This window comes from Dermacentor albipictus, chromosome 2 (genome assembly GCF_038994185.2).
Source record: "Dermacentor albipictus isolate Rhodes 1998 colony chromosome 2, USDA_Dalb.pri_finalv2, whole genome shotgun sequence".
NCBI classification, from domain to species: Eukaryota; Metazoa; Arthropoda; class Arachnida; order Ixodida; family Ixodidae; genus Dermacentor; species Dermacentor albipictus.
In genome coordinates, this window is record NC_091822.1 from 70,170,028 (window position 1) to 70,234,458 (window position 64,431).

Sequence of the window (64,431 nt, forward strand, 5' to 3'; positions counted from 1 at the left end):
GGGTGATGGGCAGCGTTGTGATTCCTACTTGAGACTGCTTAAAGAGCGCCTCGAGTCATCACCCATAGACGCCTTCGTGCGCATGTTCACCTCAAGGACAGCATCTGTCAAGGACAGCAGCGTAATGTGTGCCCTGATTGTCCCGACTTCCTGCTGGTCGTACCAGCTCGTCTATCTGTGCCCCACAGTTCTTCTCGAGCTTCAAGACACCCCAACCGCCGGTCACCTTGGTGCATGCAGGAAGGAAAAATATAGAAGAGAACATTACATCACGCAGCCAGCCTTGGCAAGCGAACGCTCCGCGAAGCCACAGTGATGGCCCAACACGTGACCTCTTGCGCCGAGATTTCGGAGCAAGAATCGAGATTTGCTGGGACGTTTGGTTCCCGGTAGCTATGCGAATAGTTTTTATTCGGTGCGCGCGTGTTCAGTTGCCCTATCGTGGCTCTGCCCGCGGAGCGGGAACACTAAAACCAATCACGCACTTTGACCTGCTTTCACGCTTTGGGCCACCACTGGCCCAGCATATTTCGGCTTCAATAGCGTTGCGGTATGCTCCCACCTCTTGTTCCCTTCTTCTGTGCCTTGGTGTGTCGCACATACGACCGCGTGCGCCACCAATTCTATTGCCTTGGCCTTGCCCGCTCAGTGTGGCGTTACGTCAGTGGCTGCGAGCTCTGTCAGCGCTGCTAGAAACTGTCCATGGTCCTTCCTGATTATTTGTAGCCATCGACGTCCCAACTGAGGCCTTCTTCCGTGTCGGCTTGGGCCTTCTCGGTCTTTTTCCATCATATGCCTCTAGAAACTAGTAGGTTGCCGACGCTACCGATTACACGACGTCCTGCGTAATGTCGAGTGCTTCCGACCACCTGCGCTGCAGACGTAGTGGAATTTCTCCTCCGTGACGTTGTTTTAGTGCATGGTGCCCCGCATCAACTACTGACGGACCGAGACCGTACCTTCTTTTCTTTTGGAAAGTCTTCAACGATATTCTGTGCTGCTGCTCCACCCACCGCAAGCTAACCACATTGTACCATCCGCATACTAACGGGCTTACCGAGCGCTTGAACCGGACACTCGCCGAAATGCTTTCAAGTACGTGTCAGCCGACCACAGTGATTGGGACCTTCCCTGGCCATATGTGACATTCGCCTACACTTCTACCCTGCACGATATTGCTGGTTAGTCCCCCTTTTATATTTTGACTGGACGGGGGCAAATTTGCCATTTGATACGTTCCTTCCTTCAGCTACAGCCTCGGCCAGTGAATATATACGCAAAGCTGCCCCTCTGACCATGCGCGTTAGCTTGCTCGTAAGGCTTTCTACTTTTTAATGACCAGAAGCGCCCTTACGACTGCAGTGCCGTTGCAACACACGCTTTGCCCTGGGTATACCCTCGTCCTTCTTTGGTCCCCAAGCCGTCGCGAGGGCTTTCTCAAAAGTTGGTTTTTTGACACACAGGCCCTTATCACGTCCTTCGATAAATTACCTACGTCACGTACTCCATCGAACCCGGAAGTCTCGCTACGTCTTCTGACTTGTTGTCCCGTGACGTCCTCCACGTTTCGTCGTTGAATGTTTGCTATCGTTCCTTTGATGCGGCACCTTAGACGCGCGAAGATCGCGCTTCTGCCACTAGGGGGTTCTGTTACTTGGCACTCGTAGAAGAGAGCGGCCAATGGATGAAGAGGACGTGCCATTTGCTTACGTGGACTGGCTACATAGGTCTGGTCTGGCGTTGTCCCCTCTATGTCATTTCTGCAAAGAACCGGAAACCGTTGATCATTTTTATTAACTTACCGCCAATTCGCAACCCAGAGAGAGAAATACTACGAAATTCCATTCCTAAAATTAGGCATTGCTACAAATGCTGAAAACCTTCTCTCCTTTGGGGCAAATGTTTTGGGTTTTAGCCACAGGAACGTATTCAGGGCCGTATACAACATCCTTGGTAACACAAGGACAATACCTACCTATATTTACTGATTTATTAACAGCGGGGCTGTTTAAGATTTCAGTTCCGCCGTGGAGCGTAACCAGAAAACTGCGCCCAACTGCGCGCCGCCTTGCGTGTTGTCCAGCAACCACCTGCGAGAGCACCGAGCCACGTAACCTGCTCGCACCCCACGCGCGTAGGGCGGAGTCGTGACCTCACAGGCGAATAAGAGCTCGGAACATCCGGCGCGGCGACACACCTCTCGCCTCCTCGACTCCGTGTGTACTTGCTTCTGCCATGGGAAGATCATAGAAAGTCCGAACGCCCGCAGAAGAAGCGGCTTACCAGGAATGGCGCCTCTACTGCCAAGCGAGAAGCAATGCGTCGCCGCCGAGCTGATCCGGAACACCGCACCGAACCTGCGGCTCCGAACGCTCGACGTCGCCGACAAAGCGATCCCGGCCTGCGACTGCTCGAAAACATCAAGCGTCAAGCGCGCCGAGACAACAACATAGCAAAACCTAGCATAACCTCGCATAACCTAGGAACAACTTGGGCAAGCCTACCATAACCTCCCAAAACCTTGAAACGACTAAGCCAAGCCGACCAACAACTTAGCAAAACCTAACGTAGTCTCCCAAACCTACAAACAACTTAGCAAGCCACGAAAAATCTTGGTGATCACGAGCTCCGCAGTTGACTCCAACCTTGCACCACTAGTGCAAGCTTGCAAGCTGCACACTTTTATTTATTATTTGACAAGACTCAAAGTTACGTTAATTTGATGATTTATAATTTATTAATTTATAAATTTCCATGTAAACTGATTAATATTTATTGCCTTCTAGCGTGTTCTCCTTTCAAAAGCACCAGTTTTCTAAAAACCGTTTTCCGTGTAACCGCCAGCTTCATGGCCAATCCCCCATAGTAGGTACGCGCCATGGTATAGGAAGCAAGCAAGCAAGGCTTCAATCTTGGCTAGTGTTTGTGATACTTGTAAATGTAGCATTCGAATAGTTGATGCCTAGTTTATTTTCACGTAACAATATTATCTGCTACATTCGTCACCATTCAGGCATAAAAAAGCAAAATAGTTTCACCACATACGCATACGTACCTGCAGAACAAATATCAAGCTATGAACAGAACGGTCACGTATTCCAACTCCCATCCAATGTGATCAGGGATGACAAAGATGATTTTCAATACTAGCGAGACACCTCGTTGGACTCGGATACACAGTAAAACGGCAGCTGCGACTTTCTACAGGGTGACCTCCGAGATGGCAATACTCGCGGCGCCGTGCCGTATTCCGAGAAGCCATGTGTGAACATTTTCAGCACCACTTGTCCTCAAGGATGTGGGGCGCTTGAAGACAGAACCACATCTCTACGCATACGGAGTAAGTAGGTAGCTTTGGTAGCGTACGCTAAGCATGCATGGCCCGTATAAATTTAGAAGCGGAGGCGTCTGAACCCGTCCCGGGGGTGTAGCTCAGTGGTAGAGCGCTCGCTTCGCATGTGAGAAGTCCCGGGTTCAAACCCCGGCACCTCCATTTAAGCATGTCTTTCTTTTTCCTTTGCAGTTCTACTAAAGGCATTTTTTATCATGCTTTCTAGAAAACTGTCACCGAACGACGAAGGAACGCGGGATTTTGTAGGCCATGCATAGCACGAAGAGTTACATTTTAATCATTACAGATTAGAACAGTGCACTGACTAGAAAATATAGCCGTCTGAAAAAAATAAGAAGTCAATTTTAAATTAGCAAGCAGTTGTGCCACCGATGCCGACTACAGGGGGGCTCGGCGACCCGAGTTCCCCTCCCGGCGGTGCCGAAGAAGCCCTCCCAACGTCTGTTTCCGTGTCCCAATTTCTCGTTGCCAGACTTGAGTCACCCTCATCTTCCAGCTGCCTTTTAAGCTGTCCTTTACGTCTGACTTGCTAAAATGTTCATTTTACCAAATCCGTGTTCTTGGCCCGGGCGTGCTCGGGTTTCTATCAATTTGTAATTTTCCTAATTTTTTGGCGAATGCCGACAATACACGGGAAAGAGCATTATAGAAATTTAGCAAACTAACCTTCACTTTCATTCGTATGGGCAGCTCCTACCTAGAAAATAATTATGTTGCTAAACCACGCTGCTTCCAACATTGCTCACCATGGTTTCACAGCGAAAGTGTTAGTGAAACTAAAAGCGTTGAAATGCGCTATATGGGTGTTTTACGGTGTCCTGTGAGAACCACATAGTGTGAGGAATGTTAACGGTAATACCTAGAAATATTTATTAAATTTTTTCGTTCATTACTAGCTACATCTCAATTCCTAATTTATCTTCATTCATCTTTTTTTTTCCTGTTTAGCGGCGCAAATAAAGTGCTCACAAGAATTACCCCGCTTGTCCGAAAGAAGCAAGCGTGGTAACAATTCTATATTTTTATAGAAAAGGGGCCATTTTACGCGTGACGTGTACCGAAAGCTTCACAGGCGCATTTTATACGAACCACGCAGGAAGTTCTCCGAATCTTCTAAATGAACTCTGCACGGCACAATTAAGGATAACATTCCGACGCAATGGGATGCATATCATGCGTGATGCGTGGCAACGTTGCAAGGGCGTTGCAAGCCCTTGCGGAAAAAAAAAGCCTTCAGCAAGTCCTCAAAGTTCTTATCAGCTATCTGGCCCGGCGTCTCCAGAGAACTGTACGTCACACCAAATTTAAATGTTGTCAAAACAGAGGGCACGTTAAGCGTAATGTGCGGAGAAAGGTTAACGTTTCTGGCATAATTATTAGCGTTGGAAATAAATACTCAAGCCTCGTTTTCTCCTTATTTTTATGTTCAATACGGAGTTCATAATCAATTTACCCGGTAACTTCTGTGAATTAGACAAGGTACATTGTTTATATCTTTTGACTATTCGAGGGAAGGTATAGGTAAGCTGTAGGAGAAGTAAGAAGTGTGTGGGTTTATGACAGCCTTCGCAGTTAATTATGCGTCCGAGTGGTACGGAGCGTTTAAGGTGCGTTTTACGAATGGCGCAGAATTTAGCCCGCGGTCCCGAGAGCTCTGCAACTTGCGCCAAGATCGAATTTGTGAAAATGAGGAAAACGTTATTGCCAATCAAAATGCGAAGTTAAATGCATGTTGTCAAATTACAAAATTGCTTCAGCATTTGCTTGAAAGGGCCAGTTGGTCGTTATTCGCTGTTTCCGAGTGTTCCATTTTTGTGCACGATAACAATTTCACAATAAGTAAATACGGTTGCCATATGTGGCACGATGTTTGGAAATGGTATAACATTTCCGCCTTAATTGCAATTATTGAAAGTAATTACTGAACACTCGTTTTGTGCCTACTTTTATGCTTTCCACGAGGCAAGATAGGCTTCCCTGAGAACGACCTCGACAAGCTAAACGAGCAGCTTGTTAAGTATTTCGATAAAACAAGGGGGAGAATGTATAGGCAATGCTCAGAGTGGACGTGTCAATTTCAACCTTTCGAGTAACTTTACGTGCAAATTCGTGAATGTTGAGGGAAAGTTTCATGGTCGATAATTTGACAAGCTTCAATGTGTGTCGTTCAAGAACAGCGTAAAATTGAGCGCAATGTCCTGAGGAGATGTAAGAGCCAACGAGGTGGAATTTGGTGGATTGGGGCCCAGGTAGGGGCTGATGATCCGCGTCGCATACGTTTTCGCAGCCAAGATAAGTTTCCGCACACCGCGTGTGGTTACCGATGCAGCTAAAGGCTACGCAGTGATTACCCGACGACCTTGTATGAAGTGACATGGCGTAAATTTCACAAAGGACGGGCTAAAATTACCTCCGAATCGTTCCGCAGCACGCGACGGTTCCCACAAGCCAGAGAGGAGGAAAGGCTCGCCGCAAGCCCCTTTCTTCCTCGCGCAATGAAAAAGTCTAAATAGCTTAAATAGCTTAAATGACAATCGTAGTGCCTGGCATAGGCTCCTAAAACCAAATTTTTTTCGTGCATAACCATCCGCTCTCGAGCGATTATCCTTCACCCCTGCCGCCTCTGCGTTGTCACCGACACCCTCGATGAGGAACTGGTTTGTGAGGTTACACACTGGCACTGCTGCTCAGCAAAGCCCTAGCTGACACGCACACGTCGGGCCTGTAAAACGCGGTATGACAAACAGAAATTATGTATTATATACAGGCTGAAGAGCACAGCCTGATAATTTGTTTTTATTCGAGTAGGTATCGTTAGGTATGCGGTATCCTATAATCGCGATAATTAGAGTTGGAAGCGAAAATTGGGGACGTTAAGAAAGTGCGCGTTGCTGGAACTTCTTCGATTGGCATTCGATATACGCCCAGCGCAACCCCCCCCCCTCCCCCCTGCCGCACGAAAACGGCTCCGAGACTCCCTCGAACAGCTGCGCTCTGTGGCTTGCACAATGTAACGTATGTCAGCCAACGGTGAGAAGTGAACGCATTTTTGTAGTGTTTTAATCCTTCTAAACGAATGTAAATACCATAGCGAATTGAGAAACAGCTCCTTTTCCTTAACTTTATGCAGAGCATGACGTTCACCACGAGAATTTGGCTGACGGTAAGCGTTTCTTCCGTGTGTTTGGTATGAAACTCAAAACGTCGAAACGCGTTTTTTTAATTGGTGTTTTACCATGCTATACGACAGCCCTCATGTAAGTGCACTAGTGATTCGGTTAGCTAGCTTTACGTAACTTCCCTGCACGCATTCATGCCTAACACGCAGAAATGCGTGGGCGTTGGAGAGGAAAAAAGAAAAAAAAGAACACTGTGGAGACACAGACGCAGAAATTGAAAAAAGTAAAATCTCGTGGAGATGCCGCGGTTCGAACCCGGGACTTCTCGCATGCAAAGCGAGCGCTCTACCTCTGAGCTACACCCCCTGGACTTTCGAGGGGTATTGCTTATTGCAATTATTGCGTAACTACATTTAGTTTCGAAGACGTGAAGCCTCCTTCGTACAGGCCGTGCATTGGACAACCTAAATCCTTAGCTCTGGCAGTCCCTGTGTCGCTTTGTGATAATCAGCTTAACCAGTGAGTCAATCAATGCAGAAACTTGAATAGAAGCTGAGGAATGCGCAACGAACGAAGTATAATAGATGGAACCTTAAAAAATAAAAACATTGATTATCGTATTGGATTCAAACGCAAAGAAATCGGTCTTATTTAACATTAGGAGCAAAAGATGGAGCTCAGTAGCTAATGCGATCAGCATAACCGATGACCGCTTCTTGATTAGAATAAAACTGATGCAAAGGGGTAAAAAATGGCAGCCGACGGCGGCAGAGACTAGACTCTCTTCTGGATGGAACAAGGCGAGCGGCACTAGCAAGCCAGCCCATTCGCGGCAGCCTGGACAGAGCTGTGACCTCAAACCGCCATTCACACCGAATCTTGACCGCAGTGGGTTCCGGACAGGAAGCACAGACACAAAGCCGACCCAAGGATTAAAAGGAGACGAGTACATCGGCAATTAACTAATGCACCAACGGGTTCGCTTAATGCGCTGTTGCACAAATCGGGCAGCGAACTGCAGTAGACACCTGAAGAGCTCAGCGTACCTTGCGATGCCTCCGCGCTTTCGAAGGGCGAGGTTGCATGGCAAAATCTGCGTGGCATGGTCGACAGCAGGTCCTGTTCACGCATAGGTTGCGACAGTTCCTACGAGGAAGAAAAATCGCCGTGCACCAGGTAAATGACGCGGTGTGGGCCAAAAGAATGGAGACCATCAATGTGGCTCTTGCGCGCTCTGTAGGCCCTGTTTCGACGTTTCTCCTAAAAAAACGCCAGAGAAAGAGAGAGCATACACGTTTCCTTGGCTGAAACTACACCTCATGATATCAGCTTTGATGATCACGTGTCTTACGCACGAAGGACAATGATGTTGAGCTCGTGGAAATGCACTAGGGCGTGTGACTTTTCACGCGGTTGGTAAAAAATCGAGCACCGGGCGGTGTTCGTGGTATGGCTACAGCCTAAGAAGCTGACACGTACGTTGCAGCAACACAGCTCTCAATTTTTCTTTTCGTTTTTTTTGCTGTAGCAACGGCGCCCGTGGTGCCTAAGCCTCCGCATGCTGTCTGACAGGTGCAACCTCATAAGGGTCGGAGTGGCAGTCGTCAGCCGCTGACTGCCGGCCATTGCGGCCTGTCGTCGACACCGGGCCCGTCGAGGAGCAAACTGAGCCTTGCCGTAGCGGACGCGTAAAGTGTTGAAGAAAGAAGGATCCACCCGTGAAGGACTATGGGATCAGAATTCGGTCCAACTGCGCTCGCTCGGGATTTTGTGTTTCTAAAATCGTAGAGGCGCAAATGCAGCAGCAATTGATCGCTCACGATGATCAAGCGCAGTGACTTAAACGAGCTGCGGGTAGTCACGCTGTTTTTTTACTGCAATGACGATGACACAGCGTTATTGAAACGATGCCTGCCCATTTTCCCTGCTCAAGTAGTGAGACTAGCGTGGGTACTACGCCGTTGGAGATTATTTGTGAAATAAGTACCCGACAGACTGAAGAGAGCGGGCCTTAGTGGTTACGGTTCTCTCAGCTGTTCCCGTGTCAAGGTAGTACATACGTGCATACGCGGGCGAAACTGAAACACGCTACAACGTGTTTCAGTTTCGCCGAGCCGCCCTGTAGTCGGCGTCTGTCGCACAGCTGTTTGCTAATTTAAAACTGACTTCGTTTTTTTTTTCAGCAGTCTATACTTTCTGGTCAATGCAGTGTTCTAATCTGTAATGACTAAAATTGAACTCTTCGCGGTATGCATGGCCTGCAAAATCCCGCATTCCTTCTTTATTCAGTAACAGTTTTCTAGAAAGCATTATGAAAAATGGCTGTAGAAGAACTGCAAAGGAAAAAAAGAAGGAGACCCTTAAATGGAGGTGCCGGGGTTTGAACCCGGGACTTCTCACATGCGAAGCGAGCGCTCTACCACTGAGCTACACCCCCGGGACGGGTTCTGACGCCTCCGGTTCTGAATTTGTACGGGCCATGGATGCTTAGTGTATGCTACCAGAGCTACCTACGCCGTATGTGTAGAGATGTGGTTGTGTCTTCAAGCGCCATGCGTTCTTGAGGACAAGTGGTGCTGAAAATGTTCAGACATGACTTCTCGGAATACGGCACGGGGCTGCGAGTATTGCCATCTCGGAGGTGACCGCATCAAAAGTCGCAGCTGCCCGTTTACTGTGTATCCGAGTCACACGAGGTGTCGGGATAGCAACGAAAATCACCTTTGTCATCCCTAATCACACTGTCCTGCAGGTACGATTTGTCCTGCAGGTACGTATGCGTATGCGATGAGACTATTTTGCTTTTTTTATGCCTGAATGGTGACAAATGTAGCAGATAATATTGTTACGTCGAAATAAACTACGCATAAACTATTTTAATGCTACATTTACAAGTATCACAAACACTAGCCAAGATGAAAGCCTTGCTTGCTTGGTTGCTTCTTATACCATGGCGCGTACCCACTATGGGGGATAAGCTATGAAGCTGGCGGTTACACGGGAAATGGTTATAATAAAACGGGCGCTTTTGAAAGGAGAGCACGTTAGAAGGCAATAACTTTTAATCAATTTAATTGGAATTTTGTAAATTAATAAATAATAAATCCTCAAATTAACGTAACTTCGAGTCTTGTAAAATATTAAATAAAAGTGCGCAGCTTGCACTAGTGGTGCAAGGCTGGATTCAACAGCGGAGCTCGTGATCACCAAGATTTTACGTGGCTTGTCTACGTTGTTTGTAGGTTTGCGAGACTATGTTAGATTTTGCTATGTTGTTGGTAGGATTGGCTTAGTCGTTTCTAGGTTTTGCGAGGTTATGCTAGGTTTTGCTACGTTGTTGTCTCGGCGGGCTTGACGCTTGATGTTTTCGAGTAGTCGCAGGCCTGGATCGCTTTCTCGGCGACGTCAAGCGTTCGGAACCGCAGCTTCGGCGCGGTGTTCCGGATCAGCTCGGCGGCGACGCATTGCTTCTCGCTTGGCAGTAGAGGCGCCTTTCCTTGTAAGCCGCTTCTGCGGACGTCCGGACTTTCTGCGGTATTCCCACGGCGCAAGCAAGTACGCACGGAGTAGAGGAGGCGGGAGGTGTGTCGCCGCGCCGGATGTTCCGAGCTTTCACTCGCTTGTGAGGTCACGACTCCGGCCTACGCGCGTGGGGTGCGAGCAGGTTACGTGGCTCGGTGCTCTCGCAGGTGGTTGCTGGACAACACGCAAGGCGGCGCGCAGTTGGGCGCAGTTTTCTGGTTACGCTCCACGGCGTAACTGAAATCTTAAACAGCCCCGCTGTTAATAAATCAGTAAATTAACTAGCTATTATCCTTGTGTCACCAAGGAAGTCGCATATGGCCCTGCATACATTATTGTGGCTCAAACCCTAAATATTTGTCCCAAAGAAGAAAATGTTTTCAGTGTTTGTAGCAATGACTAACTTTGGGAATGGAATTTCGAAGTATTTCTCTCTCTGGGTGGTGAATCGGCGATAACTTAATAAATATCTTCAATGGTTTCCGGTTCTTTGCAGAAATGACATACAGGGGACAGCGCCAGACTAGACCTGTGTAGGCAGTCCACGTAAGCACATGGCACGTCCTCTTCATCCAGTGGCCGCTCTCTTCTTCTACGAGTGCCAAGTAACAGAACCCCCAAGTGGCATTGACCAGAAAATAAAGACTGTTGAAAAAAAACGAAGTCAGTTTTAAATTAGCAAACAGTTGTGCCACAGACGCCGACTACAGGGGGGCTCGGCAAAACTGAAACACGTTATAGCGTGTTTCAGTCTGTCTTCAGTCTGTCTGGCACTTATTTCACAAATAATCTCCAACGGCGTAGTACCCACGCTAGTCTCAGTACTTGAGCAGGCAAAATGGGCAGGCATTGTTTCAATAACGCTGCGTCATCGTCATTGCAGTTAAAAAACAGCGTGACTACCCGCAGCTCGATTAAGTCACTGCGCTTGATCATCGTGAGCGATCAATTGCTGCTGCATTTGCGCCACTACGATTTTAGAAACACAAAATTCCGAGCGAGCGCAGCTGGACCGAATTCTGATCCCATAGTCCTTCACGGGTGGATCCTTCTTTCTTCAACACTTTACGCGTCCGCTACGGCAAGGCTCAGTTTGCTCCTCGACGGGCCCGGTGTCGACGACAGGCCGCAATGGCCGGCAGTCAGCGGCTGACGACTGCCACTCCGACCCTTACGAGGTTGCACCTGTCAGACAGCATGCGGAGGCTTAGGCACCACGGGCGCCGTTGCTACAGCAAAAAAAAAAAAAACGAAAAGAAAAATTGAGAGCTGTGTTGCTGCAACGTACGTGTCAGCTTCCTATGCTGTAGCCATACCACGAACACCGCTCGGTGCTCGATTTTTTTACCAGCCGCGCGAATAGTCCCAAGCCTTAGTGCGTTTCGACGAGCTCAACTTCATTGTCCTTCGTGCGTAAGACACGTGATCGTCAAAGCTGATATCATGAGGTGTAGTTTCGGCCAAGGAAACGTGCATGGTTTCTCGTTCACTGTCGTTTTTTAGGAGCAACGTAGAAACAGTGCGTACAGAGCAGGCAAAAGCCATATTGGTGGTCCCCTTTCTTTTGGCCCACACCGCGTCATTTACCTGGTGCACGACGATTTTTCTTCCTCGTAGGAACTGTCGCAACCTATGCGTGAACAGGACCTGCTGTCCACCGTGCCACGGAGATTTTGCCACGCAACCTCGCCCTTCGAAAGCGCGGAGGCATCGCAAGGTACGCTGAGCTCTTCAGGTGTCTGCTGCAGGGCGCTGCCCAATTTGTGCAACAGCGCATTAAGCCAACCCGTTGGTGCATTTGTTAATTGCCAATACACTCATCTCCTTTTAAATTAATCCTTGGGTCGACTTTGTTTTAGGCACGAAAAGCACTTGGGTCTGTGCTTCTTGTCTGGAACCCACTGCGCTCAAGACTCGGTGCAAATGGCGGTTTGAGGTCACAGCTCTGTCCAGGCTGCCGCGAATGGACTGGCTTGCCAGCGCCGCTTGCCTTGTTCCATTTAGAAGAGGGACCGGTCTCTGCCGCCGTGGGCTGCCATTTTTTACCCCTTCGCAACAGTTTTATTCTAATCAAGAAGCGGTCATCGGTTATGCTTATCGCATTAGCTACCGAGCTCCATATTTTGCTCCTAATGTTAATTAGGATATCGTGTTCTTTGCGTTTGAATCAAATAAAATAATCAACGTATTTGTTTTTTAAGGTTACATCTATTATACTTCGTTCTTTGCGCATTCCTCAGCTTCTATAAAGTTTCTGCACTGATTGACTGACTGGTTAACTGATTATCACAAAGCGACACACGGACTGCCAGAGCTCAGGAATTAGGTTGTCCAATCCACGGCCTGTACGAAGCAGGCTTCATGTCTTCGAAACTAAATGCAGTTACGCTATAATTGCAATAAACAAAAGCTACCGTAAGCAGAGGGTGTGTAGAAGAAGACGGCGTTCCGAACGGTCGCTTTTCTCATGTTCTCCGCTTCAAAGGATTTATCGGCCCCTGGCCGAGGTGCTGCTCAGGCTTCAGCCAGCAGCAATGACTACCGTGTTGTGTTACCCCGTCTTCCTACCGGTAAGCTGGTTGTGGACTCCGTTTTCCTGCATGCTGACTTAAGTGGTCGACCGTACAGAGCCCAAGACTTCAGAGACGTCCTTTGGAACGTTATTGACCTGAAGGAAATAAGTTCCATCGGACAATTTCAGATGTCGCATGTGTGGATGGTGACGTGCAAATCAGGGATGACAAAATCAAAGCTAGTCGCATGCGGGGAATTATCCGTAAAAAGTAGACGCTGCGTCGTCATTGATCCTGAGCCCACGGAAGTTAAAATGAAGCTTTTGTGGCTTCCTGAGCGTTTGGAAGACGACTACATTCGAGATGCGTTCCAGGCTTACGGGAAAGTCAAGTCTATATCAGCAGAAAGCTGGAGAGTATCGGAGATGGAACAAATGCGTACGCTAAATCGGGACGTGGTGTTGACTCTTGCCGATGGAGTGAGCATGGGGGACGTTCCACATCTACTACTGTTTGTGGAGTGCAGAGTCTCGTATTAATTCCAGGCTGGTCCCCACTTTGTCTGCGCTGTAACAAGGTGGGGCACATTCGTCGAAACTGCAGAACCCCACGTTGTGAAACCTGCCGGCGCTTTGGTCACACAGCTGAAGAATGTGTCGTAACATACGCCGATAAGTTACGACACAGAACAAAGCCTCCGGATGAAAGCTTGCAAGAATACATAATGGACATTACGGAGGTTCTTGACGCTACGGGAGACATTCCCTCTTCCGCGGAGACCCGCTGTGCCACTAAGGCCCCTCTGCCTGTTAAAGACAGTCACGATGCCATCGCAGAACTGCCCGTGAAAAAAGAAAGCAGCGAAGAGAGAGATGACCAACCGAAGCAACAACCCAAAGGAGCACCCGCTACCACAGAGCCAGCTGCTGCCCAGCAAGCCAATGAGGGAGCCGGAGATCACTCATCTGATGCACCCAAGCAACTCGACACGTGCACTGAGCCGGCAGAGGACAGCCGAAGTAACGCGGATACTTCAGTTCCGAAGCGCCATGCGACCAACAGATCGGAATCAAGCACAGACAGTGAGACGACCAGTACCACAAGAAAAGCACGTCACCGCAAAACATCGAAACACTCAGGAAAGTGCCGACGATCACGGTCCAGAAGGCCAGCTGGGGTTTCGGAGGGAGCCTCACCGTTGCCCTCTAGGACCGATCACATAGATCATTAGGTCCAAGTACTTGGTAGTAACCATGGCCCTGTCCCAGCAACTTCTATTCGCAACCTTGAACGTACGAGGCCTGAGGTCTTTGCAGAAACAGGCGCAGCTTCGCCGGCTTTTGTCTAGGAAGCGCCTCGACTTCGTCGCCGTGCAGGAGACGAAGATTGAGAGTGACGACGAGACAGAAAGGGCTTTGCGACCTTTTCTGTCTGAGTATGATGTTTGCGTTTCACACGCTCTTGGTTTATCCGCAGGCTGTTTCCTGTTTCTGAAAAAGAGCCTACTTTATTCAGCTTTTAGTTATCATGTAGACACTGAAGGTCGATATATATGTTGTGATTTTGTGTTGCAGGGTGTGCCATGGCGCATAGTCAACGTCTATGCATTTAATGACGCTGCAAAACGAACTCTTTTATTTGATAATGTGTCTAGTCTATTGGACTGTGATCGCTGCATTGCTTTAATGGGATATTTCAATTGTGTATGCGATCCGAACGATCGAAGCGGCAATAACACTCAGCGGGACAGGAGTGGTGAAGTTTTGTCAAACATAATAGAAAATGCAGGGCTCGTTGATGTAGGAGTGTCGGGACAGGGAGCTCGCTCTTATACAAGAATTCAAGGTCATTGCTACGCCCGCCTTGATCGGATTTGTGTTTCTTCATCACTCCTCTCTCGAGGACTATCCTGCATTACTATCCCCGTTTCATTCTCTGATCATTCTCTGAACAAAAGTTAGCCGACATTGGGGTTTTTGCGGCTCATGAGCTTTGAAGACTACCGTGCACCAGAAAATTACTCTGGCATGAGGCACTAAAATGCGTTACATTACATCGTTTTACTACCATCTCTGAGAAACGTAGTAAAAGGATGTCATGAGCCGGCTTTACGACGTACAGAGTTTTAGATCACGTGACCAAAAACCATCTATTGAGAGTTTAAAACCACGTGATCTGGAACCAACCTGAAGATCACGTGATTAAATACTACCACTTTACTCCCCAAGGTTGCAAGCTCCGCCCAATCCAGTTAAGCCTACGCTCGGCGACAGGCACGACCGCGGCAGGAATGGCAAAGATCGATGCCGTGGCGGTGCATCCACCAGCGGAACGGCAGAACGTTGGAAACTTGGAACGTATGTACTACATACGTCGCATAAGATGTGTCTCAAGTGGACGCGGCTTCCTGCCGGCGCGCCGCCCGTTGCACGACCGACGAGCCGATCGACTGCATTGCGGCGAACTCATCGAAAAATAATGTTCCGATTCCGCTCTGCACGGCGAACTGGCGTGGCCATGCTCGCATTCAGCGACAAAAATCGCCTCAAGAATCGTTCCTGGACCGATCCTCTCTACGGCAGGTAAATATCTTGCCGTTCGCGAGGGATACCGCCATCGGCCGGCAGCCTACAAACAGCGAGTTGTCGCGTCTGCTGCTCCGGCCGGAAGCAAGCGTGTCGGTCAAAGTTCATTGCCAAGCACAAGCCCACTTTTTCATGCTTCTACGAGCGAGAAAACGACTGTCTCTTGTCCACTTTGAAGCTGTGAACGGAATCGTCATGACCCACTGTAGCACAAAATAAACAAAACGTTGGTTAGTTGTAGTGACAGTCAATGGAAAGCCTCACGCACTATAAATAGATGCGATCATGTCGAGCGGGCTCACCAATTCAAGGTGAGGGCACATAATCTCGTAAACACGACAGCTAGCGCTGTAGGAAGCGTGTATACGAGCGGTGATCATGAATTTGTGCTCAGTAGGCGTCAAAGAAGCCCGTAGGCCATCCACCATTGCAAGCAGACGCAGCTGCACGGACGGCGCGCTGATGGGCTCGTGTTCGCCAACTAAAGCGGGAGACACACGGTCCGATTCGGTGTCCGATCCGGCGTCCGACGCGCCTGAACGGCAGCCGGAATCGAGGTGTTTTGCCGTGCCGAAGCGCCGGATCGGACGTCCGGCGTGCGACAAACCGGGCAAATTTTCATCGTCCGATGTGTCCGACAACCGCACACTCCGCACCGTCGTTTGGCCGCAGCTGATGTGACGTTCTCTGACGTTCCCTCCACGGAGGCGGCGCTGGCAGGCCGGTTTCTCGCCGTCTCTTTTTTTTTTCCCTTGCCTGCTGCAGTTTGTTGCCGACACGAAATAGTTACCAGTTCAATAAAGTTATCTCGAACATGTGCTTATGATGCAAAACAGCGCCTAGTACACTAGCACTAAGCTACCGTCGAAATCGGGAGCCGCGACGCGAGGGCCTTTTCGCGGACAAACAGCACACACCGATCTCTATGCACCGACCGTCCGAGCGAGGCTGCTCGCTTCGCTTGCACGTTTGCCCTTCGCAACGACTGCGTCGAGTAAACCAATTGTATTTGATTACGGGCTACCTAAGTGCACAGCGTTAATTGTTTTGGCAAAAATAAGCCCTCTTCATCGAGCTCGGGCTAAATCAAGCGCCGTCGGCCGCAGCGTCCGCCTAGCTATGCCTGCCGGCCGTATCGCTGGCTGTTACCGGAGCCGTCAGTGGACAACGCGCCGTCGTGAAGTGTTCTGTCACTTGCAGGGGCATAATGTTATTGACAGTGTTCACGTAAAGCGAAGCAGTGTTGTGCAGAGTTTTTATATTGCGTTTCTCGACGTGAATCTAAACTCAAGCTGGGGAGGAGGGAGGGGGGCTGGATTTGGGCGGAGCTTGCCGCTCGACCGTTCGGATACACGCACGTTGGATCGGACGCCGAATCGTACCGTGTGTCCCCTGCTTAAAGCTCGCTCATGGTTCGGCGTTAGTCCCTGTATATTCTTTATTAATAAGGAAGCCTACCTAGGCACTGTAAACCCAACAATTGGGGCCTAAATGCCTGCCTTTCTCCCAGCTACAGTTTCGTTTGAGCGACAAAGTCTGATTTCGAAGGCCGTGCTTTTGCAAACTGCATGCGACTGAAGCGGTTGCGAATCTTGAAGGCGACATCCGCTTCGTTTTTTTTTATACATATACAATACATTTTCTTAAACTTCGTATAAAAAAGTGCATATTTATACAAAGTTAACACTTTTGGACTCAAGAAATTTGTTAAAGTGTCCCTACCGACTGTTGTTAGGAAAAAACACGTAATTTTCTCATTTACGACACATTTTTCTAAAAACCGCAGAGTGGCGCCACTGCAGTATTCGTTTGGTTACAGTGTTTGGTCGACATACCACGTTGGTTGCAGTAAGGCGGTATTTGAGTTATATTTTGGAAGTGCCTAGACAAAATGTGCTCCGTGTCGTGTGCAGTAACCATCGCAAACCCTCCGGACTCGTGTAACGCCGTTAGTTCGCCGTGTGTTTCGTGCGATCTATCAGTGTCGACAGTGAGTGTCTTACTACAGCGCCCGTCCGAGCTGCCTTTGTTCTGCCGAGCTGCCTGCCCGCGCTCTCGTGAAAAGTCTGGTACTGGAGCTTCGAATCGTAGTGTATGGAAGGCTGTTGAAGGTTGTGCTTTTGTGGAGCTGGAGTTCATCGGAAGTTCTACAGTGCTTGCGCCAGAAAGACGTCGGTGCCTCGGTACCTTTGAGACGAAGGAGCGTTGGCCAAGTCTTTTTGAAAGGTAAGCAAGTTTGGCCCTTGCGCGCATTCTTGAACTTATGATTTACGTAATGAACGTTGTGTAACTAGCTAGAGCAAAGCGCTTTCTGATCGTAGGTTGGCCGTCTTGCTGTGCACATTTAGCAAGCAATTTCACGAAGGCTTCCTCTGATGTTACAGCGTACTTGCATTCTGCTGTAAAATATAAGCTACCCGCCTTGATTGCTATGCCTGAATGGGCACACAATTATGAAAACACTGAAAGTTGCTGTTCGTTCGGTAGTTTTCTGGCAAGAAGTTATTCGTTATATATGCATTCCCGCAAGTACAGTACATGTTTAATGTATCCGTCGATGTATCATGGGCTTCGCGCGTTGGCACACGATTCCTATGTTTGACGCTTAAGCGGATAGAAGCTTGTATGAAGTTTTTTGTATGTATACAGTTTGGTTTGGAGGACCACGTCGCGAGAACCTGTGTATTGTTTATGTTCTTGAGTGTCTTCGCGTATTTGTCTTCTATGTTGCAAACCCGACATAGGCAGATATTACAGTAACGAAGTTTATTTTTAATCCAGACATTTCAGACACCGGCCTTTAAGAAAGACATAGACCAACCAATTCTTACGAACGGGATGCCAGCTCTTGCAATCGTAGGTTATACGGTAGTGCGTAATAAAGTAAGGACTGCGATTTTGTAGCGATACTTACCCCTCGATTCTATACAACTCTTGTCGCCCACCGCAAACGGCCGGCTGTTCCAGTACGTAGCACGGGCCGGGGCGGCGGTCAGACCACTAACGAATAACGAAAAGGAATAGCATCGCTACAAAATCGTGATCTAGCTTTCAGAATGCTTTTCATGTGCTCAATATTTTTGTCTAATCCAATGCGCCACGTTTAACTGCATATATGAGTTTTGTTTTTGATTGTCCTGGTAGCCTGTTGTTGCTGATTTCGTTCCTTCCTGAAACTTCACTTGTTACAAAATATCAGTGTAACTTCCTTAGATATAGCAAAGAGACATTTGTGCAACCAGGCGCAAATTCATGCAGCTGGCTGTGTGAGGCTCTCTTTGCAATTCCACATGACACTGGTAAATCACAAATTCCCAGGTTCACAGCACAATAAATTAAACATTTCTTACTTTTGAAGGCTATGCGGATTCTGGAGGCATCCCTGCATCGAGCAGGAACCTGCTGCACTGCTGGAAGCTGGACAGCACGACAATAAAGCACGTGATCTGTGCGCTTTCTCAAAGGTGCGTACAAAACTGGTGCTGCCTTTCGAGTTGTAGGATACATTTGTGTTATATGCAATCATTTTACTGTATTGCCATTTTCAGGATTTCTAGTGGCTGATCACGAATTTTATGTTTTGGTGGAGTGCCCTCAGTTTAATGAATTTACCTAAAGTAGCCTCCTCTGAGTTAAATATAATTGGGTGCTTGAGTAATTATGCCTTATATACTCCATATAGACTATATTAATCTAGCCAAAATGCCTTTTTAAGAACCATGAATTGAGGTTTCGTGCCTTGAATAATGTGCTCTAGACTGTCTAGAAAAATGCGTTGTACCACCTAAAGACATGGTTCACGGAAAAGTGCCTTAAGCAATGCTTTCGCACAAAAGTTGTATCATCAAGAGTTTCAGAGAAGCCTGTGTGGTCGGTATGAAACATGACAAAGACAGACATAGACCAACCAATTACAACATTAAAAGCAATACATTTTGGCTTTTATATGGAAGCCTTGTTCACAATAAGGCTAAAAAAAGTGGAAGTGCATATTTAATTAAGTAAGCTTTAGCATAAGATGGGCGTGGGCTCCTTGGTTTCAGATAAACGTGTGTCGTGTTGATTGCATCTCCAGGGAATCCGGGTACAGGCATGGCTTCCAATTTCTTTCCTGGCCGATTATGCTAGACACTATCCAGTCACTATTGTGTTTAGTCATTGCTGCATGCTCTGCCAAAGCATTTGATGCCACTCTTTTCTCATCCACATCGTTCTGATGTTGGCGTAGCCATTGCTTAAAGTTACCCATTGCTCTAATGTAGATAGTATTCATATACACATGTTATGTTTCAAAGGCCAGAATTCATGTCAGTAAAATTTTTGATACGGTTTGTTACTGAGATGGCTACCTCATTGGTTTAACATGGCTTGTCACTGGGATTGCTCTCTTGTCTGTTTAGCTTCTTGTCGGGTTCTTATGGATTTGATTTTGTGCACAATGAGATGTTACACACACACCTTGCATATACATGAAAAAAAGGTTTACAACAGAGATAACATATATGCATGGGCATATATATGTGTCAATAAAATACTCGAGCCTCATTTCTGCCTACAGAAAAAGAAGTTATTTCTCCTCGAGGGCATGACTGCTTGCATTAATGAACCTCCAAGAAAAGGTTTTCTCTAATCCGTATTTTTGATATCTAAATGCTTATGTGGCATGTACAAACTGCTTGCATCAATTTCTCATTGGGATGAGTGGTCTAAATTTTAAATTTGAGTAATAATTACAATAAATAACTCATTTCACCTGTCTTCTAATGACTCTAAAATTCTATGCTTCTACCTTGCCAAACCTTTTATGAAATTAGTTTGATGAGGCCCAATATACAGGGCTTTCTAAATTGAAGGTATCAGTACCTATTAAAGACTGTGCTAACTAAGAAAATGCTGCTTGTGTATGTGGTTTATTCGTTTCTCAGACAGAAGCTTTACACCCAAGTGCAGTCAGTAAATCGAAAACAATGGCGTCTTGTTCAATAGTTCTCGAGCACTTGTGCGTCACTATAGTCGGATACAAATTTAGAAAAAAGGGGAGGCCCCGCCCAGATGAATGAAGCGCGACGTCCGATTGCCTCCACGACTAAAATAATCCCGCTCAAAAAATCGTACTTAGGAACCGCGCAATTCTCAGTATGAATAAAGACTTTGATGACTGGTTTAGTAGAGCTCTCATGTGCTACAGCACATGCCAGATCGCAACAGAAAAATAACCCCGTGCCTTCCACAACGCTGCCCGTCGTCTGCTCTTTAGCTTCATTGCAAGTGGCAAAAGTAGAAAGAGCAACTCTGCATGGCATTTGTGCTTGTTTACATGTACACGGCAGATTTACTACTCCTGTTCCGAGCTTCAAATGAATCAGTTGCTACTGAACAAGTACTTATATAAAACAATGTATTTATCGCAACCATTACAAACCCAAGATGCTCAGTGTCAGCGAAAGCACCATGTTAAAGCTGAGGAGGGAGGTCAAAGCTTCGCATATTTTGGGTGGCAAACTATCGACGCCCTCACGAAAACGCCCACAAAATGTGGAGAAAAGAAGAAGCAGCACGAAGTAGGACACGTGTGCGCTGAGGTCGTGTGCACGATTTCTTTCACCACAACGAGATACCGACGATCGAGAAGATCACTAACGAGTTCTCGAAGCGTATATTGTGTTATGTTTGTGCCCTGGGATTTGCCTGACGGAAGGCCAGTGCTATGGTTTGTCGACCGTCGAGGCAGCATTCATCCCCGCATGGTGCCTGCCTGCTTCGGTCACGACTACGTGCACGGCTCGAGTTTCCTCGCGGCTGCACGGCGTCCACAATGGAAGCAGCCATTGGATCACGGACTGCTGTTCGGCCCCTCCATGTCCCGGCAGCAATGCAACACCCCCCTCCTTTCTCCGGCGGCGCCCACACCACAAACGACTCCCGCTGTGTTTGGGACAGTTTCCAAAGGAGGGTTGTGTTTCGACCCGATGCCTTGCAGTTGGTTCCCTTTGTCCTACGCGGGCCATAAAACTTGCCCGGCGCACCATTCTGACCAACTGCCAAATCGTCCTGACGCCGCAGCGTGGTTCAAGGAAGCGCCGGGCACCGAGAGCGGCGTTAGGACCCCGGAGGCTGCGCAGACCCTCTCTCTCACGACCTTGTTTCGTCCTTGGGGACTGTCTGGGGGATCTTTGGACTGAGGGGTGTTATTTAAGCAGCTTGCAGCTGCTCTGTTGGTCTCTGTCCTGATAACGACGACAACATGTAAACATTGTATAAAGAATTATTCGCAGAGAAAACTCTCCTCGTCTCTGACTCTGCGTGAAGTGGGGTCCAGACCTCCTGCCAGCCACACATACCTCGGCAAACGCAACAATGGATCTCCCATCACTGAAGCGGTGTACTGTGTGTCAAGCACAGCAGCCAAGCATTCTCCCGTGACCTCTCAAATAAATAAGCGGTTCATTTGATGACATATTCCTTCTAATGGAAGCCGAATTCTGAAAAAGCAACGTCCTGCACAGATCATGCTCAATATAAGCGTTGGCATGGAAACGTGCTGAAATGCCGGAAAATCTGAATGCAAATGCAGTTATTAACTCTGAATAACTACGTGGGGCCCGAAATGCTCATTCGGGCAGCCACTGTCCAGCTTCACACGAATAAGCAGTAGTCAACCTGAATGAAATTGACAGCCACTCTTAGCAGCCTGCACGCCAAAGCACATTGTGCTTTGCGTGCAGTTGTGCTGCCCCTACTGTTTTTTCCAGCCCGATGAGATGAATAATGCCAATGTCAGAAGGCCCAAAATACTCTAGTGGGCAGCCACCTATGAGCATGACGGGCCCTGTGATGAAATAAGTCATCAGGGCACTCTTCAAAAGCACCTTTAGCAGTCTGCACGTCAAAGCCCAGTCAAGCCGTCACTACTGTTGGTGAAACGGCAGCAACCAATGCGACAGTGACAGCCACTGTTGGCAGCTTGCATGCAAACACACATTCATGTGGTGGCATTGTTTATTTTGGTTACCTGGCCTAGGCAAGTAATGCGAATAAGAGAACAATTATCAAACATCATTAGCTTAGTTAGGCCCAATATACTCAGTCGGGTAACTATTAATAGCAGTAGTCGAGGGCACGCTTGAAAGGCACCATTAGCAGTCTGCACGTCAAATCACAGTCATACCGCAGCCATTGTTGTATTTATTTATCTGACCGGGCAAGTAACACCAATGTAAGCACAATTATTCACCCTGAATAGCTCTGCTAACATTGTTTGTACTAAAATATGCTGAGTGAAGTTGAATTTGTTTTATTGAGGCAATTATTTAATTTACAAGCCATCGGCATGTCGATCAACGGCCAGGTTCAGACAATGTCATTTGTGAAGTAATAAATGGTGAAAGTTGCAAAAGCTCTCAGTGCACTGCTTTGCTGGGCTCCATTCACTGAAGAATGTCTTTGCAACGGCGAAAGCGTCAGACAGAAATCACACCCCGCTGCACATTGTTATTCGTGCTGAAAATTTTCGCCATCATATGTGATAGGCAGCGAAACCGTTTGTTTACTAAGACTGAATGCATGAAAAATGCAACAGCATAGCAAGGTGTTTCACAATATGCAGCCTTTCATGTGCACTTCTGGCTAGCTGCCACATGCACTGACGCATAAACGTGAGCAGAGGTAAGAGGCAAAGTTGCTGTGCAACCCACATGATTTAAGAAAATGTATCTCTAAACCTTTCTGTTTTGATAGGCGATCAAAATATGTTTTGAGCAAGTTGGTTAATCACATTGCAGCAACAATACAAGAAACAAGGACAGAAAACGCAGCGAGTAGGCAGATTGAGAAGACGAGGTAGACCAGTGAGAAAGGTTTTAATGAGATGGAAAAGGCCAGTCCTGCAGTGTACAGGAGTTAGTGCTTTGAATGAGATTGGCTAATGAAAATGTGTAGGGACTTTGCTGAACTAAAACTATCAAAAACAAATGCTAATATAAAATAAAAGGACAAATATGAGTAAGTGCAAACGCGCATGGAAGCAGGAATGCTGGCAACACAACTTATGCGTGACTGTGCCACAGCACGCATTCTACAGCTTGCGTGCGCGGTGAGCACTGGTGGAAAGAAATCAATCGACGGTGCTATACACAACGCTCGAACACCACCATTAGACGCTCGGCTATTTCACTGTTGACAACGATCACTCACGCTAAGTTGACGGCGACAAATCTTTGCATTGGAGGCTTCTTTGTCAAATATTTTCTGTTGAGACGCTCGTAGGTTTGTTTCACGCGCGCACACTTTTCTAATTTCTCCTCAGAATGGTTTTGCTCCGTCACTTTACCCCGTCCGACGAAAAATGCAGCGAAACGGTACACGAACTCACCCGCCGAGGACAGCGGGCACCAGACTTTGGCAAACTTTTCTTGTCTTAACTTCACCCAGGAGCGAAATAAAAAAGGCATGAAACAAACAGGCAGGATGTGTGTTTGCAGCAATCACCGAGGCATCCTATTTTCAGGCAAAGCGTAGCGCAGCATCAGCGCTGCTCGCTGCAATGTTTCTTCGCCGGATCACGGCGTAGAATAAACGCACGCGGCACAGATGCCGCATTGTAAGCTCGCAGTAATATTTCTGGCATGATAGACAATGACAAACAGATTGGGAATTCACTGTGATGAGGCATTGACACGCACAGCTGACGCGACTTGGCCCAGTTCGAAGCCCGGACGGCCATCTTCGACGGCGGGCCACCGGCCGTCCGGCGCATGACGTCAGTCCAGAGTGCGCACCCATTAGTGGATGCTCCTGTGCATCCGCCTCGGAGGAGTAAAGGCCCCTGTTTTTCTAAAGTTGTATCCGACTATAATCGAGCACAGCTTGACCCTTGGCCTAATACTAAATCAGGCTTGAAGCTTTCAATGTGTGCTAACCGCTAGAACAGCACCAGATTTCATTCTGTGCCAAGGGGTGGAACGCATTTGCTTAGAGCTACGCAGATGAATGTCTTTCTTTTGCATTGAAGTTCCCAATACTTTCTAGTCTTGGGTGAAAGTACACAGCTCAGCACAACGCATGTATGGTATACGTAAGGGTACTTTGTTCTTTAAACCGTATCAACAAGAAGCAGCTACTTCCGTTTTTGCAAACCTTACCTTATTTCCTAACCTTTCCTTGATCAAAAGTGTAGAAAATTAATCTGTGCTTGTTCTGTTGTTTCACAGGTAGACATCGGCGACGGTGTGTATGTTGAAAAGGGCCTGCTGAAGAGGCTGTGCCTGGATGCTAACAACTCGGGCTTTCAGTTTGCGGGGGGCCTCCTTAAGGCTCCTTTTACAAAAGAAGAGGTTGAAGGGAGGCGCTACACATGGATGCGCAGCGATTGTTTGTGACAGCGTCACTGCTGGCAGGCCTGGCCTGCCTTTTCGCTTTGTTCTGGGTCTTCCACGTTATCTACTCGAAAAAGGCCCACAGGATTTTGACATTTATTGAGCACTGCTTTCTGGATTTTTGCTACACAAAGCCGCAGGTGAAAGCATTGGATTTAGTCAATTTTTACAAGAAACTATTGCTAGGCAAAAAAATTTTCAGATGCATATCCTCAAGAAAGTTTCTGTCAAAATTATTTTGCCTAACAAAAGCACTCGTGGGTTCTGTGGCTGACAGGTTGCCCAAGCCATGTAGCACAGTGCTTGCTTTAAAGGGACATGAAAAAGAAAATTTATTTGAGCTTTATTAAATCATTCTTCTACAACACCGCAAAAACAACTCCCACCATGAGAATTGGCTTCATAAGCCAGATAACTTGTAAAAACGAAAACTGGTGTCGCCACCACCACCTTATAGTTCCTGCACCAGCTCGCTGTGATATGGAATTTGACGGTGTCCGTTCGGGTCTAGCTAATGTTCTACTGGCCAATATTGATGAATTCTGTTGTAAAGGTGTCAAAGAATATACTTAGTTGAAGTGTGACTCCACACTGATGTGCGGGCACTGCATAAAACTTGAAAAATGAAAGTTAAATCTTCATTTTCTCATCTAATAATCCACTTATTGCCACAATGTTCATCAATACAGTTCTGAAAGATTGTTTTATCAGTCTAAAATGATTTACTGTTTCACTTTAGTATTTCTGTAATGGACCTTCAGCCACAAAATGTGTGTTAGTATTCCACAGGTATTCTCAGCGGGGGCAAAAGCACCAGCAGCATGCTCAATGATTCTGTACCAACTGATAACTTGAAGGATATCCTGTGCCACTAGGGTTAGGCCAACGTGGCTCTGTGTTAATCACCACAAGTGTATTATGCAAAACTTAATGGCCCAGAAATTGGTAATTCAGGAGGGAGTTGAATTAACTATTTTTTTTCTTTATCATGGACTTCTCACATTACACTTTGTCACAACGCATTCACTTTAAAGTAACTGTGGAGCATAAGGTGGTTTAGTATTCAGACATGCCTTCTGTGTGTAAACAGTGTTAGATGAGCAATAAAAAGATACACCATAGATGCTGACTGGCAACATGAAGGGGTTTGAGGGCAGCTACAAATATACATCCTTGTAGTCGTACCTATAGCACCATGTTCAATTTGTCACACAAGCATATGGCATCCATCACAACTGCATGCCTAGAAACGGACAAGGGCAACACACTCAATTCCCTTTTAGTCTAAGAAGCACTACAATTTTTAGGCAACGAAATTGAAATCTGGCTTGTACCCATAACTACTGCAATACAGTTGTGCAACATGTTCCTCTTGTGTGGAAAAAGGGCTGCATATGTTTTCTTTGAGCACAAGGGGGAGTGGTATCAGTTAGAGCCCCTCCATCCACGTGCCACTGCCGCTTTCTTAAGTAGCGACAACCTTTGTTGTGCGCCGCCTTTTCCCCTCACACCAAATCCGGTTCCAGCATTTCCAGTTTAAAAGTTTCCGGTTCCGGCGTTACCGCTTCCTGAAGTTGTGCTGCGGGAATTTCCGCTTTGACTGCCGATGGTGAGACGCCCACGCGTGCTTAGCAGAGCTGTGGGAGTCACCATGAGAAGAATGCAAAGGCGACAAGCTGTTGTATTCCGCTGAAGTAGTAATTCGTGGTCGCTGTTTTCTAAATGCACGAAAAACGGCAGTGGTCTCCAAGCGCCCAGGCACTACATTCCACTGTACGTTGTCTCTCGTGGCACAACCCGTCGCAGGTTGACGCGAAACAGCGAACACGATCAGATCGCCGATTGCAATAGGCGGTGGTACTTGGATGGAATCGCATTCACAGTTTAAACCGCAGCTGGTGCAATTAAAGCCTCTCCATCGACGCGAAAGTAAACAACGTTAAGAAAAACATAGCGTTACTTCCACTCGGAACAGGAAGCTGCAGCTACGGAAATTCCGCTTGACACCGGAAGCTAAGGGGGTGAGTGGCAGAGGAGCGTGGAGGAAGAGGGTAGGTTGGCGGTACTTAACCTGGTCGGCGGAAACGTGTATGGAGGGGCTTTAGTATCAGTTAATGGCTGTTTTCACATATATGTTTTGTCGTGTGTATTAGCAATCACCATTTTCCTTATCTGAGTGAGGTCATTTTTTAGAAAGTTTCAAAGTTTATAGAACTTGTTGCTCATGGTTGTTGCAGTTTTCTTCCTAACTATCCATTCATTGCACTGTGCACCCATGTCTTGGGCAACTAGCTGTTTGAAGGTCAGTATGCTATCGATGGGTCTAATGGTAATCTCTAGTGCCCTCTCATTTGCTTGTTGCAATACTGAAGAGTTTTGTATACTGTGTCACTTGTTTATTTTCACTGTACTTTAGTTTCACTACATCTTGAATGTGTTGTGATAGTTTTTCTTTTGCAATGAAAGGTATTTTGGACAGTTGCCAACACTAATGTGGTAGTATGAATGCTTGCTGTATTTATCACGATTGTTTCATTTCGCTGGGGCACTAATGGTCATTAGCAGCAGATGCTAGCTGCCCTTAAGTGCAATGTTTTTATGTTGCATAGTATTGTTCATGATCCATTGAATGCACTGCACGCGCATGTTGTGGACAACTGCCTGTTTGAAGAAATTGTCTGCATATTCAGTGGGTCTAATGTGAACATCTCTACTACTGACTTAGCTTCACTACATCTTGAATGTGTTGTGATAGTTTTTATTTTGCCGTGACAGATGTGGTGGGCAGTTGCCGGCACTAATGTGATAGTACGAATGCTTGCTGTATTTACCACATGGTTGTTCCATTTCGTCTGAGGCACTAGTGGCCGTTAGCAGCAGATGTCATGTGGCCTTATGTGCAATATTTTTATGTTGCATAGTTTTGTCCATAATGATCCATTGAATGCACTGCAGACCCATGTTCTGGACAACTGCCTGTTTGAAGGAATGATCTGCATATTCAGTGTGTCTAATGTGAACATCTCTAGTACTGCCTCTGTATTTGTGAGTTAGATTTTGTATTTATTATGTATTAGTTTCACTACATCGTGAATGCGTTGATAGTTTTCCTTTTGCAGTGAGAGATATGGTGGGCAGTGGCCGGCACTAATATGATAGTACGAATGCTTGCTGTATTTACCACATGATTGTTTCATTTTGTCTAGCGCAGTAATGGCCATTAGCAGCAGATGCCATTTGGCCTTAAGTGCAATATTTTTATGTTGCATAGTTATGTTCATTCTAATCCACTGAATGCACTGCACACCCATGTTCTGGACAACTGCCTGTTTGAAGGAATGACCTGCATATTCAGTGGGTTTTATGTGAACGTCTCTAGTACTGACTGTATATTTATCAGTTAGATTTTATATTGTATGTTGCTTGTTTTCAGTGTACTTTAGTGGGATTGCACATTGAATGTGTTGTGATGTATTTTATTTTGCTATGAGAGATCTAATGGGCAGTTACCAGCCCCCAGTCTGTGTGTTAGTACAAATATTTATTCTGCTTATCACAGCATTTTATAAGGCTATAGTTTTGTGATGATTAACTCATGCCTGACTTTTTTATGAGAAACATGTCAGAACTAATAAACAATCCCTCATGCTTGGGATCCATGAAATCATCTTTGTAATCTTTCAATTGTCTTCGAAATATTTCCACATCAGGCCCAAGAAACTCCAGAACGGGCTTGAAAAATTACTCTCGGAAAGAACCGAGAAAACCTGATGAACGAGGTAAAAAAATACTCCGAGATCAGCTCCAACAAACCACAGAATGGGCTTGAAAAATTACTCTCAAGTAGAGCTACGAAACCTTGATAACAAGGTAAGAAAATACCCCGACATCAGTACCAACAAACTCGAGAATAGGCCTAAAAATAACTCCCAGGAATAGCCTAGAAAACTGGATGAATGAGGTAAAAAAATACTCCCACATCAGACCCAAGAAACTCGCGAATGGGCTTGAAAAATAACTCTCAGGAATAGCCGCTAGAACTTCGTGATGCCAGTAAAAATATAGTCCCACTATCGTCCCTAAAAACCTTCCCACAGATTAAAAAATTACTCTCGTTTCTACATACAAAAACCTTGGTCAGCATGGTAGTAAATTTTTACCTCGACTGGTACGTAGTAAAAAAAAACCCAGAAACGGGAATGCGATACAGGACGAGCGGTTTACTCCCGTTTCGCGTTATTTTTCTTTAGTGTGTATGGTTATTGCAAACATTGGTGAAAAATTTGTAACTAATTTCCGACCATAGTGGGCACTCTGGAAGCTTAACTCTGAGCTCCTAAATGATCAGGAATTTATTAATCGCGTGCGCATGGCTCTAACCAATTCTCTTTCTAGTGAGTTGCCATTATTTGCTGCTTGGGAACTCTTTAAACAAGAGGTTCGTGCAGTGGCTATAGAAATTGGATCGGTGAAATCATTCTATAGAAAGAATGACAAAAAAAAACGCTTCTTAAGAGCCTATGTAGCCTTTATGAGATTGAATTCGAAATGCCAGGCACTTACATTGTTGACATAGAAAACATTAAATGTGAGTTACAAAAGTATAACGCACTGCGTTACAGAGGTGCGCGAATTCGATCTCGAAACATGCGCGCTCTGCAGTCTGAGCAACCAACACGTCAAGCTTTACTTGACGAGCGGCGTCACGGTATTTCCAAAGTAATTCCGGAAATATACTCCGAAGGTAGTCTTCTAACAAATACTAATGACATAATTTCTCAGTTCGAAACTTTCTACACTATGCTGTTTAGTGCCCCTCCGAATGATCACGATGCAAAAGTTTTAGAGAGTTTTGTATCTCTTGTAAAACCATTACAGGATGATGACTGTGCAGTCATCAGTAGTAGCCTTACGATTCAAGAAATTGAGCTAGCTATTGATCAGCTGCCTCTGTCGAAAACACCCGGCCCCGATGGACTTTCAAGTGAATTTTACAAAGCTTTCAAATCAATTATCAGCCCCATACTATTGGATATTTTTATTACAAGTTTAGAAGTTGACGCCCTTCCGCAGTTTTTTTGCAAAACCCACACAGTTTTAATTCCCAAAAGTTCAGATAAAGAGAAACTGCGTTCTGTTGAAGGCTATCGACCAATCACATTGTCAAACGTGGATTACAAAATTTTTGCGAAAGTTTTGTGTAATAGATTGCAATTTGCGGTGTCAATTCTAATTGGTTCCCATCAGACGTGTGGAATCAGGGGCCGATCAATTCAAACCAACATACACATCGCCCGTACCCTTCTTCAATACTCTTATGGTTCCACGGAGCAGCTTGCAATGCTCCAGGTAGACCTTGCTAAAGCTTTTGATCGTGTCAGCCACCCCTATTTATTTTCTCTTTTGGAGCATGTCAATGTTGGCTCCATTGTGCTTAAAGGCGTTAGGCTTTGCTACACCTGTTGTACTACTCGTTTAGTTATTAATGGCCAACTCTCCGAACCCATTTCTATTTGCTCATCAGTAAAACAAGGATGCCCGATGTCCCCACTACTATTCGCCCTTTACCTGGAACCGCTATGCTTAAGCGTAATTCAGTCGAGTAACATCCATGGCTTCAGTATACTGGGTAATGAAGTTAAAGTCCTAGCTTACGCAGATGATCTAGCATTCTTCTGCACGGATAAGTCCAGTGTTGAAAAAGTAGTATCGAAAATAGAAGAATTTGGCAGCGTATCAGGAGCGCGAATGAACTCCTCAAAAACTTTAGGCTTATGGTTTGGCTCATGGTGCTATACACCAGAACAGTTTGCAGGCGTTAAGTGGACTGATGTCCCGCCAAAGTACCTTGGCATGCCGCTAGACGCATATAAATTAAGCGCACACTATTGGAAAGAACGGGTTTCGGTACTGCAAAGTTACGTCCAGACATTCGTTCCACAACGACTTTCTATTTTTGGGAAAGCCGAAGCCTGCAATAAGTTCTTGGCAACAAAAATTTTCTATGTATTGCAAGTTATCCATTGTGCTAGGCTATACATCCAACACTTTCACCGTATCTTTGCAACCTTCGTATGGTCTTCAACTTTTGAGCCCATGAGGCGAGACAATATTTTTAGGCCTGTTAGCGAAGGTGGGCTGGGCTTAGTACATCTTTATGTGCGGCAGATAGTGTCTCGTTTCTTCTTTTTTCGCGATACTTCCGATCCTGTGATTCGTTCATACATGCAAGTCACACTTGTTAATGCGTTACCTGATTTAGTTGTTTCTTCAAGTTTTTCTTCGCGCTTATGCTTGTGGGGGTTCATGCAAGAAGTTTACTTGGCGGTTCGTTTCCTGACAGTTCGGTTTTCCACTGAATACTTGTATTCTGTGCCGTGAAAAACGTTGTACAAAGACTTACTATCCATGCTATTTCCGCCTCCACTTTACCGATCAATATACATTAAATTGCGAGGCCACGATGTGCTAAAGCGAGTTCGCAAAATGTATTTATCCCTCGCTGCAAAACATTCTTTTATAAAGTTCATAGTGAAACCATACCGGTTAAAGCATGGCTACAAAAAAAGGGTATCTTTGTCTCTTCTGTTAACTGTCGCCTTTGTGATGTACCAGAAACAATTGAACATTGTTTTATTAGCTGCACCGACGCCATCCTATTTTGGGATGTCCTCCAACGGACTTTAAAGAAAGACTTTGAGATTAACGCTCATACTGTGCGATACCTGCTGCCAACCTCTGATAATAGTGCACCTTTCGATATGTTTTTTGTCATGGGAATGCACAGTTTGTGGAAAACGCGAATGATGGACCGAAACGCCAAGATTGTTGTACCTACAAGGGCAAATTTTATCCAAATGATACTACATGTAAAGCAGGCGTATGATGGACTCGGTGTGCAACCGGACTGGTACCCTATTTTGGTGAGGTGCTTATCCTTGCCACCTCTCTAAAGTGACACGAACGTTTCTACTCACAGTATGAACGCTGCCTCTTCTGTGTGACTTTGATTGTGCCCTCCATTCTCTTACTATGCTGAACAGGTGAACATCTGGTTGAATGCAACTATAATAAATACCATGAAAGAAAGAAAAAAAAAGGGGGTGCAGCTCAGAGGTAGAGCGCTCGCTTTGCATGCGAGAAGTCCCGGGTTCGAACCCCGGCATCTCCACGAGATTTTACTTTTTTCAATTTCTGCGTTTGTGCCTCCACAGTGTTCTTTTTTTCTTTTTTCCTCTCCAACGCCCACGCATTTCTGCGTGTTAGGCATGAATGCGTGCAGGGAAGTTACGTAAAGCTAGCTAACCGAATCACTAGTGGAGTTACATAAGGGCTGTCGTATAGCATGGTAAAGCACCAATTAAAGAAACGCGTTTCGACGTTTTGAGTTTCATACCAAACACACGGAAGAAACGCTTACCGTCAGCCAAATTCTCGTGTGAGCGTCATGCTCTGCATAAAGTTAAGAAAAATGAAGCTGTTTCTCAATGCACTTTGGTATTTACATTCGTTTAGAAGGATTAAAACACTACAAAAATGCGTTCACTTCTCACCGTTGGCTGACATACGTTACATTGTGCAAGCCACAGAGCGCAGCTGTTCGAGGGAGTCTCGGAGCCGTTTTCGTGCGGCAGAGGGGAGGGGGGGGGTTGCGCTGGGCGTATATCGAATGCCAATCGAAGAAGTTTCAGCAACGCGCACTTTCTTAACGTCCCCAATTTTCGCTTCGAACTCTAATTATCGCGATTATAGGATACCGCATACCTTACGATACCTACTCGAATAAAAACAAATTATCAGGCTGTGCTCTTCAGCCTGTATATAATACATAATTTCTGTTTGTCATGCCGCGTTTTACAGGCCCGACGTGTGCGTGTCAGCTAGGGCTTTGCTGAGCAGCAGTGTCAGTGTGTAACGTCACAAACCAGTTCCTCATCGAGGGTGTCGGTGAAAACGCACAGGCGGGTGGGTGAAGGATAATCGCTCGAGAGCGGATGGTTATGCACGAAAAAAATTCGGTATTAGGAGCCTATGCCAGGCACTACGATTGTCATCTAAGCTATTTAAGCTATTTAGACTTTTTCATTGCGCGAGGAAGAAAGGGGCTTGCGGCGAGCCTTTCCTCCTCTCTGGCTTGTGGGAACCGTCGCGTGCTGCGGAACGATTCGGAGGTAATTTTAGCCCGTCCTTTGTGAAATTTACGCCATGTCACTTCATACAAGGTCGTCGGGTAATCACTGCGTAGCCTTTAGCTGCATCGGTAACCACACGCGGTGTGCGGAAACTTATCTTGGCTGCGAAAACGTATGCGACGCGGATCATCAGCCCCTACCTGGGCCCCAATCCACCAAATTCCACCTCGTTGGCTCTTACATCTCCTCTAGACATTGCGCTGAATTTTACGCTGTTATTGAACGACACACATTGAAGCTTGTCAAATTATCAACCATGAAACTTTCCCTCAACATTCACGAATTTGCACGTAAAGTTACTCGAAAGGTTGAAATTGACACGTCCACTCTGAGCATTGCCTATACATTCTCCCCCTTGTTTTATCCAAATACTTAACAAGCTGCTCGTTTAGCTCGTCGAGGTCGTCCTCGGGGAAGTCTGTCTTGCCTCGTGGAAAGCATGAAAATAGGCACAAAACGAGTGTTCAGTAATTACTTTCAATAATTGCAATTAAGCCGAAAATGTTATACCATTTTCAAACATCGTGCCACATATGGCAACCGTATTTTTTTATTGTGAACTTGGTATCATACACAAATATCATGGGACACACGGAAACAGCGAATAACGACCAACTGGCGCTTTCAAGCAAATGCTGAAGCAATTTTGTAATTTGACAACATGCATTTAACTTCGCATTTTGATTGGCAATAACGTTTTCCTCATTTTCACAAATTCGATCTTGGCGCAAGTTGCAGAGCTCTGGGGACCGCGGGCTAAATTCTGCGCCGTTCGCAAAACACACCGAAAACGCTCCGTACCACTTGGACGCATAATTAACTGCGAAGGCTGTCATAAACCCACACACTTCTTACTTCTCCTACAGCTTACCTATACCTTCCCTCGAATAGTCAAAAGATATAAACAATGTACCTTGTCTAATTCACAGAAGGCCCCGGGTAAATTGATTATGAACTCCATATTGAACATAAAAATAAGGAGAAAACGAGGCTTGAGTATTTATTTCCAACGCTAATAATTATGCCAGAAACGTTAACCTTTCTCCGCATATTACGCTTAATATGCCCTCTGTTTTCGCAATATGTAAATTTGGTGTGACGTACAGTTCTCTGGAGACGCTGGGACAGATATATCTGATAGGAACTTCGACGATTACTCAAGGCTTTTTTTTTCGCAAGGGCTGTAACTAATTGACGCCCTTGAAACGTTGCCACACATCACGCATGATATGCATCCCATTGCCTCGGAATGTTATCCTTAATTGTGCCGTGCAGAGTTCATTTAGAAGAGTCGGAGAACTTCCTGCGTGGTTCGTATAAAATGCGCCTGTAAAGCTTTCGGTAACGTGACGCGTAAAATGGCCCCTTTTCTATAAAAATGTAGAATTGTTACGTCGCTTGCTTCTTTCGGACAAGCGGGGTAATTTTTGTGAGCTCTTGATTTGCGCCGCTAAGCAGGAAAAAAAAACATGAGGATAAATTAGGAATTGAGATGTAGCTAGCAATGAACGAAACAATTTAAGAAATATTTCTAGGTATTACCGTTAACATTCCTCACACTATGTGGTTCTCACAGGACATCGTAAAACACCCATATAGCACGTTTCAACGCTTCTTGTCGCACTAACACCTTAGCTGTGAAACCATGGAGAGCAACGTTGGAAGCAGTGTGGATATTTAGCAGCATAATTATTTTCTAGGTAGGAGCTGCCCATACGAATGAAAGTGAAGGTTAGTTTGCTAAATTCCTATAATGCTCTTTCCCGTGTATTATCAACATTCGCCAAAAAATTAGGAAAATTACGAATTGATAGAAACCGGAGCACGCCCGGGCCAACAAGACGGATTTGGTAATATGAACATTTTAGCAAGTCAGACGTAAAGGACAGCTTAAAAGGCAGCTGGAAGATGAGGGCGACTCAAGTCTGGCAACGAGAAATCGGGACACGGAAACAGACGTTGGGAGGGCTTCTTCGGCACCGCCGGGAGGGGAACTCGGGTCGCCGAGCCCCCCTGTAGTCGGCATCGGTGGCAACACTGCTTGCTAATTTAAAATTGACTTCTTATTTTTTTCAGACGGCTATATTTTCTAGTCAGTGCACTGTTCTAATCTGTAATGATTAAAATGTAACTCTTCGTGCTATGCATGGCCTACAAAATCCCGCGTTCCTTCGTCATTCGGTGACAGTTTTCTAGAAAGCATGATAAAAGATGCCTTTAGTAGAATTGCAAAGGAAAAAGAAAGAGATGCTTAAATGGAGGTGCCGGGTTTGAACACGGGACTTCTCACATGCGAAGCGAGCGCTCTACCACTGAGCTACACCCCCGAAACGGGTTCAGACGCCTCCGCTTCTAAATTTATACGGGCCATGCATGCTTAGCGTACGCTACCAAAGCTACCTACTTACTCCGTATGCGTAGAGATGTGGTTCTGTCTTCAAGCGCCCCACATCCTTGAGGACAAGTGGTGCTGAAAATGTTCACACATGGCTTCTCGGAATAAGGCAGGGCGCCGCGAGTATTACCGTCTCGGAGGTCACCCTGTAGAAAGTCGCAGCTGCCGTTTTACTGTGTATCCGAGTCCAACGAGGTGTCTCGCTAGTATTGAAAATCATCTTTGTCATCCATGATCACATTGGATGTGAGTTGGAATACGTGACCGGTCTGTTCGTAGCTTGATATTTGTCCTGCAGGTACGCATGTGCATGTGATGAAACTATTTTGCTTTTTTATGCCTGAATTGTGACGAATGTAGCAGATAATATTGTTGCGTGGAGATAAACTAGGGATAAACTATTTGAATGCTACATTTACAAGTATCACAAACACTAGCCAAGATGGAAGCCTTGCTTGCTTGCTTCCTATACCATGGCGCGTACCCACTATGGGGGATTCGCCATAAAGCTGGCGGTTACACGGAAAACGGTTATAAGAAAACGGGCACTTTTGAAAGAACACGCTAGAGGGCAATAAATATTAATCAGTTTAATTGGAAATTTATAAATAATAAATAATAAATCATGAAATTAGCGTAACTTTGAGTCTTCTAATATACTAAATAAAAGTGTGCAGCTTGCACTAGTCGTGCAAGGCTGGAGTCAACTGCGGAGCTCGTGATCACCAAGATTTTTCGTGGCTTGCCTAAGTTGTTTGTAGGTTTTCGAGACTATGTTAGATTTTGCTATGTTGTTGGTAGGATTGGCTTAGTCGTTTCTAGGTTTTGCGAGGTTATGGTAGGCTTGCCCAAGTTGTTTCTAGGTTATGCGAGGTTATGCTAGGTTTTGCTATGTTGTTGTCTCGGCGGGCTTGACGCTTGATGTTTTCGAGCAGTCGCAGGCCGGGATCGCTTTGTCGGCGACGTCGAGCGTTCGGAGCCGCAGGTTCGGCGCGGTGTTCCGGATCAGCTCGGCGGCGACGCATTGCTTCTCGCTTGGCAGTAGAGGCGCCATTCCTGGTAAGCCGCTTCTTCTGCGGGCGCCCGAACTTTCTTCGATCTTCCCATGGCAGGAGCAAGTACGCACGGAGTAGAGGAGGCGGGAGGTGTGTCGCCGCGCCGGATGTTCCGAGCTTTCACTCGCTTGTGAGGTCACGACTCCGGCCTACGCGCGTGGGGTGCGAGCAGGTTACGTGGCTCGGTGCTCTCGCAGGTGGTTGCTGGACAACACGCAAGGCGGCGCGCAGTTGGGCGCAGTTTAGTGGTTACGCTCCACGGCGGAACTGAACGTTTAAAGAGCTCCGCTGCTAATAAATCAGTAAATATAGGTAGGTATTGTCCTTGTATTACCAAGGATGTTGTATACGGCCCTGAATACGTTCCTGTGGCTAAAACCCAAAACATTTGCCCCAAAGGAGAGAAGGTTTTCAGCATTTGTAGCAATGCCTAATTTTAGGAATGGAATTTCGTAGTATTTCTCTCTCTGGGTTGCGAATTGGCGGTAAGTTAATAAAAATGATCAATGGTTTCCTGTTCTTTGCAGAAATGACATAGAGGGGACAGCGCCAGACTAGACATGTGTAGCCAGTCCCCGTAAGCACATGGCATGTCGTCTTCTTCATCCAGTGGCCGCTCTCTTCTTCTAGGAGTGTCAAGTACCAGAACCCCCTAGTGACAGAAGCGCGATCTCAGCGTGTCTAAGGTGCCGCCTCAGAGGAAGGGTAGTAAACATTATCCGCGAAACGTGGAGGACGTCACGGGACAACAGGTCAGAAGACGTAGCGATACTTCCGGGTTCGATGTAGTACGTGACGTAGGCAATTTATTGAAGGACATGATAATGGCCTGTGTGTCGAAAAATCAACTTTTGAGAAAGCCCTCACGACGGCTTGGGGACCAACGAAGGATGGAGGTATACCCAGGGAAAAACGTGCGTCGCAACGGCATTGCAGTCGTAAGGGCGCTTCTGGTTTGGTTGAAAAGTAGAAAGCCGTAAGAGCAAGCTAACCCGCATGGTCAGAGGGGCAGCTTTGCGTGTATATTCACTGGCCGAGGCTGTAGCTGAAGGAAGGAGCGTATCAAATGGTAAATTAGCCCACGTCCAGTCCAAAGAATAAAGGGGGAGTAACCAGCAATATCGCGCAGGGTAGAATTGTAGGCGAATGTCACATAGCGCAAGGCAAGTTGCCAATCACAGTGGTCGGCCGACACGTACTTGAAAGCATTTCGGCGAGTGTCCGGTTCAAGCGCTCGGTAAGCCCGTTAGTATGCGGATGGCACGATGTGGTTAGCTTGCGGTGGGTGGAGCAGTAGCACAGAATATCGTTGATAGCTTTCCAAAAGAAACGAAGGTACGGCCTCGGTCCCTCAGTAGTTGATGCGGCGCACCATGCACTAAAACCACGTCACGGAAGAGAAATTCCGGTACACCTGCAGCGCAGCTGGTCGGAAGCGCTCGACATTACGCAGGACGTCGTGTAATCGGTAGCGTCGGCAACCCACTAGTTTCCAGAAGCATATGTTGGAGAAAGACCAAGAAGGTCTAAGCCGAAATGGAAGAAGGCCTCAATTAGGACGTCGATGGCTACAAATAATCAGCAAGGAGCATGGACAGTTTCTAGCCGCGTTGAGAGAGCTCGCTGCCACTGACGTAACGCCGCATTTAGCGGGCAAGGCCAGGGCAATAGAAGCGGTGGCGCACGCAGTCGTATGTGCGAGACGCACCAAGGCATGGAGGAAGGAAACAAGAGGAGGGAGCATACCGCAACGCGACTGAAGCCGAAATCTTCTGGGCCATTGGTGGCCCAACACGTGATCGCACGTCAAAGTGCGTGGTTGATTTTAGTGTTCCCGCTCGGCAGGCAGAGCTACGGTAGTGCAACGGAACACGCACGCACTGAATAAAAACTACTGGCATAGCTACCGGGAACCAAGTTTAAGCAAATCTTGATTCTTGCTCCGAGATCTCTGCGCAAGAGGTCACGCGTTGGGCCATCCCTGTGGCTTCACGGAGCGTTCGCTTGCCAAGGCTGGCTGCGTTACGCAATGTTCCCTCCTATATTTTCCTTCCTCCATGCTCCAATGTGACCAGCAGTTGGGGCGTGGTGGAGCTCGCGGAGAACTGTGGGGCGCAGATAGACGAGTTGGTACGACCAGCAGGAAGTCGGGACAATCAGGGCACACATTACCCCGATATAAGATGCTGTCCTTGAGGTGAACATGCGCACGAAGGCCTCTCTGGGTGATGATTCGAGGCGCTCTATAAGCAGTCTCAAGTTGGCACCACAACGACGCTGCCCATCACCGATGTGTAGAATCTGAGAAACGAAAATTACGCATTCGGTCATTTCCCTGTCTTAAGTGTGGGTCGGCCGCCGAATAAACAAAGGGAGTCATGGTGCAACCATCCTGTCTTGTAGGCAACCGAGTACGAGTATTCTTGTCCATAGGTCCAAGCGCCCAGTGGGCGAATCGGCATGTATGATATCCTTAATGCGTGAGCATTCTTTGGCGAGTACTCCAGCCCGATCACGCGAAAAGTGAACACAGAGAAGAACAGTAAGTTGCCTCGTTACGACTGCAAAAGTTTTTACGAATTGTCGAAAATAACAGAGTTGCCGAGCGAAGCTCCGAACATCTTAGGCAGATCTTGGCAGAGGGAAGTCGTTCCCAGCTCAGATTCTTTCCAGGTCGGACTGTATTCCGGTAGCGTCCACAACATGCCTAAGGATAGCAATTCTACGGCATCGATAACGGCATCGAATTCAACTGCAGTCAGGCTCCGCGAAAGACATTGAGAACCGCCGAAAAGCGGTCAAGGTGTGTGTTGAACATAGGTGAAAACCCAGTAACACAGGCATGTGGACTACTTGAAGCAATGGAGGGTTTATAATTCGCTCGGATGTGGCTGGGACTTGGCATTGCCAAAACGTCATGACCTTAACTGGTAAAACATGTGAAGTGTGAAAAACACTGTTATCGCCCGGTCCATGGCGTGTACAGCAGGAGCGTAGCAGAAGAAAGACGGCGCGAGAAAGTTGCTTGGACCTTTCCATTGCGCCGTCATAATACCGATGAGGATAGCAATAGGGGCTTGTTGGTACGGCATATCTTATTTTGTTATAGCACAAGCTTGACAAGAACAAAAGAACGCACATCAGACACACACAGCGCTGTGTGTGTCTGATGTGCCTTCTTTTGTCCTTGTCAAGCTTGCGCTATAACAAAATAAGATATGTCATAATACCCTTTCGACTACTGGAATTATCCTTGCCTCACCCCCACGCAACAGCATTGCAGAAGCTTCAGCACTTACCTTTGTAATAACGTGCACTAGCCCAGAAGGGAGGTTTATATAACAGTAGATAGGAGGTAGGAGAGGGCAGAGAATGGTGTTTCGTCTCAACACCACAAAGGCGTTAATTGGATGTTTGCCACAAGGCCAACACCCACCCATCCGTCATCGCCTATCCAGACGTCAACGCAGCGTGGACATTGACTCTGGACGGGCTCCAAGAAAGGCCACCACCCCACCATTACCTAGCAGCCTCAGCTAAGGATGTAGGGGGGGGGGCATCCAATGCTACCAAACAACGACGCCGACCTTGCATTCGCAGGTTGCTTTCCTGTCGCATATGCCCAACCTTTGGGTTTCGGAGGCAGGGTTAGGGCTTAGTGTTGCGACGTTCTATCACAAGAGATCCGTCCATTATGATTTGCTGCTGGCCAGACTTGGGATTTCCCTGCAGACTCGCGTAGGGAGGACGACGGTATTGAAAGCGGCGACTTTTCGAGTAGTGGGAAAGAGGGTCCTGATGGGAACTCGGACGCTTTCTGCTACATGAGTGGGGGGGGCGGGGCTTCCGTAACTGAAGCCGTGTAACTAAGCCAATAGTCCATTTTTTCCTTTTGTCTTATAACCTGACGTAGCAGTAGACGGGCTTGGTGGATTCATTTGCCCAAACGCCACCCTAAGGCACAACAAACTGGTGGCCATGGTGGGATAAAAATGGCAGTTCTCACTATCTGGGTTCGGCGGATCTGTGTACGTGGCTCCGGGAGACACGAACTTCGAAGATCGAGGGAAACTGCGGGTTGAAGAGTGGCCTGTGCAAATCCGGAATCAGCTGACCTCCTTTTCGTGGTTAAGGGAGGCACAACCGTCGCAGTGGGCTTTTGCGGCACAACCAGGGGCTTTTGCGAAATTTGGCCCATAAAAATTCGGAAGAACTCATGGTAGTTCGGAACTCATGGCAATTCGGAAGAGCTTATGGTAGTCGCCAACCACCATGCCAATTGTTGGCTCGCTTCGTTAAAAGAGAATGCAGAAACTCTATTAAAGTTTTCTAAGTAAGCATACGCCCTTATTTAAATTGGCCCACCTCCAAATTTGCTTGGCCCAGCCCCAGATTTCAAGTTCGCCCACCTCCAAATTTGATTTGCATCCCCCCCTCTATTCAATTTGGTGCAGCCCCAAATTACAAGTTGACCCACCAATATATTTATGTTGGTCCACACCAAAAGTTCAGTTCGCCCACTCTCAGATTTCAACTTGGCCTCACCCCCAAATTCAAGTGGGCTGATCCCTAAATTTGGCCCATGTCCAAATTGGAAGTTGAACCACCCCCAAATTTTTAAGTTGGCCCACCCTCTTACTTAAGTTGGCCCAGCTTCAAATTTCAGTTGGCCCACTCCACATTCCAAGTTGGCACACCTGCAAATTTCAAATTGGCCCACTTGAAAACTTCAAGTTGGCCGACCCCCAATTTAAGTTGGCCTACACACCCAAATTTCATGTTGGCCCACCCCCACATATCAGTCGGCCAACCTCCAGATTTCAGGTTGACCCAACCGCAACTTTCAAGTTGACGCACCCTCAAACTTAAGTTGGCCCACCTCTTCTATAAGCTTCCCCATGTATTTACTAACGAGCCCTGTGTATATCTGTGGCTATTCTCTAATCATTAATTTTTTATTTAAATAGTTCTTTACCGTTTATAAAGCATCTACATAGATACTATTATAACGATTAAATGTCTTAAATTTGCAAATTTCGCATTTTTGTGCAGACACAAGGCATTACACTTATCGCGTGACGGGGCTGGAGTAGTCGCCAAAGAATGCTTATGCATTAGGGAGACTCTACATGCCGATTGGCCCACTTGGCCTTTGCACCTACGTACAAGAATACTCATACCCAATTACCTACAAGACAGCACGCTTGCACCATGATGCCATTTGTTTCCCCTCTCTATCCTGTGGCTGACCCACACTTAAGAAAGTGAAATGATCGAATGCGTCATTTTCGTTTCTCAGATTCTACACATCGGTGATGGGCAGCGTCGTCGTGGTGCCAACTTGAGACTGCTCATAGAGCGCCTCGAGTCATCACCCAGAGAGGCCTTCGTGCTCATGTTGACCTCAAGGACAGCAACTTATATCGGCGTAGTGTGTGCCCTGATGGTCCCGACTTCCTGCTGGTCGTATCAACTCGTCTATCTGCGCCCCACAGTTCTCCTCGAGCTTCAAGACACCCCAACCGCCGGTCACCTTGGTACATGGAGGAAGGAAAAATATAGAAGGGAGCATTACGTCACGCAGCCAGCCTTGGCAAGCGAACGCACCGTGAAGCCACAGTGATGGCCCAACACGTGACCTGTTGCGCCGAGATGTCGTAGCAAGAATCGATATTTGCTGACACGTTTGGTTCCCGGTAGCTATGCCAGTAGTTTTCATTCGGTGCGCGCGTGTTCAGTTGCCCTACCGTAACTCTGCCTGCAGAGCGGGAACACTAAAACCAACCACGCACTTTGACGTGCGATCACGTGTTGGGCCACCAATGGCCCAGAAGATTTCGGCTTCAGTCGCGTTGCGGTATGCTCCCTCCTCTTGTTTCCTTCCTCCATGCCTTGGTGCGTCTCGCACATACGACTGCGTGTGCCACCACTTCTATTGCCCTGGCCTTGCCCGCTTAGTGCGCCGTTACGTCAGTGGCTGCGAGCCCTCTCAGCGCCGCTAGAAACCGTCTATGCTCCTTGCTGGTTATCTGTAGCCATCGACGTCCCGACTGAGGCCTGCTTCCGTGTCGGCTTGGACCTTCTCGGTCTTTTTCCAACATACGCATCTAGAAACGAGTGGGTTGCCGCCGCTACCGATTACGCGACGCCCTGCGCAATGTCGAGCGCTACCAACGAGCTGCGCTGCAGACATGGCGGAATTTCTCCTCCGTGACGTGGTTTTAGTGCATGGTGCCCCGCATCAACTAGTGATTGACAGAGGCTGTACCTTCCTTTTGAAAGTCGTCAATGATATTCTGCGCTGCTGCTCCACCCACCACATGCTAACCACATCCTGTCATGCGCAGACTGACGGGCTTACCAAAAGCTTGTACGGCACACTCACTGAATTGCTTTCCGAGTACGTGTCGGCTGACGACTGTGATTGTAAACTTGCCTTACCATATGTTACATTCGCATACAATTCTTCCCTTCACGATATTGCTGGTTACTCCCCCTTTAACCTTTGTCTGGACGTGGGTGGGTAGACGTGGGTAGCTTGCTCCTACGGCTGTCTGCTTCTCAACAAAACCAGAAGCGCCCTTACGACGGCAGTGCCGTGGCGAGACACGCTTTGGTCCCGATCCCGTCACGTGGGGATTTCTCAAAGGCAGCTTTCTCGACACACAGGCCTAATCACGTCCTTCGACAAGTTACTTACGTCACGTACCAGATCGAACCCGGTAGTGTCGCTACGCCTTCTGTCCTGTTGTCCCGTGACATCGTCCACGTTTCGCGGCTGAAGGTTTCCTACCCTTCCTCTGATGCAGCTCCTTGCACGCGCCGAGATTGCGCTTGTGCCACCAGGTGGTTTGTTCTACGTGACACTCGCAAAAGACGAACGCGGTCACTGGATGACGCCGACGACGTGCCTTGTGCCTGCACACATAACAGCAACTAGATATCGAAAATATTCAATTAATTGAGATGTCATTGAATAATGAATAACATGTACAGAATGTCAGCATTTACAGTTTCCGCGGAAGATTCAGTGATGTCCTTCAAGACAATCAGAAGTAGTGATCACGAGATTATACAATACAATACAATACGTTTATATAATATCATTCGGATTTTGGGTGCGCCGGCAAAAGACCAATGAGAAGGCTTGACGATGCCGAAACACCCCACAGAGGCTTGGCAGTGGTGCACGCGAACATACAAAGAAACAACGTGAAAACTTTTTCAGATAACAACACAAGACAATAAAGTTGGCGTTGTTAGCTATACGTGCATCAATTCAGATTCTCTGTTTAATAAATGCGGGAGAGTGTAGCAGAACATTTGATTACCATCATAAGTACAGGTCTTAAGTACAAACCATTTCAAACTAATTCGTGTTGAGCCCTTAGGCTCTTTGCGTTCTAATGTGGACAGCTGTAAGATAAAACAGTTATTTTTCATAGCACGTGCTTTATACCATCATTGGAGTAAAATGTCGTACAACTGGGTAAGGCGGGTTTTACCAAATGCCTTAAAGATCGACTCAGTGTGTTCTAGTCGTGGCGCATTCACAACATTTCGAATGACTTTCTTTTGAAACATATGTAAGCGGTTGGTATTGGTAAAAGATGCCGAAAGCAATGATTACCAAGAGAAGAGAAGAGTACATTGTACATTTACTATGCAGTGCTGTCGTGTCCCTCCATTAGACCTATATTTACGCAGGACTGGTCTGTGTCCATACTGCCAAGAAACAGAATCCCTGAATGTTATTTTTTGTTATGTCGCTGATACAAGTTATTAAGATAAAGACGTCTAGAAATTCCACTTGCTCAATTAGGGTTAATCTTATCATAAGAAATAATACTATCTTTCGGTGCGTCAGTTATAGGTGTCAGCCACAGGCACATGTTTGATGCCGTTTGCGGTTACATTTAATCAACCAAGCGAATAACCTTTCGAATGTTATTTTATTATTTGTTTCCTTCTGTGTTTTTTTAACGAATGTGAAATACTCTAAAATATTAAGTCAATATTTCCGCACACAATTCTTGGCAAACGCCAGTGTGGGGCATGAGCCATAATATATGGCCATCATCGTCATCGTCTTTTCTCGTGGACTGGCTTTTCCATTTTGGCTAGTGCTTGTGATACTCGTAAATGTAACATGAAAACAGTTTCTGCCTAGTTTATTTCCACGCAAAAATATCATCGCGACATTCGTCATCATTCAGGCATAACAAAGCAAAATCTTTTCATTACATGCACATACGTACCTTCAGGACAAATGTCAAGCTACGAACAGAACGGTCACGTATTCCAACTCCCACCCAATGTGATCAGGGATTAAAAGGGTGACTGTCGATGCTAGCGAGACGTCTTGTGCGACTCGCATATACAGTAAGCGGGCAGCTGCGACTTTCTATATGGTCACCTCTGAGATGGCAATACTCGCGACGCCGCGCTGTATTCCGAGAAGCCATGAGTGAACATTTTCAGCACCATTTGTCCTCAAGAATGCACGGTGCTTCGACACAACCACATATTTACACATACGGCATACGTAGCTTTAGTAGCATACGCTTAGCATCCATGGCCCGTATAAATTCAGAAGCGGAAGCGAAGCAACCAGTCTCGGGTTGAGAAGCATCCATTTCTTCTCGCAGTTAATCGAGCACTTCTTGCGTCACACCTACCCTTTCTGCTTGTCACGACAAACTTTGCTCAAGAACTACCGCTATGGGGCTTCCTAAAGGAACTTGTCGACACTATTTCATTCTTAAAAGCCAGATTCACCCTTGAATATTTGTTTACCGCTAATCGAACGTCGCTAAACGTAGCACTTATAGATAACCTTTTCCCTGAACCTCTGTACCGAAAGCCGTATCTGTCTCTATTTGTTCAAGATGTTCTTTGCCGTGTCCGTAGAATGTGCATTGCGCCAGCAGCGAAAACGTTTTTCTTTAGGCTGCACACTTCCACACTGCCAGTTAAAACGTGGCTTCAGGAAAAAGGACTGTATGTACCCTGGAATACAAATTGTAGGCTTTGCAATCAACCCGAGACAATAGAACATTGCTTTATACTTTGTCGTGACGCATTTCTTTTTTGGGACATTTTACAAAGAACTATCAAAAAAGACTTTCCTCTCACATGTTATGGTATCCGGTTCCTTCCTTTCAAAAATACAGCCAGTAATACACCATATGATTTGTTTATGTTATTAGGACTTTATTCATTATGGAGAAGTTGAATGATCGACAGACATGCCGAGCCACCTCGCTCGACAAGGTCTATCTTCCGTGAAGAGACTGCTCAAGTCCGTAGTGTGGTGCTTACATATGATCCCGTCCCTGAATGGATTTCACACCTGGACGCTTGTGTTTGTTTGCCAGAATTTTGAACTGTCATTGGACTGTATACTAGCTGTGAATTTGTTTCTCTTGTATGTTCATATGTAATGTAACTGCGTTGGTTTGACAGTACCGATAATTCCATGCAATAAAGGAAAAAAAAACTCGGGGGTGTAGCTCAGTGGTCCCGTCCCGTTCCCGTGAAGAGACTGCTCAAGTCCGTAGTGTGGTGCTTACATATGATCCCGTCCCTGAATGGATTTCACACCTGGACGCTTGTGTTTGTTTGCCAGAATTTTGAACTGTCATTGGACTGTATACTTTCTGTGAATTTGTTTCTCTTGTATGATCATATGTGATGTAACTGTAGCGGTTTGACAGTAACGATATTCCCATGCAATAAAGAAAAAAAAAAAAAAAAAGGGGTGTAGCTCAGTGGTAGAGCGCTCGCTTCGCATGTGAGAAGTCCCGGGTTCAAACCCCGGCACCTCCATTTATGGACGTTTTTTTTTCCCTTACGCCGTTCTACTGAAGGCATTTTTCATATCGCTTTTCTGAAAACTGCCGCTCAATCACGAAGGAACGTGGGATTTCACAGGCCATGTGTAGCATGAAGAGGGACTGAACGTTTATTTTCTGAAAGGGTAATCGAATCAGAACCCCGTTCACCCTAGATGGGATGATTCCTTATTCGAATAACCCTCTGGCTTGGGCTGCCTCCTTGGCCCGGCGACGAGACTGCATTGGTAATTCAGGTAATCAGAGGAAAACTTGGCCATCCACGTTTCAGTGTATGTATGGATCTGCGGTGAGTCGGGGCGCTTTTCTTGTGCTTCTATGGAGCGGCCTTCTTTGGAGTCGTCTTGAGGAGCTTGTGAGGTACGGTCTGCGGTTGGGTCACGTAGTGGGCAATCCTTGACCATGTGTTGCAGGGTCTCTGGGACGTCGCAATAGGGACATGTGTATGGGTACTGCGTAGGATATAGTATGTGCATGATTATTCTGTGTACGTAGGTGTTTGTCTGTGGGCGGCGTAGGATGACTTCTTCCTCTTTGCTCAGATTCCTGTGTGGTGAAGCGTACGTTCTTCTACTGCGTCGGTGGTGTTGCAGAAGTTCTGAGTACTTTAGGGCGATGTCATCAATGTTGGTGGCCGGCCTAGTGTGGGATGGCAGGAAAGCCCGGCTGGTATGCTCGCGGACAGCAGCGTGTGCCGCCTCATTTCCTGCCTTGCGCTGACGGCCGGGAAACCAGTTGATGTGGGCGTCAACGGGGAGCGGGGCGCGTGCGATGTGATTTCGAAGTACTTTGAGTGTGGTTTCTGATATGCGTCCTTTTAGATAGTTGCGAGCAGCTGCTTGGGAGTCTGTTAGGATTAATGCTACTTCAGGGCAAGTAGTTATTGTCAGAGCGATTGCCATTTCCTGTGCAGTCTCGGGGGCTTTTGCTCGGATAGTGAAAGCTGCGAGTTCTTTGCCTTGGTGATCTGCAAGGCTTAGGGCAAAGGCGTTTCGTTCAATATACCGGGCAGCATCGTTGTACCTCGTATCAGGGTCTCTCGCGTATTTCTTGCTGTATGCGCGGATTCTGCTTTGCTGACGCTCCTAATGGTAAGTTGCGTGCATATTGCGCGGTATACTCGCAACGCTGATACAGTGCCGGACTGCAGGTGGGGTTCTTGCTTTCTGGCCTCTGCCTGCAATGTAGCTTTCACTGTAGTTGAGGTAGCGTAAAACTGCACGTCAGGTGGGGGTGAGCTTGAGTCGCTTTAGTTGGCTGATTTTATGAGCCTCGACAAGCTATTCCAACGTATTGTGGACGCCGAGCTTGAGTAGTTTCTCCGTTTACTGCCAAGGGTAGGGAGGGTCAAGGTTACTTTGATTGCCTTTCGAATCACAACTTTGAGTATCTTGATTTCAGCCGGCTTCAGCGTCAAGTAGGGAGTTCCGTAGGTGATACGGCTAGTTAGAAGAGCTTGAATTAGGCTTAGTGTGTTGTGCTCCTTGCGTCCGCTTTTTTTGGTTTGTGATCGTCTTGACGAGATGCCTAACTTGTGACATTGTGCATTGGAGACGCGGGAGAGTGGCCGCCCCTGATCTGTCCTTGTGGATGTGAAGTCCCAGTATGCGAAGAGAGCCGACTGTAGGGATCTTGGTTCCGTTGAGCGAGACGTAGGATCGGGTTCGATATAGCCGGGTGGTCTCCCTCGTGTCCGTGCTCTCAGGACGAGAAGCTCCGACTTTTCGAATGCGCATTGAAGACCGCAGCCTCGGAGGTATCTTTCGATAGTATCGACGGCTTGTAGATTGCGTTCTTGTTGTCCAGGAGTAAGTGCTTTGGTGCAGAACGTGATGTCGTCGGCGTAAAAGGCACGGCATAGGTTTGGGATGGCGTTCAGTTGTTTCGGTAGCTTGATCATTACGACATTTAAGAAGGAGGGGTGAAATAGCTGATCCTTCTGGGGTTCCTTTCTTCGGTAGCCGAAATTTATCGCTGCGGAGGTTGCAGACGCCTACTGTTGCTGTTCAGTGTGTCAAAAAGCTGATGATGTAGTTGTAGATCCGGGCTCCGCAGCCTGCAACTTCGATGTGGCGGAGAATGGCTTTGGGGATGACGTTGTCGAATGCGCCCTTTACATTGATTGCCAGGATTGACAATTTGCGTCTGTGATCGAGGTAACCAAGCAAGTTTTCTTTGAGGAGCAGGAGTAGGTCCTGCGTGGACAGATGCTGTCGGAATGCGAACGTGGTGTGCGGCAAGTGTCCATTGTCCTCGAGGTATGGTGTTAACCGGTCGTGCACCATGTGCTCGAAGAGTCTGCCCACGCAGGATGGGAGGAAAATGGGGCGGAGGTTTTCGATGCGAAGGGGTTTGTTGGGTTTGGGGATCATGGTGACCTCCGAATGTTTCCAGGCTGCTAGTAGGTCCCCCTTCTCTCAGAAGTCGTAGTACTGTAGCAGTGCTGTAGTGGGAAATTGCGGGAGGTTTCGCAGGAGCTCATGAGTTATTCTGTCCTTGCCGGGACTTGTGTTTCTAGTGTGTTTGCTAAGGCTGCGTGGAGCTCTGCCTGGGTGAATGGTCTATCGAGATCTTGGTTTGGTGCGTCCTCGTACATCTTTCCGCTCGCCTATGAAGTGGGCTTGTCGCTGCTAAGTTTTTGCTAAAGCTCACGAAGATCATGCTCCGATGCAGCGTGATTGTGGATCAGTCTGCGCAGATCTTGCCTCTGTTGCGTTTTGGTGTGAGCAGCTAAGAGAGCACGTAGGAGATGCTAGGTTTTCTTGGTGCTGAGTGTCCCTTGTATGCTGTCAGAAAAAGGTGTGCGAATTTGGCCTGCTAAAATGCTCCACGTAATCTTGGGTCTGTAGGGTGAGAAGGGCGATTCCTTGTTAATGTTTCCTATTGAGCTTTTGTCTCTTCTACCTCTTCATGAGGCTTCTTTTGGCCTCCCAGAGTTGAAGGAAATGCGGGTTCACTGCTGGGGTGTTGGTACTTAGTTGGATGCTCTTGGTGTGGTTTTCTGCGTTGATGAAAAGGCCCTTGAGCCTATGATCGATGTCGTCAATTGTGTTGCCGCTGAGGGTGTCTCTGAAGCACTTCCAGCCTTTAGTCGAGCAACTCCACTCTTGGTCGGTTTCCGGTTATGCGCGATGTCAAGTTGCATAGGGTGGTGGTCGCTTCCGAGCGTCTCCGAAAGTCGCCTCCACTCGGCCCAGTGGACGTTCGCTGTGAACGTAAGATCCGGGTTTGTGCCCCCGGAGACACTGTTCCCGACTCTCGTGGCCTGCAGTGGGTCGTTCCAGAGGGTCGGCTTGTGTTGTTGAGCAGTGTCGTGCACTCGGGCTCCCTTCTTGGTGGTGTTTGGATAAGCCTATGATGTATATGAGGCGTTGAAATTTCCCATTATGACAACTTGATGGCCTTTCGTGCATTTTCTGATGGTGGTGGTGAATTGTAGCAACACACGGGTTTAGCCAGGCGATCAAGGCCGGCAATTGCTCCGCCCGAGCATCTCGCACAATACCACTGAAAGGTTTCACCATATGTCCATCAAACCAGTCTCTCTTAAAAATTCGATGAGGAGACGTGAAGTTTCTTTGCGGGCTATAACTGATCCCTCGGGAAATATAAGGTGTTGCAGGCGCGCATGCGGAAGGTCCTTGTTTTGCAGATTCTTCAGGAGAGTGTCTCAATCATCTTGGAATTGCTGGCAGGACCACAAAAAGTGCTCAATGTCTCCTGTCTCGTTGCATGTCGTACAGTTCGGAGAATCGATTTCCTGAGTTCACGGACAAAGTGGTCGAATTCCGGGAGTTGATCACGAGGAGGGCTGTATATGCTCGGTAAAGAGGCTTTGCTGCGTTTTTCTGCCTGGTATGATCTCCACTAGGGCGTGCTCGATGGGGATGTCTTCTATTTCGTGTTCTTGCGTTGTGAGAGTTTTCTTGGTTAGGATAGCTGTGCGTTGAGTTTGTGTATGAGCGATGTATACTTGAAATTGGACGTCGTGGGTATTGGTTTCCTGTAGGGCAATTACATCAGGGTGGTCCGGTTTGACGAGTTCTTGTAGGTTTGCATACTATGGACGGAAGGATCGACAGTTCCATTGCCAGATGCACAGAGTTTCTTGCGGGCTCTTTGTTGTGGTTTTAGGTGTCGCCATCATTAGGCTCTTCAGTTTCACAGGCAGCTTCATGGTTGGGTGAGATCGAGCGGGAGGCATTGCGACTGTTCGTGCGAGCCTTCTTTCTACCCTGCTTGGTGGTGTTGTGAGGCTGTCGAGGTAGGACTTGGTGACGTAATTGTTCGTTGCGTGTGCTATGAAATTGTGGACCTGGGCTGTTAGGCCGGTGACCTGGCTTGTGAGAGTGGCGATTTGATTTGCGAGGGTAGTGACTTAGGTCTTAAGGGTGGCAATCTTCTCGACGATAGGCTTGCTGGTGTTTTCAATCAGGGCGAGGATGTTCTTTGTGAAGACATCCTCAAAAGCCTGGAGGTGCTTTTAAACTCTAGCTTCAATCGCGGAATCATCTGCCTCCGTGGTTAGTGTTGTAGATGCTTGCTTGCTTCTATGTTCATATTTTTTGAATCTTTGGAATAGCCTGTCTATGAGACTTTGTTGATTTTGGAGCTTGTTCTCGAGGGCTCTTACGGCTACCGCTCCGATCTGACGCTAGCACTGCCAGAGCTGCCGGCGACATCGGCGTAATTCACCGTTTTCCGGAACGCGACCACGATCTTGATCGTGATCTTGACGTGAGTCTGCTACGTGGGTCTGCTTGACGGGGGTGGTGCTACTCGAATCGTTACTTGAATTGGCGACGCATCCATTGGCAGTGCCTAGTTCAGGGAGGAGGAGGAACTTTATTTGCTCTAATTGGTTAGAGATTAGCGGTGGCAGATGTGGTCGGCCGTATGCACGGTCTTCTTCCCCATCTGCGCAGGGTCGACGCCCCTATTCCAGGGCACTACTGAGGGTGGCTACTCGGTGAGCGTGCCTTACTAGTCCACGCTGGACTTTCGGGACGCTGCGGGAGAGCACCCTCTCCCACTGCTCCGCACTCTGGTCTTTTATTTGAAGGAGTTGTTGATTCTGAACGCATCCCCATGTAACGTGATATAAGGTGGGCTTGGCGCCACACCAGGGTCAATGTGTGGGAAACATCTTGCTTAGTGTGTTTAGATTTGGGTATGTTCCTGTTTGCAGCCTCCTCCAAGAGGTTGCTTCATGCTGCTTTAGGCTGTTGTGGGGTGGAGGGTATTTGATTCGGACCCCCTTACAGTAATTCAGAATGTCTGAGTAGCTTTGGTTGACTGGTATGGGTTCCTCAGGGTCGGTGCATGTGGCCGCTCTGTTTGTGTGCGCTCGAGCTGCCTTGTCCGCCCTTAGGTTTCCTTCTATTCCAGCGTGTTCCGGTACCCAGAAAACTGTATGCCTGACTTTGTTGTTAGCCCTGCAGGAGCGGAGGATGTGAAGTGGTCTGCGTCCTATTCTGCCGTTCATGTAATTCCGACACGCAGCATGTGAGTCGGTGAGTATTGTTAAAGACCTTTCCGATCGGTAGCCCTCCACTGCAGCTAGAGCTACGGCTATTTCCTCAGCTTCCGTTACTGAGCAGTCCTTCATTGACATGCTGCTGATCTCTTTGTAGTCCTGGCTTATTACTATCGCAGCTGTCTTTCCTATGTTTGTTCCTCTTTGCTTGGCGTATACTGCAGCATCTGTGTATACTGTTGTGTTTTTGTGGCCAGGTACTTTTCGACATATTTCGCCCTTGCGTCCCTTCGCGCCGTGTGGAGGTTTGGGTATATGTTTTTGGGTAGGGGGCTAACAGTGTATGTTTTCCGATATTCATCAGGAATCCCCTCCGTTCTTTGGGTTTCTTTGATTGATTCCGCGAAGCCTAGCCTTATTAGCAGTTCCCTTCCCGTTTTGGTCTGCTGGAGTCGCATGAGCTGTGCGATACTTTGGGCTTCTTTTAGTTCTTTGAACGTGTTGCTCAAACCGAGTGCCATTAGTTTCTCTGTCGATGTATTGTTCGGCAGGTGAAGTGCTATTTTGTATGCTTTGTCGCAAAATGGTGCCTGCTTTTGGTATTTCCTGCTTGGTGCAGTTGAAGTACGGGAGTGAGTATGCGATCCTGCTGACCACCAGGTTGCCAACCAGCTTAAGTGTGTCTCCTTCTTTCATCGCATATCTCTTTTGTGACACCCGCGTGATCATGCGTGCTATTTGGGTTGTTGACTGCTTGAGTGTTTTCAGCGTGTGGGTGCAGCGCTGGTTGGATAGCACCCACATTCCAAGGATCCTGATTTGTTGGCTTTCCGGTATCGGCTGCCACTTTAGCCGCATGTTAAGGCTTTCTTTGCTTTTCTTGTCGCGTGTAATTCTCAAGAGCTCTGATTTCTCCGTTGCGCACTCAAGGCCTCTTTCCCCGACGTATTCTTCCACACAAGTGGCTGCTTCTTGCAGATAGCTTTCTTTTTGGCACAGCGAGCCTTTAGTGACCCAGATGGTGATGTCATCTGCATATATGGCGTATTGTATGCCTTCGGGTTTGCTTAGTTTATGCCCTAGGTCAATCATTGCGATGTTAAAGAGTATCGGGAAAATTACTGAACCTTGGGGTGTCCCTTTGTTTGATGTGGGGAATTTTTGTGATCGGATCTCTCCCAAACCTATTGTTGCTGTTCTGTAGGAGCGGAAGGCTTTGACGTATCGGCGTACTTTCTTCCCGCAGTCTAGGCTGTTAAGGCCTTCCAGGATTGCTGCGTGGCTGACATCGTCAAAAGCTCCTTTTATGTCTAGTGCCATTAAAATGTGTTCTCTGTTGCATGGTATGTTGCTGAGAACCTCATGTTTAATTTGGAGAAGGACATCCTGTGTCGAAAGCTTGGATCGGAAACCGAACTTACTTTGGGGGTATAGCTCGTTTTCTTCCATGTAATGTTGTAGTCTTTTTGTTACTATCCTCTCATATAATTTGCCTAAGCACGATGTGAGGGAGATTGGTCTTAAGTTTGTTATCTCCAGCTTTTTGCCTGGTTTGGGGATCATTACAATCACGGCGTGTTTCCATTCCCCTGGTACCGTTTCTGCAGCCCACTGTTGGTTGAGGAAGGTGGTGAGTTCTTCCACCAGCTCGTCCCCTAGGTTTCGAATAAGTGAATTTTTGATTTTGTCCGCGCCCGCTGCTGTATTCTTTTTTACGCTTCTATGGCCGCGTACACCTCTTCTTTTGTGATTGGCCTGTCCAGCAGCTCGTTTTCTTTCCCTTTGTATTGTTGTGTGTAGGCCGGCGGGTTGTCATGTCCAAAACATTTGACTCTGACCTGTTCTAGCAGTTCAGAGTCCGGTCCCTCGAATTGGTGTACTAGGCGGCGTATGGCCTTATTGCTTTCAGATTTTGTTTTTGTTGGGTCCAGGAGTGCCTTGAGTATGTGCCATGTTTTTGCCGTGCTAAGGGTTCCGTTTAGGGACTCGCTAAACTGTTGCCAGTTTTGCCTAGTCAGCTGAGCCGCATACTCCTCCGCCTCCTTGGTTATCTCTGCTTTTTGAGCTTCCTGTTTAACCTTTGTTTTTTCCATCTTTTAGTGAGTCCGCGTCTATCTCCCGTAGCCTGAGTAGTCGCGAGTCCACCTCAGGTGTTTCCTCTGTTCTTTCTATTTCTTTGGTGTACTTGTCGAGCACCTCCCTGAGCTTGTTTCCCCAGCCTTCTAGGGACTCAATGTTTCCCTCTACAGTTTTGCATTCCTTCCTGAAGGCATTCCAATCTGTCACCTTGGTGGTGCCAATTTGCGTTTTATTCTTCCGGTTGCCAATTGCGTTTTTAGGATGTAGTGATCGCTGCCCAGATTCTCCAGCAGGTTTTCCCATACCGCCTTGTCTGTTCCCCGGATGTATGCCAGGTCGGGGCATGTGTCGGAGCTTATGCTGTTACCTAGTCTGGTTAGCGTACTGTCATCTGTTATGAGGGTGCAGCCGTATATATCTGCTGCTTCGTTAACTTGTATGCTTTTCTTGTCTGGTTTTTTGTAACCCCAGGTCAGATCCTTGGCGTTGAAATCTCCTACAATTACTAAGGGGTTTGTTTTGGCTAATTTGCTCGCTCCTCCAAAACGTTTGCCGATGTCCGCCTCTTTTTGACTCGGAGGACTATAGAGATGACAAAGACACGGCTGTCTTTTCTTTTCTTTTTTGGAATGATTTCGACAATACCGTGGTCTATGTCTGTGTCGGCTATAGGGTCGTGTGCTATGGCGGTGAGGAATTTATTGATTAGTATTGCTGTACGATCTTTTTCATAGCACGTGTAGCCTTTTAGCGTTGGTGTGGTTTTCCCTTTCTCCTGTAGTGCTATGATATCTGGTGGTGTGAGTTGCGTGTTTATGTACTGTAGGAGTTGCCCTTGTTTTTTGCGATAGCCTCTGCAATTCCATTGCCAAATTTCTTTTGTTTCGTGTCTGGCCATGATTGGTCCTCGGTGTTAAACGCGTTGTAGTTTTCGAGGCCCTGTCTTCGTAGGTTGAAATTGTCTTTAGCTTGTTGTAAGATTTGTTGTTTGCGTTGGTTTCGGATCTCATGATCCATTATTGCCATTTTGTGTTCTATTGCATTTGTTTTCTCTTGTACAAACATCATAAATTTTCTCATTTGGTCTTCGAAAGATTCTGGTTGCTGTGGTTGTTGTTGTGGTGGAGTCTGCGGTCTAGGGAGGCTACCGGTCCTTTGATTCTGCAGGGCTTTAATTAGCTCCTCCAACCGTCTTTCTAGCTCTTCTATGCGCTTCCCATATGCTTCGTTTTCCTAGCTTAGGTTCTTAAGTTCCTCTGCATTATTGTTATCTTTCCTCGAGTGCGGAGGTGGTGTTGCGGGTGGTCCCCAGCTCACCTTAGCGTTTTCTTGGGTCTTCTTAGTCTGTTATTGTTGTTGTCGTCCCTTGTTTTGCTGCTGCCCCCTCGTGGGCGGAGGCTGCAGTGGCCGGAAGGAGCTGTCCCTGGCTGGGTCTCTCGTCTGGCTCCTCGACTGGCTCCTGGTTCGGCTCCTCGAGCGGCTCCGGCTGGCTTGATCGCCCTCCGAACTCAGCCATCTGGGTCGGCGCCTGCGGCTGCGGCTCCGGCCTTGGCGTTGTTGCTGCTGCTGATGCGTTTCTTGGCGGCCGCGGAGCTCCTTGGTGTCCTTGAGGCGCCGTTGGCAGTCCCTGGTTCCGGTTAGGTGGGCTCCTACGCATACCAGGCACTTGGGTTGGCATTGGTGCCCCTCTGGGGGTGCTAGTAGCTCCGCACTGGCGGCAGATTCTCGTTCCCGGCGTTGGGCACACGTCCGAACAGTGTCCTTGCTCACCGCATACGAAGCATACTTGTCCCGTTGGTCTGTAGGGGTGGGTCTTGTACTCGCATGCCCCAAAAATGACGTATTTTGGGATGAAAGGGCCGTTAAAGTTGACGAGTGCAGTCTCCGACTTGCCCAGCATTCTGGCGCTCAAGATATCCACTCCTTGCGTGCGTAGGGGCAACTTGGATTCGAGTTGGTCCACCGCGATTCCTGGGGGTATCCCGTGAATAACGGCTCTTTTGATGTCTTCCAGTAGCGCCACGTAGGCGTTCACGTCGTGATTTTGCCCGTCAAAGTTGAGGCAGTTGATCTTCCTGATCATCCCGGCTGCTTCCTCATCCGAGGAACTTGCGATGATGATGTTGGAACCTGGCCGGAGTCTCTCCAGGAACTTGTCTTCTCCGAATTTTCGACCACACGCTTCCACGATAGCGTGTGCCGCTTGGTACGTCTTCAGCTCCTTAACCTTCAGCCCGCCCTTGGGCGGAATAATTTTCTTCGCGTCGTTTAACGGGAGCGGCGGGAGTCTCTGCCTCGACTGCCTCGCCGCGCCGCTCTTTTGTCTTTGTGTCGTTGACGTCACGCCAGCTGCTGTCGCCGGCGCCATCTTGATATTGTTGTCGGCGGCGTGGGGCTCGCGCAGTTTTAAAATGGCGGCGCTCTGCGTAGCGCGCTTAAGCCCTTTCATCTGGCGTCGGGAACTCATCGCGGTTGGAGCTCCGTAGACTGGAGCTCGAACCGCGATGAGATGAGACTTGTTTTACCATTACTGTCTTACTTGGTAAGGCGGTGGGTTAGGCTTGAGCTCTTTCTCGTATTCTTTCCTAGCCGTTTCGTGTCCTTCTCTGTAAATCTTAGGATGACAGTCATATTTCGGGGGTTCTTTTGTTTTGCCACATTTGCAGCAGAAATTTGGGGTTGGTTTTGGTCAAACGTTTTAACGATATCCGAGGTTGCCACAGGTTCGGCAATAATGAACTGATTTGAGGTAGGGCTTGCATCGGTAGTCGTCGCTCTGATAAATGATACCTTAGGGGACGTGTGGGCCCTCAAAATAGATGACCGCCGCCGTGGACTGTCCGAGCATGCGGACGTTGAGGACTGTATAGCGTGTTGGCACTCGAATTCCATCCATTAGCTCCACGCTGCAAGTCCCAGGTGTGATACCGCAGATAACACCCTTGCTAACATCTTCGGGTATACGCGAGTTAGCTTTTACCTTGTAAATGCTGTCTCCAAGCTGTATGCTAGTGACCTTGGCTACGTTTTGAGTACAGTTCTTGTTCGCTGTACTTGCAATGATGACATTTTCTTCTTTTTGCATTTGTACTCGCACGTGGTCGTGCAATTCTTTTTGCAATACTCCGCTGGCTCTTCCGACTGCGTGGGTGACTGTGACGGGTGACCATTTCGTGAGTTCAAGGCCAGCTTGTGGGCGTTAGACAATCTTGGTGTCATCCAAAGGTAGCGGTGGCATTCTGGATCTGCGCGGCTGATCTGCGGATCTGCGGCTGATCTGGATCTGCGCGGTTGTGTGGATTGGGTCGCTGCGGGGCTGTGATGCGCGTGATTTCCGTCTTGCCTTTCATTTCCTATGTCAGCCATTGGTCGTTGAGATCTATAGTTCTGCCGTTGTTTTTATCGTAGGTTCAAGATTACACGACGTCAGCTTCTTCCGGTGAGTCTGTATGTATTGCAGTTGTTTCTTCCTGTCGTTCCCTTGACGTCGCGTCCATCGCGGGTGTTTCTTGGGTCATCTCAAAGTCTGCCTGTCAGCCGTAGCGCCTGCGAGCGCCGAGCCTCTTCTCCGGCTCACAGTGCACGTGCAACGCCCGTTGCACGTGCGGCAGTGAGCGCTGTCGGCCTCCGTTCACGCACACCGTGTCCCCGTTGCACGTACGACGGCGGTTCTCCTCGGCGGGCCGGTGTGTTCTCGCGTGGCGTTAGGCTTATGAAGGCGCGGGTGGACGGTGAAGATGATGCCGGTAATCTTGACCAAAGCAAACTCACTTTTAAAGTAGGTGGTATCCGCTGGTTCCAAGTAGCTTGCCCATTCTGTAGGTGCAAAATGAAAAGGGTGAGTGGCTTTCCCCGTAAAAACGATTGCAAGACGCAGGAGCCCATGTGAGGCACGTCAGTACTCCACAGCCCCCTAGCGGAGAGACCCATAGCACGAAGAGTTAATTTTTATGCATTACTGACTAGGACACTGGACTAACCAGAAAATATAGACTGAAAACAAAAGATGCCAATTTTAAATCGGCGAAGAGTTGTGCCAAAGACGCCGACTACGGGGGGGGGGGAGGGGGGAGGTAGGGGGTCTCGGCGGCCCGAGTCCTTCCCCCCTGCCCCTCCTAGCGATGCCGCAGAAACCCCACGACCTATATTTCCGTGTCCCGATTTCTCGGAGCCAGACTTATGTCGCCCACATTTTCCAGGCGCCGTTTAAGTTTGTCTCTAAGTTCTCACTTGCTAAAATTTTAGTTTTACTGAATCGATGTTATAGTATTGCTGGCGCGGGCGTGCTCCGCTTTTTATCAATTCATAGCTTTCCTAAAATTTTTGCAAATGCCGATAATAGAGAGGGGCGCGCATTATAAGAATTTAGCAAACTAACCTTCACTTCCAATGGTAGGGACAGCTTCTACCTGTACAATAATTATGTTGCTAAATGTCCATATTGCTTCCAACATTGCTTCTTATGGCGAAGCTGTTAGTGCGAATAGAAGCACTGAAACACGTTATATGCGTGTTCTGACGGTGTCCTGAGAGAGCTATGTAGTGTGGGGAATGTTAACGCTAATACATAGAAATATATTAATGTGTTCGGTTAATTACTGACTAACTGACAATTTCTAAATGATCTTTCTGTATTTTAGTAACCTATTTATAGTGGCGCAAATAAATAGCTCGCGAGCTTCCCCCGCTTGTATCAAAGAAAGAATGGCGGTAGCAATTCTATATATTTAGAGAAAATGGGCCATTCTAGGGTGACGTGTACAGAAATTGTTAAAGGCTATTTTATGCGAACCACGCTGGAAGTTTGCCCAATGCTCTAAAGGAACTCATAACGACACAAAACTAACATTCTGCGTGATGCGGGATAACCTGTCAAAGGCGTCATTACAGCCTGTGCGAAAAATTCCTTAAACAAGTGCTCAAAAGTCATTATCAGCTATCTGTCTCGGCGTCTCTAGAGAACTGTACGTCACATTAAGTTTACATATTGTGAAAACAGTGGGCATGTTAAGCGTAATGTGTGGATAAACGTTAGCGTTTCTGGCACAATTATGAGCGTTGGAAATAAATACTAAAACCTCGTTCTCTCCTTACTTTCATGTGCAATATCTGGTTCATAATCTATTTACCCGGTGCTTTCGGTGAGTTAAACAAGGTACATTGTTCGTATCTTCCGGCGATTAGGCGAATGGTATGGGTTAGCTGTAGGAGAAGTAAGAAGTGTGTGGGTTAAAGACAGCCTTCGCAGTTAATTATGCGTCCGAGTGGTAATGAGCGTTTTAGGTGTGCTTTACGAACGGCGCAGAATTTAGCCCGCCATCCTGAGAGCAATGCAACTTGCGCCAAGATCGAATTTGTGAAAATGCGGAAAACTTTATCACCAATCAAAATACGAAGTTAAATGCGTGTTGTCAAACTACAATATTGCTTCAGCGTTTGCTTGAAAGTGCCAGTTGGTCGTTATTCGCTGTTTCCGAGTGTCACATGATATTTGTCCATGATAGCAAGTTCACAATAAGTAAATACGGTTGCCATATGTGGCACGATGTTTGAAAATGGTATAACATGTCCGGCTTAATTGCAATTATTGAAAGTAATTACTGAACACTCGTTTTGTGCCTATTTTCATGCTTTCCACGAGGCAAGATAGGCTTCCCCGAGGACGACCTCGACGAGCTAAACGAGTAGCCTGTTAAGTATTTGGATAAAACAAGGGGGAGAATGTGTAGGCAATGTTCAGAGTGGGCGCGTCAGTTTCAACCTTTCCAGTGAATTTACGTGCAAATTCGTGAATGTTGGGGGGGGGGAGGTCTTATGGTTGATAATTAGGCAAACTTCAATGTGTGTCTTTCAATTATAGCGTAAAATTTAGCGCAATGTCCAGTGGATGTCTAAGAGCCAACGAGATCAAATTTGGTGGATAGGGGAGCATTGGGACCCAGATAGGGGCTGATGATGCGCGTCGGGTACGTTTGCGCAGCCGAGATAAATTTCCGCACACCGCGTGTAGTTACCGCTGCAGCTAAAGGCTACGCAGTGATTACCCGACGACCTTGTATGAAGTGACATGGCGTAAGTTTCACAAAGGACGAGCGAAAATAATCTCCAAATCGTTCCGCAGGACGCGACGGTTGCCACAATCCAGAGAGGAGGAAAGGCTCGCCGAGAGCCCCTTTCTTCCTCGCCCGATGAAGATGTCTAAATGGCTTAGATGACAGTCGTAGTGCCTGGTATAGGCTTCTTAAACCGATTTTCTTTTCGTGCATAACCATCCGCTCTCGAGCGATTATTCTTCACCCCGGCCGCTTGTGCTATGTCACCGACACCCTGGATCAGGAGCTGGTTTGTGACGTTACACACTGACACTGCTGCTGAGTAAAGTTATAGCTGACTCGAACACGTCGTGCCTGTAAAACGCAACATGAGAAACAGAAATTATGGATTGTATACAAGCTGAAGAGCACAGCCTGATAATTTTTTTTTGTTCGAGTAGGTATCGCAAGGTATGCGGTATCTTATAATCACGATAATTACAGTTCGAAGCGAAAATTCCGGACTTTAAGAAAGGGTGCGTTGCTGGAACTTCTTCGATTGGCATTCGATATATGCCCAGCAAACCACCGCTCGCCGGCCGCCTCTGCCGCACGAAAACGGCTCCGAGACTTCCTCGAACAGCTGCGCTCTATGGCTTGCACAATGTAACTTATGTTAGTGAACGGTGGGAACTGAACACATTTCTGTAGTGCTTTAATCCTTCTAAACAAATGTAAATACCAAAGAGCCTTGAGAAACAGCTTCTTTTTCCTTAACTCTATGCAGAGCATGACGTTCACCACGAGAATTTAGCTGACGGTAAGCGTTTCTTCCGTGTGTTTGGTACGAAACTGAAAACGTCGTAACGCGTTTTTTAATTGGTGTTGTACTATGCTATACGACAGCCTTTATTTAACTGCAGCAGTGATTCCGTTAGTTAGCTTTACGTAACTTCCCTGCACGCATTCATGCCTAACACGCAGAAATGCATGGGCGTTGGAGAAGAAAAAAAATAAAAAAACACCGTGGAGCCACGGACGCAGCAATTGAAAAAAGAAAAATCTCGTGGAGATGCCGGGGTTCGAACCCGGGACTTCTCGCATGCAAAGCGAGCGCTCTACCTCTGAGCTACACCCCCTGGACTTTCGAGGGGTTTTGCTTATTGCAATGAATGCGTAACTGCATTTAGTTTCGAAGAGTTGAAGCCTGCTTCGTACAGGCCATAGATTGGACAACCTAATTCCTGAGCTCTGGCAGTCCGTGTGTCGCTATGTGATAATAAGCTTAACCAGTGAGTCAATCGATGCAGAAACTTGAATAGAAGCTGAGGAATGCGCAACGAACGAAGTATAATAGATGTAACCTTAAAAATAATTACGTTGATTATTGTATTTGATTCAAACGCAAAGAACACGATGTCCTATTTAACATTAGGAGCAAAAGATGGAGCTCGGTAGCTAATGAGATCAGCATTACCGATGACCGCTTCTTGATTAGAGTAAAATGGTTGCAAAGGGGTACAAAATGGCAGTAGACGGCGGTAGAGACTGGGCTCTCTTCTGGATGGAACAAGGCGAGCGGCGCTGGCAAGCCAGACCATTCGCGGCAGCCTGGACAGAGCTGTAACCTCAAACCGCCATCTGCACCGAGTCTTGAGCGCAGTGGGTTCCGGACAGGAAGCATAGACACAAAGCCGACCCAAGGGTTAAAAGGAGACGAGTACATCGGTAATGAACCAATTTACCAACGGGTCTCCTTAATGCGCTGTTGCACAAATTGGGCAGCGCACTACAGCAGACACGTGAAGAGCCCAGCGTACCTCGCGATGCCTCCGCGCTTTCGAAGGGCGAGGTTGCATGGCAAAATCTGCGTGGCATGGTCGACAGCGGGTCCTGTTCACGCATAGGTTTCGACAGTTCCTACTAGGAAGAAAAATCGTCGTGCACCAGGTAAATGACGCGGTGTGGGCCAAAAGAAAGGGGACCACCAATATGGCTTTTGCCTGCTCTGTACGCACTGTTTCTACGTTTCTCCTAAAAAACGACAGTGAACGAGAAACCATGCACGTTTCCTTGGCCGAAACTACACCTCATGATATCAGCTTTGACGATCACGTGTCTTACGCACGAAGGACAATGAAGTTGAGCTCGTCGAAACGTACTAAGGCTTGGGACGCATCGCGCGGTTCGTAAAAAATCAAGCACCGGGCGGTGTTTGTGGCATGGCTACAGCCTAAGTAGCTGACACGTACGTTGCAGAAACACATCTCTCAATTTTTCTTTTCGTTCTTGTGTGTTTGTTTTTTTCTGCAGCAACGGCGTCCGTGGGGCCTAAGCCTCCGCATGCTGTCTGACAGGTGCAACCTCGTAAGGGTCGGAGTGGCAGTCGTCAGCCACTGACTTCCGGCCATTGCGGCCTGTCGTCGACGCCGGGCCCGACGAGCAGCAAACTGAGCCCTGCCGTAGCGGACGCGTAGCGCGTTGAAGAAAGAAGGAGCCACCCGTGAAGAAATATGGGATCAAAATTCGGTCCAACCGCGCACGTTCGGGATAATTTCGAATATCCTTTATTTACTCCTTGTTGATCAATTCTGACAGTTTCGAGAACTCTATCTGATATCTTCAGTTAGACAATTTCATTATTTGTCGTTTCTGTATCGGGTCCTTTGTTACTTGGGAGAGCTTACCTACTGTTCGCCTTGGTGCCTTACTTACCTCTTCAATTGCTGCTTCTGAAGCCAGCCTAGTTACTGTTTCATTCATTACATCTATGCTTTCTTCATCTCTCTGTCCTAAGACTGCATATTTGTTTGCAAGCTCCAGCCTGGTGCCAAACGAATTTGGCACCAGGCTGGCTAAACTCGCCAAACTCGTTCGACGAAAACTCGCCAGACGAGTTTCCGTCGAACACTTGAGTAAGCTCCAGCTTGAAGCGGTCTGCTTGTGCCCGTACTGCGTCTAAGTTGGCCTGTTTCTTCCTGACAAATTTTACTCTTTCTCTCTTCAAATTGAGGTGAATCCTGACCTCATTAACCTATGATCACTGCAATTTACCCTACCTAACACTTCTACATCCTCCACTATGTTGGGATCGGCAAAAGTATGAAATCAGTTTTATTTCTTGTGTCACCATTAGGGCTTTTCCAGGGCCAGTTTCTTTCGCTACGCTTCCTGAAGGTGTTCATTATTCGCAGGTTATTCCTGTTTGCGAATTCTACGAACATCTCTCCTGTAGCGTTCCTAGAATTGACGCCTTAGTTGCCAATAGCTTGTTCGCCAGCCTGCTTTTCCCCCAGTTTTGCATTGAAGTCCCCCGTTGCTACAGTATACTGAGTTTGCACTTTTCTCATCGCTAATTCAACATTTTCATAAAACGGATCTACTTCATCATCATCATGACTGAAGGTTGGAGCGTAGGCTTTTCCTACCTTTATTTTACACCTATTATTATGTTTTATTCCGCGTACACCTACGCTCTCAATAATGCCGCCGAATCCGTCAATGTTGCCCGCTACGTCCTTGTGGATTGGGAATCCTACTCTGAACTGCTTCTTATCTGAAAGTCCTCTACAGCAGAGGACTTGGCCGTTTGTCAGCACTCTATAAACTTCACCAGTTCTTCTAATCTCACCATGGCCAATGATATCCCAAACAGTGCCTGATAGTTCCTCAGAGAGTCCTGCTAGACTAGCTTCACTCGAAAGGGTTCGGGTGTTGTACGTTGGTAGGGTCAGTTTCCATATTTATATAATAAGGTGATAGAATAATAAAATAATAATCAAATACATTAAAAGCAAGGGTACTAGATATATATGGAAGCGCACATGTGAGAACCACCACCACGATGCGCAGAGGCTTGCCGCAAGATTGCGCAATATACCAAGCGCAAGCACGAGCTGCTATAGCCGTCGGTGAGGGTGAGGGTGAGTCTATTATCGGTGAGGGCACCACCAACCCAGTAGCATTAACAGAACGCAATACACGATCTATCAAAAGTGAAGCTTAAGCTCGCTCGACGTCATAAGCAATACGGTGCCTTAGCGATGCTTGATATCGCGAAAGCATGCGACACCGTGGACCACACGGCATCGATAAATTGGCCAACATCCTGTGGCGTTTCTGGCTATATAGTAGCGTGGATTCACTGACTTTTAGGTGAAAGAGAGCTCCACTGCTACCAAAAGCGGCGTTTCTTCTTCTAGGTATCAACAAACGAGAGGAGTACTGCAAGGCTCAGTCCTTTCACCTATCCTTTTTAATGTTCTAATGAGCACACTTTCCGGTCATGAAGAAGTAACCACTTAAGTTTATGCAGACAATATTGCGTTTAACGCATCTGCAAACGACATCCACAAGCTATACCAACGACTGAAAACTTACTTTTGTGCCCTGGAGGGATGGTTAGATGTTAATGAGTTTTTACTCAATGCCAGCACATGTGCCGTTCTCGTCTTTCCGATAGATGACCCAGTGCACACCTTCAAGACGTACCACAGGTAGAGTCTGTTAAATATCTTCGAATGACACTCGTGCAAATGGCATATTGCCTAGGCTGACTAATCGTCGAGTATGGTTGAGAGGAGAAGCACACCCAATGACATATCATATCTGGTATTAGAGTTTGGTTTTGTGCTCTTCTCTGGAGCTGCAGCCTATCAGTCCCGCCCTCTGATCCTCTTAGATAAAGAAACATTAAGTTTATCTTTAGGACCTCCTAAATTTGTCGAAATTTTTTTTTTATCTAGAATGCCATGTTTCTCCACTTTCGTGGATGTTCCGCCTTTTAACCGTGCAGATGTTCTTGAGAATTTACGAATCACCACTGCGACGTTCTCAAACAATATATAATTCCCAGTCTGCGTTGTTTTTTGGTATCATCTGGT

At 47.2% G+C, this 64,431-nt stretch overlaps 1 long non-coding RNA gene and 6 other non-coding genes across 7 annotated transcripts; 4 read left to right on the forward strand and 3 right to left on the reverse strand.

The window, feature by feature from the left end:
• The first annotated feature begins 3,421 nt into the window (after positions 1–3,421).
• Positions 3,422–3,493, forward strand: TRNAA-CGC (transfer RNA alanine (anticodon CGC)). Its single transcript has one exon. It is a non-coding gene; the product is annotated as a tRNA-Ala (tRNA).
• A 3,272-nt stretch (positions 3,494–6,765) lies between these two features.
• On the reverse strand, positions 6,766–6,837 carry TRNAA-UGC (transfer RNA alanine (anticodon UGC)). The gene has a single exon. It is a non-coding gene; the product is annotated as a tRNA-Ala (tRNA).
• A 1,999-nt stretch (positions 6,838–8,836) lies between these two features.
• Positions 8,837–8,908, reverse strand: TRNAA-CGC (transfer RNA alanine (anticodon CGC)). Its single transcript has one exon. It is a non-coding gene; the product is annotated as a tRNA-Ala (tRNA).
• An 8,108-nt stretch (positions 8,909–17,016) lies between these two features.
• On the forward strand, positions 17,017–24,628 carry LOC135908228 (uncharacterized). Its single transcript, XR_010566252.2, has 3 exons — positions 17,017–17,317; positions 18,450–18,555; positions 24,301–24,628. It is a non-coding gene; the product is annotated as an uncharacterized lncRNA (long non-coding RNA).
• A 6,936-nt stretch (positions 24,629–31,564) lies between these two features.
• TRNAA-UGC (transfer RNA alanine (anticodon UGC)) lies at positions 31,565–31,636 on the forward strand. The gene has a single exon. It is a non-coding gene; the product is annotated as a tRNA-Ala (tRNA).
• A 14,227-nt stretch (positions 31,637–45,863) lies between these two features.
• Positions 45,864–45,935, forward strand: TRNAA-CGC (transfer RNA alanine (anticodon CGC)). Its single transcript has one exon. It is a non-coding gene; the product is annotated as a tRNA-Ala (tRNA).
• A 14,680-nt stretch (positions 45,936–60,615) lies between these two features.
• TRNAA-UGC (transfer RNA alanine (anticodon UGC)) lies at positions 60,616–60,687 on the reverse strand. Its single transcript has one exon. It is a non-coding gene; the product is annotated as a tRNA-Ala (tRNA).
• Between the last annotated feature and the right edge of the window lie 3,744 nt (positions 60,688–64,431).